Genomic DNA, 59,739 nt, shown 5'->3' on the forward strand with positions numbered 1-59,739 from the left:
GTTTCTCTGAAAGCACAGACATGACTTTCCCAGATATTTTCTCTTTGTCAAGCAAACATATGGTGTATTTGGAAGACATAAACATCAACATGCCATCTGAAGTGTCAGGACGCTGGAAGTCCTCAATTCTCTCTTCCTCCCCCTTAGGAAAAAAAATCTTCAGCTACCATTTGACTTTCCTGTAAAAGTCGGCTTTTACTGTTCTGCTTGTGTTTTGCCAAAAGAAGTTAAATAGCCTACTCCAGAGACTTATAGGGGAAAGTAAGAATTCACCTCAAAGGGACTTTTGCAGGGCTAGCCTATCCAAGAAGCTGCTTGAGGTGATTTACTTCAGCTGGCAGGTCGATAGAGGTGCCCACCTCCACCTGCCTGTCCACCTCCACTTCTGATTTTGAAGATGAAGAAAGGAATGAAGTGGACGACGAACTGTGGATGAGAGTAAAACATTGCGCGGTGGGCTAGAGTATCTCCAGTGCTCTAGCCCCCTACTCTTCCAGTCTGTTCCTCTCTTAACTTTTCTAGTCCAGGGTGTGGAAGGAGGACTGCTGGGTAATGGATGGCAGCAGTTGGCATGCTACCTCAGGCATCAGGATGTCTGGCCCGGAGAAGGTCTCAGGCATTAGGCGATCCTGGGCTGGCCCTGAGAGAGGCTCTTGTCATGGTCTCTGTCTGACACTCCTTTATGCACTCAACCATGTTAACATACATGTGTCAAGGTAACTGGTTTTTACTACACATCATGTTTACATGTTTACACTAAGGCTGCAATCCTAACCACACTTTCCTGAGAGTAAGCCCTATTGAACGAAATAGGACTTACTTCCGAGTAGACCTGGTTAGGATTGTGCCCTAAGAATAATACATTGGCAGTAGCAGGGGGGAGGTCAAGGGACAAGTCTCTTACCTACATCCATAAAGGCGTTCAGGGTCTGCTGGTAGTAACATTCTGCCATGCTGTAGTTTTTCAGCTGGCTGTAAGCGCTGGCCAAATTGTAGAGACACTGTGCCTGAGCTGTCCTCTCTCTTAGCCCACCTAACACAAAGTTCAGCATGAATGATGGCAATGGATGCATAAATGAACTTGCCTATTCCTCAGTGCTCTGGTAAACTGCTCCACAAATGATAATGTTACAAAAAATGCACTACACAGGAAATGCAATTTGGAAATGCAATTATTTTATGGGGCTTTTACAGTTTTATTTTACATTATTTAATTTTAGTTTTATTTTATTTTACAGCGAACTGGATGATAGCATTTCTCTATAACTAAGGCAGGCTATCCATGAGGACAACTTGAGGCAGTTACCTCAGGCAATTAAATTGGTGGTGGTGGGGGGGGGGGAGGTGTCCACTTTTCTCTACCCACCCCGTTGCTCCTTTTTGGATTTGGAAAAGAAGAACAGCAAGTATGGAGGAGAGGAGACTTCCTTTTCAGCTTTATTCTTTTCTTCCTTTTCAAATTCAGGAAATGAGAAAAGGAAGAATAGCAGCAGATACACAGTCGGTAAGAGGATGGCATCTGGTGCTCAGTTTCAGGCGCTAGAAGCCCTTGATGTGTCTGTACCATTCTTGAAATTATTCACTGGTGCAACCGAACATCCACCCCAAGGAAGCCCCACTCTGCTATCTCAGCATTTATCAAACTGTGGGTCAAGATCCACTTGTGGGTCTCAACCTGATTTTTGGTGGCTTAAAGGCCCTCAATAACTACGAAGCTGTAGGGTAAAATGGTGCTTCCAGGTTGAAGTTGCTTCCAGGTTCTGCCAGTGCACGACCTGCTTTATTGGCCACATCACATGGCTTCCTGGACCACTGTGAACCTTCTAATTCGAAAATAGGGCCATGGGTTGCGACATACAGTTTGAGAAATGCTGCATGAAGTAGGATGTACACCAGTGCAACTGGGAAGCAACTTCCGGGTCACATGCCCTTTTACCCTGCAGCTTCCTGGCCTCAGTGGGCCCCGGTTCCAACATAGACAACACAGTGGGTCACCAAGGTAAGAAGTTTGAAAACCCCTATGCTATCTGAATATATGCTTCAATTGTGCATCTTGGGCATAAGTTAGTCTGCCATTTTACTATTTTACTGAATGGATCATTGTGTTGTTACTCATGAGGAGAAATAAGGATACTGAAGCCTCGATCCTGATCATTGGAAACCTTAAACAGCCAGCAGCCTTTTGGCTTCTAGAATTGCAGAAGCAGTAAATGAAGTTGATTTGGGAGAGCTTTGATGCCCACCTCTACAAGGACAGAGCCTGTGACCTTGGATCAGTCTCATCTCTCAATCCCACTAATTTGCCTACTGTCAAATGGATACTGTTGCAACAGCAAATGTAAAGCAATGATTTGCTGCTTGGACTCATAAACATATCCCGCCTCTGCCTTGCCTTTGGTGTGCTACCCTGGGTGTCACTTGCCTCCATCTTGTCCAGCATTATGTTTCCAGCCCCAAAGGACCAGCCAATGCCCCTGGAAAGATTACAAGAAGGGCACAAAAGACAATGGTGCTCCCCATTTATTTGTCCATAGCATCTAATATTCTGAGATAAACTGCCTCCCAACTTGGAGATTTCATTTTTAGTTATCATGGCTGATAGGTGAAACTTCTAGAAGCAGAATGGAGCAGGAAGGATGGGTGGACGGTGCTAAGGGAAAGCATGGTGGGAATGATTTAATAGGCTGGGGCACACCAATATTTGGAGGCAGCAGCTGCTGAGACAAGGCCATGAAAGCCACTTATGCTAACAAATCAAATGTTTACAAGCTTAATGAACCAAATGTCAATGCTATGTTATGGGTGTTTATAGTTAAATTAGTGTAAAACAAATTATTAGTTTATATGTTTAAGAAATAGGGAAAAGTGTTTCTATGCTTAGCATGCTCACAAACATATTAATTTAGCAGCTTAATGGGAAAATGATGCTTAAAACATATGAAATCTACTATGTTTGTCTGAAGAAGTCTGAAACTGCAAACAGCAGACAGGCTGTTAAATTAGTCTCAAGGAATGTCTCTTGGCAAACTGCCAAAGCATCAGATAAAGCACTGTCTCTGAACAGGCAGCATGAGGGAGGGAAATTCCACCTTCAGCCCTGCTTGTAAACAGAGAATCATGAAAATCATGGCAAGAAAAAGGGATTTTTGAATTTTTAAAACATTTAAGTTTCAGAAGGACAGAGTTATAAATACTGAGAGAGTTATTTACACCAAAGTATCATAGAAGTGCCAATGTTTGCATGCATTGTTCGATATTTTAATAGTTATTGCTTAAAAGTGTAAATTAATGTTAGTAGCAACATATGGTAGTTTAAAGTGAATTTTAGCTGTTAGAATAGTTTGATCAAAGCATAAAATACACAGAAAGGTGAAAAAAACTATTAAAAAGGCTGAAATCCACAAGTCTGAAAATGTAATTCAAATGTAACCTTGAGAGGCAGATGTCTGGCAAAAGTTAATTAAAAGAGTCTAACAAGGAGACTCTGGAATGTGGTATAAAGTTACTCCTCACAGATAAGACTTTTATCTTAGGCAAAAGCATTCCTAACTCTGTATCTCCTTTGTAGACTCAAGGTCCTGCCTGATACTTTTAATTGGAACTAGGGAGTTACAACTCAGTGAGAGATTTAGCTACAACATACGGGAGAACAAACAGGGAGTAGCCAGGATGCAGAGTGCACTTGCAACAATTAATTGGGAAAAGTTATATCTCTTGGCACCAAGAAGCGAGAAAACTAAAGGTTATACACAGGTTAGAAACATTTTAATGAGGAAAACTAGCAACATTAGATAGAAAGGGCTTGGCAAGGACAGTTTATCTGTTGCTAATTAAAAATAGCATCTTCTAAGATACAGGCACCTGCAGAAACCAGCTAGACAAGAACAGATAAGCAGGAACATTCCTGGGAAAGTCCCCTGATCAGCAAAACATCATGAGAGCCTCTAAGCTGACAGAAGGAGCTAGATTTAGTTAAAATGAATGAGAAAAGTCTCTTAAAATCCTTTTTACAATAAGAGGTTAGTTTGTCTTGTATTAAATATATGTTTATACCACTGTAAATCACAGTAACAGGTCACATATAGAGAATCACACATGAAATAGAGGGAAGACCAAAGGGCTTAGTTTAAACAGAGGTTGGTAGAAAGCCCACAGTGTTTGATGAGACCAGACAGAAAGGAATGTTAGAGAGATAGCACTAGTAGCTCTACCAAGGTCAAACCAGTAAAGAGTAGCAAAAGATAAGAGCAGAGACATACTAAAGGTCAATAAATGAGTAAAGAGTGCCATCTAGTGGTTGTTGAAATCTTTAAATTCTATATGTCTCAATGTATGTTTTTGCCTTTTTTGGAATCTGTAACTTGAAAACAACCAATCAAATGCTTGTAAAGATATCTCTAGCTAATCCTCAGAAAGCCCCATCTATGATGTCACACACCAGCCAATGAGAAGTGTAAGACTCCACAAACAAAGGAGCCAGAATCAAATATAAGTGAGAGGCTCACACTGGAAAATTGCTCTCTCTGAGGGCTCTGAGAACTCCCACATGGCTCTCATTGCTCTCTTCGCTTTGGACAAGGAGTCCCTGAGAGGCCCGTTGCTGGCAACAAAATAAAGCTTGCATATGATCACCACTCTTGCCTACTGAGTTTGCTTTTGAACTTTGCGTTTGACCTTGCAACACTGCCACTGGATAAAAGAGAAGTTGAATGAATCTGGCTTGACACCTCACCATATAAGTTGGCTGCCTTGCCATGGTACTGCAGAGACTTTTCATACTGTTCCAAGGCATTATAGATGGCTCCCAGGTTCTGCAGCAGGACGGCTCTCTTTCGTACGGAACATTTTTCTCCATGGCAGAGTTTCATGGCTTCAACAAAACATTTCTCAGCCTCCCCAAAGCACTTCATTTCAGCATAGTGGAGTCCTATGTGATTATACAGTTTGCCTAGGAGTTAGAACAAGGGCAAATATCAGTATTAGAATGTCAGGCTCTGCAGCTAGAGAAAGTTCAGAACTTAGTAACAAAAAGTGCATTCATCACACATGGTTGGTAACCTGGCAGTTTGAAGGTCCTGAACAGTCTTCAAAGGGCAGCCCCTCCCCCAGCATGTTACATAAAACTAATTAGACATAACAAGTGCAACGCAAAGTCAGGATTGGGTGCAGCTGGTGCATCACCATGCAGCTGTGGCACTCCTGATCCCGAGGCCTAATCAGTGGTGTGTGTGTGCAGTGGTGTGTGTGTGTGGGGGGGGAATTAGGAAATTAACTATTTGGGTATACCTAGCAATGCCTGGTCGGTTATTCCAGCACACAGCTGGCTACATGCCTGCAAGGTCTCCAGGACATCTTCTTGGGCATACGCTTGACTTTGTAGGAAATAATTTGCTGCCTCTCTCATAGCCATGGCTGCATCTTCTGGTTGCTGCAACTTTTGGTAGATGTGCCCAGCAAGACGGAAAGATTGTGCAGCCGAAGCCAGGTCACTTGTGCTTACCAGACAATAAGCAACCTTGACCAGGGCATCCGCGGTGCTTTGTGTTTGACTCACACCATATTCATTGATGGCCTTTCTGTAAAATTCCACAGCTTTTGTATACTCTCCCATGTCACTGTAAGCAGCTGCAATGTTGAAGTGGAGGTCGCCGTCTTTCTCCTGGTCTCCTGCTTCCTTGATCTTCCACAGGCACTTTAGGGCTTTCTTGGGTTTCCCTGCCATGATATAGGCAGCTCCTAGGTTGAAGAGGCACCTTGATTGCATGTCAGGCTCCAAATTGCTCCTGGAGAGCAAGTAGGCCTTTTTGAATGTGGCCAAAGCACGGGCTTCTTCATTGCCATTGAAAAAAATGGTCCCTGCCTGCAGCAGTTTTTGAATGTCAGTTTTGATGGACGCTGGCTGGTTCTCAGGTGGGACTTTGTTAGAGTCAGAGAATGGAGCAGAGGCCATCGTCATCTCAGAAATTGTGTTTGAGTGGAAACTGTGAAAGGAAGCAAACAATCACACTGATAACACTACAAAATGGAATTTGATACCCGCTTGAATTGTATGTGCCACTTCCTAGGCATTGGTTTATTTGTCAGTAGCTGTCAAATAAGCAGCTGAGGTACATTAGCAGGGCTTTGGGCACATATGTGCCAGGAACTATCCTTACAAAGTCAGTGCTCCATGGGGAACATCATAGGGGGAAAACTGTCCCTTGGGATGGTGTTTGCCTCTTCTGTCAACACTGTCCAGGAGGAGAGCAGTAGGGACAGGATCCAGTGCTGTGGAAAATACCCAGGGCTAGCCCAAGATCTCCTGATGCCTGAGGTGGCGTCAGGCCAAATGCATGCCATCTTCACTGATGACGTGCCAGCCTCTACTCCTCCCAATCTCCAGTGTCCTAGCTCAGCACTCTCCTTCCCTCCACAGTTCCTCTTCCTTTCTGTCCCCTCCTTCCTTTTCCAATCCAGGGAGCAGACTGAGAAGGAGGAGCAGTGGAGCAAAGTAGGTGGTCAGAGATAAACACCTCCCACCTCACTGCTGCCTAAGGCAACTGCCTCAGTTGGCCTTGAGGATAGTGTGTCAGTGTTGTACCAGTTTTGTGAGTGGGACCACCTGATGCCTCCCAGCTGTAACTGTGACATTGTCCATGGTTACTGTACCACATCTCCTGCACTTCCTAGCCATTTTAATTCCTATTTTCTATCTTTTTCTTCAGATCTGTGTGTACATTCACACCCACACATGGAAAGTACTGAGGATAACATTTCAGGCGATGGAGTGTCATCCATCATCATCTGATGATGGAGTGTCATCCACGAAAGCTTGTACTGAAACAGATTAGTCTTTCAGGTTCCACAAATGGGGATGGGGCAGGGCTTTGATTTTCAGAAAAAAAGGGACAAGCCAGTGAGCTGTGCAGACCCCCACCCATCTTTTCCTCCACCCATCCACTGCCTCTTTCCTCAAACCTTCTTAGGGTTGCCAGGTCAGCTGCATCCCAAAACCTGAGATTTCAGTGGCAGAGCATGGGGATGTCACAAGCTTGCCTGCCCTTGAAAAATATGGAGAGGGAAATCTGGTACTGGGGCACTGCCCAGCATAAAGGCAGGAGGGGACAAGCCCTGTGGTAAGCAGCAGCCCCCATAGAGCCAGAGAGTAACACTTGCCATGTGAGAGGTAAAAAAAAGCTGGGGAAACAAGGTCATTTGGGAAGAACCCCAAGTCCTTTCCTTCTATCAAATTTCCTTTCAGAATTGGACTCCAATGGAGGAAAAAGTAATGTTGGACACACTGCAGGGAGGCAGGCTGTGGGCAGCAGGAGAGGGGGGTGATTCTATTTAACATCATCATCATCATCATCATCATCACCACCACCACCACCACCACCACCACCACCACCACATGTCACAGCCTGCTGGGCTGGTTACATTCTGCAATTTGGGATTTAACCAAGACCTTGGGAATCACATATTTGATGCTGATGATGATTCTACACTCCTCATTCCTTCTTCCACATGCTTGATCTTAAAATCAGACCTGCTACTCCAACGGCTGCTTTTTATGCAATGGTTGCAGGTTCAGGTTTGTGCACACCGGTCTGCAGCCATCCTGTCTAATCTGACCCTTTGAAACTCGCATCTTGCAGTAAGAGTTGCTGTTAAGGAGACTGCACTCCATTTGCCACAAATAAATTTCCCCCACTGATGGAACAAATGGTTGATGTGCATCCGTTTCCTCTCCCTTTGCAAATGATAATGACTATCATGCAGATATACACAGTTCAAGTTATATGGGTTCAATATACATAAATTGTTTGTATTCCCCCTGCATTTTTTAAAAAAATGATTTCTCACTGTGGCAAATGGGAGAAGAAGAAGAAGATAAAAGTGATTATGAACTAATTTGAGTCTCCCATCACACTCTGAGGAACATTACTGGGGTAAACTGCAAACAAACCAAAAAAAGCATTCAGAGAGAGAGAGAGAGAGATGCTGATCAGGTTATAATATTAACTTCAGTTATCATGGGAGCTCATTACTCCTTCATTAAATGTTTGCTATAAACATACGTTTTGATTGGTAATTATGTAACCAACTGGAGGGTCTCATTTCCCATAATAATGTTTGCAGTTTTGCGCAGCTCCCTGGCAAACAAGACTGTGTTAATTGATAAGGGAAGAAAGTCCTAAAGGCCACGGCAGCCATTCATGATCTCTGTAAAGGAAATCGTATCAGTCCTGTAGCTCTGGTGGATTATCTTCAACTGCTTAAATGCTCTTTAGGGGCAATGGTGTGTGTGTGTGTGTGTGTGTGTGTGTGTGAGAGAGAGAGAGAGAGAGAGAGATTTCAGTCCAACATGAACCTACCCAGCGGTGTAGTTAGAAACCAACCCAGGGCAGTGATGTTGTTAAGTCCATGATGTTACATGATGTCACTGTCACTTCTGGGTTCTCCTCACCTGAGGAGGTGCTGGAGGTGGCAGCCTTCTGATCCAGCCTTGCAACAATTTGGCTGCCCTTCTCCAAACTGCCTCCTTGTGTTTCAGTGGCCTCACAGTCTGACTGCAGTCCCCTTTCCTCCTCCCTTTGAGGCTCAATGAGCCTCAGTGAGGCTCGGTTTTAATAGAGGCTGTTCTGTGTCACCCCTCCTTCAATGTGCCCTACCTTAGATATGCCACTGAACCTGCCCACTGAACCTTGTGCATGGACATCTGAAATGCAATTAGTGGGAACGTGGAATATGACCTTCTCTGGTGCTGTGCCCAGGCTGCATCGGGTCACCTGCCAATGACTACTAAGAACATAAGAACAGTCCCACTGGATCAGGCCATAGGCCCCTCTAGTCCAGCTTCCTGTATCTCACAGCGGCCCACCAAATGCCCCAGGGAGCACACCAGATAACAAGAGACCTCATCCTGGTGTCCTCCCTTGCATCTGGCATTCTGACATAGCCCATTTCTAAAATCAGGAGGTTGCACATACACATCATGGCTTGTAACCCGTAATGGATTTTTCCTCCAGAAACTTGTCCAATCCCCTTTTAAAGGCATCCAGGCCAGTCGCCATCACCACATCCTGTGGCAAGGAGTTCCACAGACCAACCACACGCTGAGTAAAGAAATATTTTCTTTTGTCTGTTCTAACTCTCCCAACACTCAATTTTAGTGGATGTCCCCTGGTTCTGGTGTTATGTGAGAGTGTGAAGAGCATCTCCCTATCCACTCTGTCCATCCCCTGCATAACTTTGTATGTCTCAATCATGTCCCCCCCCAGGTGCCTCTTTTCTAGGCTGAAGAGGCCCAAACGCTGTAGCCTTTCCTCATAAGGAAGGTGCCCCAGCCCCATAACCATCTTAGTCGCTCTCTTTTGCACCTTTTCCATTTCCACTATGTCTTTTTTGAGACATATTTTTTTTTACTGTTTGCCATGTCTGATCCCTCCCTTTGTGACATAGACCCTCCTTGGGAATGGGTGGAGGTGTGGAGGATTCCAAACCTCCTCATCACATCATCACAAACATTCATGTGGTCTCTCATACTTGCTCACATACCTCCTTCATTTCAGTTTGGAGAAAACTGCGGATTAAAAATGGAGGCATTGGTGGCAGTTCTCTATCCAATCAGGGCGCAGAGTCACTGCTGCCTCCCCCCCCCCAGTAATGCTGCAAACTTCAGCAGGGGAGCTGGTGGCAGGCCCCGCAATTCATCTAGCTTTCCTGTTTCCTTCGGTTCACTGTGTCATTATGTTTCAGTACATATGAGTAGCTCAGTGAAGTGGTAAAGGGCCAACAGATGAGACAGGTTTGGAGATGGTCTATAGGTGCAAGCTACTATCTGTGCCTATCTGCCACCTGAGCAGTCCGTATCATCTTGTGGTGGGCTAACTCTGAGGCCACCTGATAAAGATTCTCCCATTCCAACAAATCTTTGCTCACATTGTGAGATGGCCACACTCTGACTGCTCCTTCCGTGTCCTGATCTTTTTAAACTACATGCTATGTTTAGGGCCCAATCCTATCCAACGTTCCAGTGCTGATGTAGTGCCAACAGGGCATGTGCTGCGTCCTGTCATGGAGGATGGCAATTCAAAGAGGCCTCCTCAAGATAAGGAAACATTTATTCCCTTACCTTGGGGCTGCATTGTTCCTGCAGCAGTTCCTGCATTGGATAGGATTGGGCCCTTAGTTAGTCATACAGAGAAAGATTTAATGCTGAAGGGGTCTACTTCCCATTTATTGCAAATAACCACATAGGGCAGGATTTTTGTGGCAAGAAAACCATGTAAGGAGAATATATGAACAGGCCTACTTTCAGTAGGTTTCATGCTTGTATCACAGAGGGAACAATCCTGATGTAAATTAAGATGTAAATTGAAATCTCCTCTACTGGTAGGTTTTAGCAGTTTCAAATGACAACATTTTCCAGAGCTGGTTCATCCAAGAGGTCAGCTGAGCTGGTTGTCTCAGGCAGCAGATTGCCGGGAAAGCCTACTGCATTGTTCGTCCACCCATGCACCTCTATCTGCTGTTCCTCCTTCCCTGCCCCGTTCCCCAGATTCAAAAGGAAAAGAAGAGAAGTATGGAAGAGAGAAAAGTGGTGGGCAAGATCTGGGTAGAAAAATGTGGCAGTGGCTGCTGTACCACCAGATAAGGGGGGTGGTGTTTGATGGGCTGTGTCAGGAAGTCTTGGGCCACTCTCAGCCCTGAATTTTTCAAACCAATCATTAAAACTACAGTGGATCAAGAGATATCAAACAACATCCATCCAAATAGCATCCAATCAAAACAGTATCCAAGAAGATAAAAAATGGCATCACAAAACCTCTTTAGGGAGGCCATTCTGCAATCTGGGCACTACAATGAATTTGAGCCCGGAAACAAATTCCTGGGCAGCTAGTTAATTTAAAAGGATCAGTGTAATATGGTCCAAATTCCTGAATCCAGACAAAACCCAGGCAGGTAGTCACATTCTGGACCAATGAAAATTTCTAGACTGTCAAATGGCTATATCCCTCTATTCATCTGCCTCACTAATCTATTCAGCAACATCTAAAGGAGTGTTTAAAAATACATATTTCCAGAAGCTCAGTTATCAGGCAAAAATTCAGCAATTTTTTTTCTTGGCCTAAATTCAATACCTATATTCACATTCCCTTCCCTATCTGCATAATCCTATAATTTCTGCTTTCTTAGATATTGTGCAATATATAGTAGGTCAACAATGCAGTAGGGTTGAATACATGGCAGTTAAGAAACAGGCCTGCAACACTGAGGTTGCTCAGTCTGGCAGGTCTGAAGGGCTACTGAGAAAAGAGAGCATTTGGAAAAATGTGGCATTGGAAAAATGCCCAGCCCAGGAAGCTGTCCAGAGCAAACCAACACTTACTTACCAGTGCAAAATCTTGAGAACCAAATGCTTGAAATCTTTGGGAGCAGCAGCCTAATCCCTGCAGTGTGGCCTTCCCCTCAAAGCTCTGCCAGGGAAATGTTTGTGGAAGGAGATGGTCTTAGCAACCTAGTGCCTTGTTACCTCTCCCAGGTAATCATCAACAAACTGACAACCAAACATACGCTCAGTGGAGGTGATTCTTGTTGGATGCATACAGATATTTTTTCAGATGTGTAGGCCTTAAGGTCACACCAGCCCAGTCAGGGTGCTGCGTCTGTCATAGTCATCCCAGAAGATACCCAAGAGTGCATGGGAAGGCCAGGCGCACAAACTGCCTGCCTTGCCTCTTCCCTCATTTCTGCCCAGTGGGTAGTGGTGGCACCACCAACTGTATTCTTCCTTTTATAATTCAGGAAGCAGGATGAGGAGGAACAGTGTGGTATAGCATCAGTAGGCATACTTGGCATATCCACCAGTAGGCACACTTCATCAGTTTGCCATCTGAAGTGACCGCCTAAGTTGTCCTCATGGATAGGGCCAGCATCGTTCAAGGTAGGGAGAAGGGCAGAGATGCTGGGTTTTTAACAGTGGCACAACATGAAATACCACAGGGATAGCTTTCCCTTCACTGCATGTCCATGGAAGGAAAGGTTGCAATAGTTCACCTTCTGCCTTCCATGTAGTTGTTGAAGCAATCCAGCCACATGACTTGTGCAGAAGCCCCAACAAACTGAACACAGCTCACTCACCATGAAACCCCTTGTTCTTCTGCCTGCTTCACAGCCTGGAACAGCAACAATATGTGTGTGTACGAGCTCACAGGCATGTGCTTGTGTGTTAATCAAACACTTGGCAGGCCACAAGATATGCCTGATGGGTAATGTACAGGCCTGCGTTCACGTCAGAGAGCTTCTAGTGGGGCTGGGGCAGGAGGAGACAACCCTAGACAAGAAGGAATTACATATCTAATGTTGCACTACCCTGCATATGCCCAATCTTGTCTGCTCTTAGAAGCTAAGCAGAGTCAGGCCTGGTTAGTACTTGGATGGGAGACCGCCTGGAAATACTGGGTGCTGTAGGCTTATACCATAGTCTTTCGAGACTGAAGGTTGCCAAACATACTCCTCTGCGCACTTATTTGGGAGCAAAGGGCGAAATTTGACTTTCAACCTAGCTCTAAGAGACAGATTTAAAGTAGGGCCAGATGTGATCTTTATACGCCTTTTCTTTAAGCCTTTTTAAGCTTGATCTTTTTAAATGCTGTAGAGGCTCAGTGTGGTAGGGACTTTAATGCTTTCCTCTGCCACAATTTTTGCATCAAAAATCTCCTCCCCAGCAAACCCCTCCCCAGTGGAGATTTGTCTGTCCCCCCCCCAACAAGAACCCTCTCCCTGACATTCCTGGAGTTCCTTTGCTCCAAAGTCCAACTTTGACTTACCACAAGGCAAAACTTCCATTTCTCATAGTTTCCACCCATGTATATAACAATCCAAGAGGCTCCATATTCATTCAATACCATTAGAAACAGGAAAGGGCAGAAAAGCTTGGTGTTCTGTCATTTTTGGCAATCACCTGCTATCATTCACAGAACCCAGGTTATTTAGGTAGTTCCCAAAGACCAAACCTCACCGATGGGCCAAAGCCATGGAACCACTTAAATTAAGAATATTTTTCATGTAAAGACCTGTCTGTGAGCTCCTTCAGGGGAGGAATAATGCTACATTCATATAAACAGCTCTGCATTGTGCTCTTGGCATGTTGTGTCCCTGGGAAAAAGTTGTTTTATATTATTACTATTCATTTATTGCAGCACCATTTGTGCCTTTAGTGCTTTACAAGGACTGAGAGGTCAAATCCTTGCTGCAAGGAGCTTACAATCTAGATACTGACCCAAGGGAAACAACATAGGAAAGAGAGAGGAATTAAAACAGGGATAAATGGAAGAATATGCTATTGTTTCAGTTACTGTATATTACTGAAGCTTAGTTACAGTAGTGGAAGAGGCCTAATTCTATGCATGTTTAATCAGGAATAAGTCCCATTTATGGCTGAGGCCACTGCTGCCTAGATAACATGATTGGGGCAGCGTGGTAATGGATACTCTACATTAGCTGTTAAGAAAAGGGATCAGGTTAGATAACAGGCATGTAAAGGCAAGCCAAGCGCTCTGAAGTCCCTGAGGAAAATTTGTGTCCCAAAAGCCAGTTATAGCATCAGCCATCCCTAATGATACACTACTGAAACATGACATAACACAATTGCCTTGCTGGGTCAGATCAACCTAGGAGGGCTGGCTGTAGACCTGCTAGAGCCTGAGGCAATGTGCCAAATGTCCCCTCCCTTGTGTGGCACCTCGGTGTGCCAAATGCCACCCTCCAGCGGTGCAACAGTTGCCAGGCCTCCTCCTCTGCATCCTGCACCTGGATTCGAAAAGGTAGAGGGGAATGGAACAGAAGAGGAAGTGTGTAAGAGAGGCAAGTGGAGGGCTAGAGTGTCTCCAATGCTCTAGTGCAGGGGTGTCCAAAGTTTTTGGCAGGAGGGCCACATCATCTCTCTGACACTGTGTCGGGGGCTGGGGAAAAAAGAATTAATTTACATTTAAAATTTGAATAAATTTACATAAATTAATATACTAGAGGTGGAACTTATATGAATGAATGAAGGTCTTGCAATAGCTCAAGGCCTATAAAAGGCCTTTCACAAAGCAAGGCTGGCTTTTTCTTTGCTGCTGCTGCAGCATCACAGACACAAAAGAGCAAGCAGGGGAGGGGAGCCCTCATCCCACAGCCAATGTGAGAGGTCAAACAGTCGCCCTCATGCTGAGAGCAGTTGCGTCGAGCCAGTGTGGGCTCCAGCAAGTTACCAGAGGCTCATTGGAGGGCCAGAGGTTCATTGGAGACTGGCATGTCCCTGAGGGCCACATTGGGAGTCCTTGAGGGCTGCAAGTGGCTCCAGGGCCGGGGTTTGGGCACCCCTGCTCTAGTGCACCATTTTCTTCTACTCCACACTTCCTCTTCTGCTCCTTTTTGAATGCAGGGCATTGGAAGGAGCAGCAGAGGTGAGTGGAGCCAGGTGGTGGGCTCCTCCTGTCAGTGCCACAAGAGGCATCCACCGGTGATGCAAGGTCCATCTAGTCCAAATCCAATATTCAGTTTCCAAATGGCAGTCAGCCACAGGTCTCTGAGAACCTGCCCCCAGAATCCAGTTATATAGGTATACTACTGCTGAACATGGAAGTTCCATTTGACTACCATGCCTAATAGCATTGATGTGCGCGCATGTGTGTATTTCATTCATTCTTCTAATCCCTCTTTAAAAACATTGGGAATTATTGGCTACTTCATAATCATTCTGGCAATGCCTAGGCTGGCTTTAACACATGCAGCTCAGCTTCCATTAAAGTTTTCTAATTCAGGAAAATGCTTTAAAATGACACCCTGGGGTCATCGTTTTCCCGAGACATATGTGGGTCATGCAGGAGAAGTAGGGAACACCCAAGGAAAATCTAGGACATACTCAGAGATACGTGGGACAAGATGAGAGTGATGGAAGAAAAATGTTGTACAGGGGTGAAAAATGATGACCCTGGGGTCATCAAGATGTTGAAAAAATTTCAATTTCCCTAGGAACATGTGGGGCATGCAGGAGAAGTGCAGGAGACCCACGGAAACTGTAGGACATACTCAAAATATGTGGGACAAGATTAGGGCAATCAATGAAGAATGTCTTTCAGGGGTGGAAAAAGATGACCCAGGGGTCACCAGATGTCGAAAAAATTTACATCAAATTTTTTTGACATTTGATGACCTTGGGTCATTGTTTTTTACCTCTGAAAGACATTTTTCCTGGATCGCCCTCATCTTGCCCGCATATCTGTATGTCCTAAATTTTCCTTGGGTGCCCCACACATCTCCTGCATTCCCAACATGTGCCTAGGTAAAATGACATTTTTTTTGGCATCTGATGACCCTGGGGTCATCGTTTTCCACCCCTGTACAACATTTTTCCTTGATCGCCCTCATCTTATCCCACGTACATCTGTGTATGACAAACAGTTACCTTGGGTTTCTCGCAATTCTCCTGCATTCCCGACATGTGACACGGGAAAACATTTTTTCGACATCTGTTGACCCAAGTGTCATTGTTTTCCACCCCTACAGTTTCCTTGGGTGTCCCACAATATTCCAGCATGTGCCTAGGGAAAACAAAATTTTTTCAGCATCTGAAGACTGCAGATCATCATTTTCCACCCCTGCACAACATTTTTCCTCGATTGTCCTCCTATTGTCCCACGTATCTCTCAGTATGTCCTAGAGTTTTCTTGAGTATCCCGCATTTCTCCTGCATGTCCCACATGTGCCATGGGAAAACGAAATTTTTTTGACATCTGTTGACCCCGGTGCCATTGTTTTCCTCCCCTGAAAGACATTTTTCGTTGATCGCCCTCATCTTGTCCCATGTATGTCTGTGTATGTCCCACAGTTTCCTTGGATGTCCTGCACTTCTCCTGCTTGTCCCTCATGTCTAGGGAAAACAAAATTTTTCGACATCTGATGACCCCGGCGTCTTCGTTTTCCACCCCTGTATGACATTTTTCCTCGATCACCCTCATCTTGTCCCAGGTATGTCTGAGTACGTTCCCCAGTTTTCTTGGATGTCCTGCAATTCTCCTGCATGCCCCATGTGTGCCTAGGGAAAATGAAATTTTTTTGACATCTGATGACCCTGGGGTCATCGTTTTCCAACCCTGAAAGCCATTTCCTCGATTGCCCTCATCCTGTCCCAGGTATGTCTGTGTATGTCCTACAGTTTCCTTGGGTGTCCTGCACTTCTCCTGCATGGCCGACATATGCCTCGGGAAAACGACATTGTTTTGTCATCTGATGACCCTGGGGTCATTGTTTTACTCCCCTGAAAGACTTTTTTCCTCGATCGTCCTCATCTTGTCCCACGTATGTATGTGTATGTCCTGTGTTTTCCTTGGGTGTCCCACACGTCTCCTGCATGACCCACATGTGCCTATGGAAAACAAAATTTTTTTGACATCTGATGACCGCGTGGTCATTGTTTTCTACCCCTGAAAGCCATTTTTCCTTGATCGCCTTCCTCTGGTCCCATGTAGCTCTGAGTATCCTACAGTTTCCTTGGAAGTCCTGCAATTCTCCTGCATGCCCCAAATTTTTTCGACATCTGATGACCCTGGAGTCATTGTTCTCCCCCACTGAAAGACGTTTTTCCTGGATGGCCCTCATCTTGCCCCATGTATGTCGGTGTATGTCCTAAATTTTCCTTGGGTGTCCCACATATCTCCTCCATTCCCCACATGTGCCTAGGGAAAATGAAATTTTTTTGACATCTGATGACCCCAGGGTCATGGTTTTCTACCTCTGTACGACATTTTTCCTTGATCGCCCTCATCTTGTTCCACGTATGTCTGTGTATGTCCTATAGTTTCCTTGGATGTCCTGCACTTCTCCTGCATGCCCCACATGTGCCTCTGGGAAACGAAAAATTTTCGACATCTGATGACCCTGGGGTCATCGTTTTCCATCTTTGTACAATATTTTTCCTCAATCACCTTCATCTTGTCCCACGTCCCATCCTGACACCAGCTTTAGCAAGTCAGGTAAAGTCCCGATTTAGGGGGGGGGGAAACCCTTGAATGCTACTGTACAAAAAGAACTGGAAAATTCTTTCCCAAGATATGCATCAGTTTCCATATCTTCGTGCCACTGGCTTTTAATTTGTTGCACATCAAATGTTTCCCCCAACACGCAATGGTGCACCCACCACTCCTACTATCCCCTCTACCGAGATTCAATACTTTTCAAATCCAGGAAGAGGGAAGAGAAGGAATTTGTTTGATAGGGCACAGATGAGCAGCCCCACCAATTTGCTGCCTGACATGATTGTCTCCGTTAGCCTCATGGAAGGTTCGCCTTGACTACAAAGAGAAATGAATTTGGCAGTCTCCTGCTGTTCATGTTGCAAGCTTTTGCATGATCTATGCATTGACTGCTCTGGTGCATTTTGGTCTCATTAATATGAGGTCAGCATGGTCTCAGCAGCGGTCATCTTCCATGTTGGTCAGTTCATATTTTTCGTGTGGGACATTATTGTGGCTTGGCTCTGGTGGGGCGTGGTGAAGTTCAATAAAGAGCATGTAAATGCCAGCTCCAAGAGCTCCACCAATCATTGGGCCAACGACAGGGACCCACCAAAAGTGGTTTCCAGCCCTGTAGAGATAAGAGAGAGAAAGATTATTATTCTTTTGTCTATAGCAACATTTGGTACTTTTCAAGACTTTGCAGCCATTATCTGAGTTCTGTATGTTTCTTTACAATAATCCTGAAAGGTAGGCTAATATGAATTTATTAGTTCATTTGTTTTGGGGATTTCTTTTGCGTAGATCTTAAGGCAGCTAACAAAACTGATGAATAACAAAAGCAGCAAATAAAAAGCAATAATGAACTGGCAAGTAAAAACAAAACAAAACAACCATCCGTTTATGGAAGTGCTGGCAGAGCTCACAAAAGTTCATCAGATACCACGGAAAAGCCTAAGAGAACACTTTCAACGGAGGAATATGCATAAGGAGGTAATCCCATTGTTTAGTTGCCACCACCAAAAAGGTGCTCTCACCTGTAGCCACTTGCCTAATTTCTAAGTGGAGAGGAACCTGGGGAACAGCCTGTGTGAAAGATCTTAATTGATGGATAGGTTCATATGGGAGAAGGGTGGAAGAGAGGGGAGCAGGGGCTTAGCATAGCTTTAGAGCATTTCCTGGGAGATTTTCTGGGCTACCCCTCTTCTCCATTCATCCACTCCACTCCACTCTCTCTCTCTCTCCCCTCCCCCTCTCAATCTCTCAGTCAATAGTGACTGATGACAGAGACAGGTCACAGAGGTGGACCAAGGAGGCCACTCATCCATAGCCCAGTCACACATTCTATTTGTGTGCCATTGCTGTTGATCAGAATCTGTTATGTAGTACATTTTAGCAGAAGCATGATGACTCCTTAATTTTGAAGGACAAATTGTTATCTTTTACAGGCTGCATATTTTTTTCCGTTATTATGGAAAATCATTTGTTGGAAATGATTTTCCTTTATTATGGAAAATCAATTAGACCTCTGAAATAAATAGAAATCCTGTTAAAGTGTGATATTAGCTATGAAAAAAATATTCAAACAAATAAAATCAGAAGTATTTCATTATTCATTGATTGTATAAGTCTCTCCTCAAAAAAGTTGCTATTTTACCTATTTCAGTGTTTTTCAAAGCATGGGTCGGGACTCACCAGGTGGGTCACAAGCCAATTTCAGGTGGGTCCTCATTCATTTCAATATTTTATTTTTAATGTATTAGACTGGTATGTGACTGCATTTGGGGAAATGTTACAGATCTATACTTTTACAGACTACTACCCCTGCTAATTGGGTAAGAGGCACTTTTTCAAGTGGGTGCTCCTTTTTTTAGCAGGGGGAGAGTAACTGGCCCACCTCACCCCAGCACTGTCTGTTCTAGTGGCTGTCTGCTGGTATTCATTTGCATCTTTTTAGATTGTGAGCCCTTTTGGGACAGGGAGCCATTTAGTTATTTGATTTTTCTCTGTAAACCGCTTTGTGAACTTTTAGTTGAAAAGCGGTATATAAATACTGTTAATAATAATAATAATAATAATAATACTATGTATATGGTTTTAACAGTGATACTCAATGGGATGTACTCTTGGGTAAGTGTGGGTAGGATTGCAGCCTAGGATTGTTAAAAAATTTTCCACTTGATGATGTCACTTCTGGTCATGATATCACTTCTGGTGGGTCCCAACAGATTCTTATTCTAAAAAGTGAGTCCTGATGCTAAATGTTTGAGAACCACTGACCTAGTTCCTTTTAGAAAGAGATACCTCTGACTGTCCACCAGGGGTCACCCTTGACACACAATGAAACTAGCAAAATCTCCTTACTAAACTTTCGGAAACTTTTTCAGAAGGAGAGATACAGTACATGGCTTCTTGAGGGAAGCCTGGGATATAACTCTTAATAAAGTCATACTCAGATAACACATTACAACATCATTATATGTATATCTCTGCCTGTAGCTGTCCCTCCGATCTGTTGAGTTGAGTGGATGCAGAGTTGCTTAACTTGAGCAAGAGTTGCTACACATGTGTCTTCATGCCCTGGGCACTACGAAGGGAACAAGGTCAGGGGGAAGATGTGGAGAAATTGAGTACTTTGTTCCTTTCCTTTCACTCCACACAATCAGCCATTTGAATAAGAGAGCACAAATCATTAGAGTTAAATTAACTCTATTAATTGGACAAAGAGGCACTTTCAAAAGTGCAGGCTCACTTACATTTAGCAGTGAGAGAGCATCTGTCCCCACTCATCTGTCTCCTTTTAGATTGGGAACTTCCTTGGAACAGAGAACCATCCTTCCAGTTCTATATATAAACATGCTGAATAATAACATCACCATCATTCTCTGGCAGAATCCCAGCCCTTTAAAAGCTACACTCCATGCATGGAAACCTCCTGCCTTCAATGCCACAAAGAGTTACAGTGCTGGGTCAAACATAAAGGCTTCTGTGTAGCAAAGATGCTGCTAAATTCCACTATGTTCCAAGGTGGAATGAGATTCTGGAAGCAAGAGTTTAGGTATTTTCGCAGCAGAAACAAGTTTTGTTCTGCCAATCTCTCCTTTGGTAAGAATTTTAAGACCTTTAGGATGGGGTATAAATGAACAATGATTTCTGCTGAAACAAAGCTACTTACGTGAAGACTTCCACTCCCCATCCGGCCATGAATGTGAAGAGGCGTGGGGCTAGGTCTCTCGCTGGGTTCATGGCAGCACCGCTGTTCATGGCCAAAGACGACGTCAGTAGTATGATGAGAAGGCCAACTCCGATGGGCTCCAGCCCCTTCGGCATACCTATATTGCTTGCATCGAAGATGGCAAAGACACCTAGGAGGAGGATGGCCGTGGACATCACCTGCCCAGTGAGAGCAAACAGATTCACTATCAATCAGGCTCAAGGATAAAGTTCAGCTAGCCAAAATGGGGCATCAAGTGAGTTCAGTTGCCATTTGGGTTTCGTGGAATGACTTGGTAGCTCGCATGCTCTGTTGACAATTGTTGTGTTTCTAATGAAGAGCCTGTGATGGGTGGGATAATGCACTGTGTGAACAGATTAGTCAGGGCTGGCTCAAAACTACCTGGTATCTGAGGCAGTGTCAGATGTGCCCCCCCTTAACCAGAGGCACACCAGCCACTGCTATCAATCCTCATCTTCCTTCTTTCATTCCTTGGGTTTGAGAAGGAAGAAGGAGGAAGTTTGAAAGGGAGGAATTTGATAGGCCAGAATGGGAAGAACATGCTGTAGCCCACCACTTTCCTCTCCTCTACACTTTCTCTTAAGCTCCATTCCCTTTGTCACAAGCAAGAAGCCCTCTCCAGAGGGAAACTCCCTTTTTCTCACCCTAAATGACAGCATTCTGTAGATACTGAGACTGACTTAGGAAGCAGTCTGCCAAGCCATGATGATAGGCTTGATACTGCCCAGCTAAGAAAGAATGAACTCCTAGGAAAAATCTCTGCCAGGAGGATACTGAATTGTAAGCTGCCTCTTTAAGTTAGGGAAGTTTTACTTAGAATCTGTTTGTAGTTTATTTTGAACTGTGCCTCTTGATCCCACATATAGAATGTGATTGTCTGTTTTTCCTTTGTTCCAGCTTAATCCCCAATAAATCTCTTTCCTTTGATTTGATTAAAACCAACCTGCTTGGGGCTTTTATCCAAAGACCAGTTGGCCTCCCTTTTCTGATGCCTTGCTCAGCCTTGTACGCTGCCCAGAGAAGGCTTGACTGTGCGTGTGCATGTGTATGATTGTACAGTATGTGGATGCTTCAGTAACTCAACATCAGGGGTGTCAGTTGACAGATCAACTTCCAGGGGGTGGAGGGCCTGAGCCCACATTGTTGGTGACAGTGCCCTATGGGCTGTGTGGTTTGGACATGATCTCAGAGTGGGAAGAAGCCCAGATGAAATAGAGGTGGATGTGGTAATACCCTGGAGACCACCGTACTTCCCTTTCTTTTTAAATCCAAGAAGTGAGGGGAAAGTGGATGGATGAGTGAGAGGAGGTGGTGGGCATTCCATGCTTTTCTGATACCCGAGGCAGCCAATCAGAGCCTCATGGAAGGGCTGGCACTGAGATTTGAGCCCTTTAAACAAGGCAGCTTTGGTGCCAAGACTGTTGCTCTCCAGCAGTGGAGGCCAGGGGAGTGAAGCCCATAGCATGTAAGGGGAAAGCATATGAGCTTGACCGAGTTTTGACAATCATCCTCAAAGGTTCTTCTCTGAGTCCTCCTGATTTTGGAGGTGAGGTGGGTGGTGACCAGGGGACAGGGTTTTTTGTTTGTGTGAATGCCCCAGTTATGGAATGCTCTCCCCAGAGTAGCTTGCCTAGTGCTGAGCTGAGTCACATGCCTTAGCAGCACCATACAAAGACATTTTTATTTGTCCAGGACTTTTAGATGGCTTGAGTTTTTAAAAGGAATGTTCTTTGCTGAATCTGTTGTTGACATTTGTTATGAATTTTGTATTACTGCCATTATTATTGTGCTTCAATGATTGTCAGTCATTCTGAAAGACTGGCGAGCAGGGACACAACATGGGAACAAAATCGAATGGAAAGCTCTCCCCAGAGTGGCTTGCCTATGCTGAGCTGAGTCACATGTCTTAGCAGCACCAAACAAAGGTGTTTTTAGCCAGGCCTTTTAGATCGCTTGAGTTTTTAAAAGGAATGTTCTTTGCTGAAGCTGTTGTTGACATATGTTATTAGTTTTGTATTACTGCTATTGTTATTGTGCTTGAATGATTGTCAGTCACTCTGGAAAGCAGGGCTTGCACAGAAAAGAACAATGTTTTTCTGCTTTCCTCATGTCCAGTTTTGTACTGAAGATCTCCCCAAAAGGAAGCACCATTGCATGCAAACCTTAGATTTTCTTAGTTGGATTACATCACTGTGTACTGAAAACTTTCCAGAATTATCTTGCAGGGCAGGAAAAATACAAAAAATCACTCTCTGGCAGGAATTTGGCATAGTTGACTTCAGGGAACCAGATAGTTTGTTTTCCATACAGAAAGCTTCAATGAATAAAGTTCCCAATCTATCTCACCCTTTCCCAAAGGCTCAAGGCAGGTAACAACAGTTAGGATTAAAGCAAAATAAAACAATACACACACATCAATATGTTACTCCTCTAAAACCCAGCTGTAAGAATGCCAGCCAGGCCAACAGGCAGGTTTAATGGGTGTGTTTTTGCTTTTTTTTACCTGATCTGCAAATCCATTTATCATGGACAGGTAAGGTGCTGGGTAAGTTGCAAAGATATGTGCTGTTGCATTTATTCCTGTGACACTGAGCTTTCCGTCGTCGTAGTGCATAAGTGCATCTAGGTGAAAAATAATGATACTAATTTAATTAAGTAACCACTGACATTAACATTCTCTAATAGATATCTAATAATTCGCATTCATATAACAAATTTCAAATGCTATAAACACTTCCTGTATATTTGCTCTGTTGGGCTAGAGAGAGTTGGCAAGCTAACCTCTGCTCCATACTTCCTGTTCTCTTTCCCTTTTTGAATCCAGGAAGCAGGAGGAAGAGGAAAAGCAGTGGCTGCCATGCTGCAGGGTAAAGGGTACAGCTCAGCAGCATGATTTAATGCGCTGCTTGGGGCACTGGGAGTATTGGGCTAATCCACCGGAAGGCCTTTCAGCACTGCTAAAATGTTGCTTTTTTGCAATCTGTTGGAAACAAAATTAAATCTTTGGTTCCACTTGGCACTTAATATAGTGCTAGTATTCCCCATAAAAACCTCTCTTGTGGCTAGCATTTTTGAATTGACCCTTAATTAGTTAGTCCCAGTTCCCTGCAGGGAAGGAGAGATTTAATTATTGGTTTCCTTTTTGCAGCCAGAGCAATTGCTCATAATTTTTTAAGAAGTGTAATAAATTGCAATCATAAAAAAAATAAAGGAAATGAATGATTGTAAAGCGGAAATCAGAAATTAAAGCCTGTGCACCCCTGGAACAGAAGAAAAATTGAATAATTACGAGTCAGTTTTTGAATGCTGGCCATGCAAATGAACAGGAAGTAATTAACTGCAGAGGAGGAAGCTGCCTTAAAAGAAAAGGTTAAGAAGAAAACTTCTGTTAAATGGACAGGAACCTTGAAACTCCTCAATACTGCTTTGCCAGTCCACACTGTATAGACTAGTGCTGAAATTGCATTTTGAGACAAAAAAAAATTGTTACAAACCAAGATCTTAAAAATAAAAAGGAGGACAACATTGAAAACTGTGAACTATTCAATGGCAGCATTGACTGGACTCTCTGTAAAAGTGGAATGAATGTAATGCATTTTGAGCAGACAGCTAGTGTGAAGGCATAGGAAGCTGCTTTATCGAGTCACTCAAGTATTGGCTGGCAGTATTGGCTGGCAGCAACTTTCCAGAGTTCCAGACAGGAGTGCTTCACAGCCTTATTTGGAGTCACTAGAGTTTGAACATAAGGCGTTTTGCACCAAAGGCACAAGCAGATGCTCTACAAGTGAGCTATGGCATCCTCCTATAGCAGGGGTTCCCAGACTGTGAGCTATGGCTCCCCGGGAAGCAGTGGAAACCAGCCAGGGAGCCACAGAATCCTTGCAAATAACCCACAGTCCTATACATTGTGTAGGATTGTAACCCTAATGAGAAGCCATGGTCAATGGCCCAGTAGGTCAAGGGAGCCGCTAGTTGAAAAAGTTTGGGAACCACTGCTTTATAGCCTTTTCCTCTTACCCACGGTCATCCCTCCTTCCCTGTCTTTTCCCATTTTTGTTTACTTTCTAGACGACTTACAAAAAGTTTTGATGCTTTGGTTTCTTTACTAGCCTTGAGTTGGTTCTAACAATAGTTATGTCTGCATTATTTCTAATGGACCAACATAGCTACAGATTATAGCTACTTTGAATGCATATTAGGGAGATAAAGCAGGGTATAAATTTGTTTGTAAACAAACAGCCCTTAAGAAACCATTGATTTCTCAGAAATTGCAGCTAAATTTCAAGAGGGTAAAATAATTTGTTTGCAACATTTTTCTATTCAATTCCTTGTGATTATCAGGTTGGGTACCTCAAAATAGACCTGATACTGCAGGAACATCTTTGGTAGGAAACCCATTAAAATGAAATAAAAGATTCTGTAAATGCATTCAAGTTGGAGTCTCATCTAGAAGTTGGAGAATTTGGACTTAATTGGCAAGTTCCCTTAGACTTAAGAACTCATTCCTTCCACTCACCATAGTTGATCCCAAAGACAGCAGCCGCTCCAACAAAGGCACCAAGGAATTGTGCCAAGACGTAAATGGGAAATTTGATCCATTTCATCTTTCCAGTTAGGCACATGGCAAATGTAACAGCTGGGTTGATGTGACCACCTGAAAGATAATTGATAGTATCTGGATTATCATATAGACTGCACTTAGGAGTTACTTAAGAAGATACAGTCCCATGCAAAAAAAAACAACAACCCATATTGAGTCAGTGCTGGCCCATCCATGGGCCACCTGAGATTGACTGCAGCGGTTACTTCTGGATTGGCAGAAAAATGATGGACTGACAGGAGCATCCACTTCTGCCTGATCCCACAGGTCCTCCTCCACCTACTCCCTAGATTCAAAAAGGAAAAAGTAATGGAGAGAAGAAGTGTAGAAGAGAGGGAGGTTAGAGGGTCCCTTAATCTAGTGGTTTTAAAACCGGGACCCACTTTTTGAAATGCACTCTATTGGGACCCACCTAGCTTTCAAAGACTTTTAAAAAAGGTGATCTAATGAAATAATATTTTGTTTGTTTGCGAAAAAAAAACTTGATCCATTCCTTGTAATGAGGCAGTCCTAATGAATAGCTTGAGAGGCTTAGTTCAAAGCCTTGGGGGATGGGAGGGTCCATTCACCACCAAATGCAGCACTGGCCTCTGCTTGGCAGGGACTTGGGTTGCATGCCCATCACCACCCCCAGAGCGCAAGATGAACCGCCCCCACTCCCAACATGCTCTGCTACTGAGCACTGAGTTATATGCTTGCAAACTGCAAAAGCTTGGCTCCTTGCAAACTGCAGGAGCTCAGCTCTTTGCAGGGCAGTTAGCAGTTATCTGATTTTTGACTAGCCTCAGGGCTTGAGGCAATCAGTTATCTGATCTTTCCATTACCTATGTCCTCATTGAAGGGACCCACCAGAAATTGGGTCACGGCCCACAGTAGCCCACCATTTTCCTTTGTTTTATACTTCCTCACCTCTGTTCCTACTTTTTTTTTTTTTTTAATTCAGGGATCAGGAAGTGGAAGAGTGCTGGAGGCGGTGGATGAGTTGAAACATTCTCCACCTGTACCTTGAGGTAGTGCAGTCCAGGCAAAACTTTTACCACTTGAACCTGCTTTATATAAGCCAAGCTTTTTTCCGTGCCACTTGCAAGGAGGACACTAGTCTCTATGCCAACATAACAGTCAGGGATGATGAACGGATTTTGGTAGATATGCTGGGGTAGCAGAAATCCTTGTTTCCTAAAGTGCAAATCATTAGAGCAGTGGAATTGTGTGCTGTCTGCAAGCGCTGCTTCAGTCATGAGCTACTTTCAACAAAGGCGAACCCTCGGCCTCTGACTTTAATCAAATGTTTCTGAAGCTGGCGACCTTAGTCTGTCAGAGGGGAGTCATGAAGGCAGGGGCCCCTCAGTGCTAGTCCTCTGTTTGCTTGAGCTGGGGGTCAGGGTGTTATCTCAGGTGCCCAGAGCACCTCTGATGTATTGTGAGTAGGCAAATACAGATAACGCAAGTCAGAGAAAGACCAGCATTGTATCATGTCCAAAATGGTGTGACCTGCAACCTGCAGCAATGAATTAATTCTGAACTTTGAGGGTTGGTTCCCCCCCCCCTTCAAATTCTTCATTGCAGAATGACGGCTGCTCGTTACATAACCCAAGAGAGGTAGTTTTTCAAATCTCCTTGTCTTGGGGCTTTCTTTTAATCATACAAACCATTTTCTTCTCTTTCAGCAATTGCAAATATAGATCACGTGTTCTGGTTTGGAAAAAGAATTCTGTAAAAATATCTGTAGTAATATCTTTTCAACTGCTTGGAATTTTGTTCAAAGAGGGGATCATAGACATTTTTGCTCCTTGTTTGTATCTCACCCTAAAAATATTGCTGAGTTTGCATGCTCTGCATACCACCTCCCGAGGAATACAGGGTTTACTCTCTGCATTTATTTCCACGCTGCTCTCCGGCCAAGTCTCCTTCCTCTTTGCAGGCAACATCTGAAGTTCATCTTTGCTCCAGTAATAAAGCAGTGCCCAGACATTGCAAGTTAACCTTGCATGATAAAGCTGAAGTCTGTTTATCTATGCCTGGCATTTGCCTCTCTCTCATTTTAGAGAATAACTCAGCAGTTACGGTCTAGGAACTTCACCTTGGCCTGGTATCAGTGTAGTGTCTTTGCAAAAGGATGAAAAACTAGAGAAGGCCACAACTTTCAGAGCCACCAGTTTGATAAATACTTGTCATAATGCATCAACTTTACTTTGCAGCATGACAAATTGTCCTTCCTCCCGTGAAACCTGAAAGTATTCGGTGGATTTCTGGGATTGTGACACCCATTTTGCTGAAAGACTACAGAGGCTACATAGTGATTTGATGAAACATCTTCTGTCTGATTAACTGGGGGCAACTTTTTAGTCAATTGATTCAGAGAGCAATGACATTGAGTAAGCCACTGCAAGTTCCTTGTGCCAGCTTCCGGGTGTTGTGAACATGCTGTAAAGCATGTTCGCAACTTCGCAGGAATTGGGGAGGGCAGCTCAGGAATGCATGCTGGCCTCCCCACACCAAATCAAGTCCCAGCAGAGGTAAGTTCGCACTGGTGGTGGGCCACCTGCATGGGGGTTTGGAGAGAGCGTTTTATGGGCATTCCAGGGTAGGGGAAAGGTGGAAGGCAGGCAGACCAGTGGGTGGGCCAGGCCCATGGGGGTGGGACTTGCCTCTGGCACTTAGGCTGGATCCTAACCCCTCTCCCAAGTGGCCCGGCCTCACACTGGGCTGCTTGGATCTGTGCCAGTGATTTAGCTGGAGCAGATCCGAGTAGCCCCATTGTGGTGGCTGGGACAGTGCTCGGGATAGGGGAGAAATATCCCCTTGACCTGAGTTACACCATAGCCAGCTCCAACCCTGCACTGGATACAGCACAGACCAGCCAAACTGCCTTTTCCAGCGCAGGTTAGGACTGGGCTGCCTGTCAGTTTAGAGTTTCTAACTGATAGATCAACATGAATGTTGTAACTCTATTCAGTATTCTTGTTCAGGCATTTTGTACACAGTAGCATAGCTAGGGGGTGCAGGGGGTAGCAGGTGCACCGGGCTACAAAGTGGGTGGGGGCAACAACATGGCTGAGGGGCAACAACTTGCAGGCAACAGCACCTGTGCGCAACAATTGGGCTGCTGCCGGCAGCCCTGCCAGTGCCAGGCACTCTGGAGGGAGGAGGGGCAACAGTCATGGAGAGGGGTGAAACTGCATGTTGTCCCTCCCTGCAGCCGATATGGAAGGTATTCTAGCTCGTCGCTTCCGGCAGAGCTCAAGAACAACAGGTCGGGGCAGGCACGAGGAGCTGGCCCTCTCCCCCTCCTGCAGCTGAGATGCCGCACAGACCTCCTCGGAGTCTTCCTTTCATGCACCTGCCAGCCCTCATTCCCTCTGTGATTTCCTCCACCTGTCCTGCTCAACATGCTGCCCCCTGAAGCCCTGTTTGGCTTAAATGGCAAGAGAGGCTTGTGGGGAGCAGAGCAGAGTGTGTCAGTGCTTGTTTGTATTTAGAGAGGGAGGAAGAAGTGTGTTGGGGAGGGGGGGGCTGTTGGATGCTGATCAGGACACTGGGTGTGTGTGTGAGAGAGAGAGATGGAACCCCCGATAGGCAGGCATAGCCCCCAGAGACCCTTGTGGAGCCCAGTTGAACTGAGGAGGGGGTTCCCCTTGTGCAGCGGGACCAGTTGCTCACCACTCCCCCGCCCTGCAAAACCTACTCTCCTCTGCTCTTCACAGTCCTCTCTCTACTTGCCTGCCCCCTTATCCTCCTCTCTCCTCCTGGCAAGGCTGCAGCAGCCCAATTGTCTCTGCAATCTAAGCCAGTAGGGCTTGCTCCTGAGTAGACATGCAGGAGATTGGGCTCTGAGGCTGCAACCCTCTCCCCACTTTCCTGGGAGTAAGCCCCATTGACTAGACTGGGCTTGCTTCCAGGTAGGCAGAGAATTGGGCTCCAAGGCTGCAATCCACTCCCCACTTTCCTGGGAATAAGCCCCATTGACTATAATGGGCTTGCTTCCAAGTAGACAGGCAGAGAATTGGGCTCCAAGGCTGCAGTCCTCTCCGCAGTTTCTTGGGAGTAAGCTCCATTAACTAGACTGGGCTTGCTTCCAAGTAGACATGCAGAGGATTGAGCTCTGAGTTGGCTGACTGTGATAGGTTACCTGCGCATGTGCAGGAACCTGAAGAGGGTTGCAAGCAAGGCACAGCAACCTGGGAGGAAAGTTGCAGCAGGAGCACTGAGCAGCAGGTGGTTTGGCCTCATCATTTATTCACATAATTCCTCAATTCCACTTCCTCAAAGTCAGCTGCTGGCTCTTATGATTGTCTCCAGTCCCCTGCTGCACATCTCAAACTGTGTAAGGCTGCAATCCTACCTTACTTCACTTACCAGGGAGTAAGCCCCATTGAACACAATGGGACTTACTTTTGAGTAGACATGAATAGATTGTGCTGTAAAAGTGCAAAAAGTGCTTTCAACAAGTGTTTGCTATTTTAAATATTAGCTAACATTTCTCACTCACTTTAACAAATAGAAAAGACCCAATGTAATTAATTAGATTTGATGTCATTGCAGGAAGGGGGCAGCAGAATTTTTTTTGCACCAGGCAGCAACTTGGTTAGCTACGCCACTGTTTGTACAGATTACCATTTAGACAGTCAAAAAAAATGGGAGAAATGCCAAATAAGATGTGTCCATGGCATGATTGTGTATACATGACACACATGGTGTTTGAATTAAGAAATGGAACACCTGAGTTGCAAAATACAGTGTACGAAGTTCACAATAATGTAATCAAATAGGAGCCAGGAGGTCAAGTTCTTAATGGGTGCACACACTGTCCAGTTCACCTTTGAAGTTTGCAAACGGAGTTTCTTACAGGTTTGCATTGCATCTGAACTTTTAAATCAAGGCTTTTGATTCCATTTCTAATTAATAAACTTTTCTAGGTCCTTCAATCTTTCCTAATGTTCTTGCCACACACTTTATCATTTTAACTCTCTTCTCAATTACTTCCAGGTTGGTAAGTTATGCAGAGTGATCCCAGTTTGTTTAACCAGGGCCAAGAAAAGCAGTTTTCTTACTTTCACTCTCTTGAAAAATGTTTCTTAAATAGCTTTTGAGGACTATTTTCCCCCCAGAGCATCATACTGCTGATTCCTTTTCAGTGAGTCAACAATTATAATTCCAACATCATTCTTGATATTATTACTGCTGATCTAACAGCTATAGTTTGGCAACACTCACTTGGCATATATGTTACAAATCCAGTTTACTAGTATTTTTAGAATCCAGATCCTATCCCACAAATTGCTTGCCATCCCTTACAGTTTTCTGCCATGTAGCAATTTAATGAGCACACTTTCTCGTTCTTGATGTAAATACAACTTTTTGGTCTTATAAGTGCTTAGGAGAATCTGATCCAGGCAATCTTGGAGTGGCTCAGTGTATTGATAAGAAGTAGGAGAAGACAGAAGCGAAACTCCTTTTTGCAGCTCCTATATGGCCCTGACTCTAAGAGCATTGATGATGATGATGATGATGATGATGATGACGATGACAAATAAATAAATAAATAAATAAATAAATAAATAAATTTATACTAAATACTATGACTGTCAAAATACTAGGCTACAATTCTATACATTCTTACCTGGGAGTAAGTTCCATTTAATTCAATGGGGTCTACTTTGGAGGATACATGCATAGGATAGGGCTGTGGATCAGTTAATTTGCTTAAATATGCATACATTTTCAGTCAAATAAAGCAACTTGTTCTAAACAAAAAGGGCATTTTCTAAAGATAGTGAAGACATTTATTACAAGTACCGTCTTATTAGTGGAATTCCCTCTTGACAGAGAAAAGAGGTAGTATAGGATATGCCAAGCACTGGCACTGCCAATCTCACCCCCACCCCCTTCCCCACTCTCCCTTGCCCTGTTAATCTCTCCCTGCTTTTTCTCCACCCCTGTATCAGGCGGTGTGGAACTTTTGCCAGTGCAGACAGGCCAGTGTCGGCCTTCAGGCCAGCACTGACAACTGCAATGCCATTGATAAGTGCTTTATGGCACTTTTGTGATGGCAAGCACCAGTGCAGCACATGTTATGCCGGCATGCATGCTGCCACGAGGATTGTGCCCTAAGGCTGCAATCCTATATAGCTTTACCTAGGAGTAAGCCCCACTGAGGCTTACTTCTGAATTGACCTTCTTAGGCTCGCACTGTAAATTAATTACACTGACCACTTAATTTACTTACTAAATACATGACAGACAGGAATTGCAAAACAGATCTGTCATCCAAACATTTATAGCTACAGGATGAAAAGGGCAGCTTACCTGAAACACCTCCAGCTACATATACGCCAAAGGTGACGGCCATGGCGAAACCAGTAGATATCATCTGTACTCCGCCCCATGCCCCTCTGCTAAGGACAGCTTGTGCAACAGATCCACATCCCAGGGCCTGCAGTTTGAGAGAGAGAGAGAGAGAGAGAGAGAGAGCAAACAAATTAGCTGATAGCAATCCAAAACACAGCTTTCCAAAGGACAATCAGTTAGAACCCGACCAGAGTTTCAACTTCAATTGATAGGCCACCATTCCCGCTGAACTACGGTCCATCCCCCAAGTATAAGTTCAGTGCATTCTATATCAGTGTTTCTCAACCAGTGGTACAGGTACCACTGGTTGAAGTGGTGTCTGGTGGTACTCGTGGGACCCCTGGACACCCACTGCCCAGCAGCAAGACCAGGAACATGACACAACAAACAGCAGTAGAAGGCTCAGCTTGGCAGGCAGAGCTCCAAAGCAGGCTTTTCCATGCTTGAAAAAGCCCTCCTGTCTACCCTGAGCCTCTTACTGGTGTTTGTTGCATCCCAACTGGCCTCCCAACCTAGAAGTAACTGGTGATGATGTCATTGCCAGTTACTTCTGTTGGTATTTTGAGTAGGTAGATAATGTGAAGTTGTGCAGTAGAGGACAAACATTGAGAAACACTCTTCTGTATTTTCATGTCACCCAAATCAGGGCTGCAACTAGTGTGTGGTTAGTGTCTGGTGTGAGAAATCAGATAAACACAACAGTATGTAAAGATTAAGAACGCTTTATTATCCTCCCATGGAACTGAGTCAGAGCCTGATCCTGTGGTCTGCGCCGCGCCTCCATGGCCTGGACCATAGTGGCAAACGTGCCGTAAGGCCGTAAGGCACGTTTCCGGGGCTTACCACTGGGCTCCCGCCAGAGCTAGCTTAGCTCCGGCCGGCGCTGAGCCAGCGCGCAGCGTGCGCCTGGGCTCTGTGGCTCAGTGATCTATTGGACTGCTGGACCATGGAGCAGGAGATGGGGACATGTTGGGGCATGGGGGAGGCGTTCCGGGGAGGGGGAGGCATGACCAGGGACGTGGGGGAGGTGTGTCGGGGGCATGGGCGAGGCGGATCCACAGAGCTGAGCTCTGTAGGATCCAAGGTGCTCAGGTAGGGCTGCTCGCCCTACGTGAGCACCTTTACTTTAGCGGCAACCAAACAGTCACCGCTAAAGTGAGTAGCCCCATTGCAGGACTACTTCCCTTACCTGGGGGAAGGGCTACTTCCCTTACCTGCCCATTCGCATTGGCAAAAAGCCCCTCTCATGCCACAACTGAATAACTCAAAGGGAAGGGTGAAGTGTTTTTATGCTGACCTTTAGAACTTTCCAGATGATTGCCATATAAGGGAATCACCCACCATTACCTCCTCAGCCTACAATCTTTCCTCTCAGATTCTATAAGACTATCCTGATAGAACCAGCTAGAGCTGATTCAGTTTAGTTTGGCTTAGTTCAGCGTCTGATGATTGGCAATTACTACAGGCTATGGCACTCAAAATGGCGTACAGTTAATTTTGGTTGTCATATCACCCGTGACATACTATAAAACTGACCATCTGATTCGATATACACATTGATTCGATACACACAGTCTTAATAAACTGTTTCAAGCAGGGCCGGCCCAAGACCTCTCAGTGTCCAAAGGGATGTGCTCAGTGCTATCCCTCTACCATCCCTCCTCCCTCTCTTCTCCAAGAATTCAAAAAGGATGAGGGGAATGGAGTGGAAGAGGAAGTATAGAGGAGAAGAGAGTGGTGGGCTAGAGTGTTGAATACCACCACTTTTCTCCATACTTTCTCATCTCCATTCTTCTCTTCCTCCTCAAATCAAGGGAGTGGGAAAAAGAAGAATGCGAAAGCTGGACAGGTAGTGATGCACCTTGCAACAGTAGAAGTGGGCAGCCCTTGCCAATCCACTACCTGAGGTGACTGCCATGGTTGGCCTCATGGATAGGCCACCTCTGACACTTTATGATACTTCTTCCTCTCTTTGTCCCTGTGCTGTTGGTGTCTTCACTTTCTTCTTTCTTTTTTCTAGTCACTTAGGGCCCAATCCTATCCAATTTTCCAGTGCCAGGTCCTGGCCCGGCCTCCTGATCCCCACCCACCTGCCCACAATCCCATCTGCCACAATCACCCTCCCCACTCCAAAATGGCTCCTCCCTACCCTCTCCACGTTCCCCTGACCCCCACACTGGCCGAGCTTTGCTGGCACAGACTCACTTGCTGCCGCCACCGTGAAGGCTGGATCTGGCCTCCATGGGCCAGCGCACCTCTGCGCGCCAGAATGGCTTACCCCAAGAGAGAAGCAAATGTGCTTTACGGCATGTTTGTGAATCCTTCTAGGCTGGCGCAAGGAACGTATCTTTAGGACTGCGCTCTAAGTGAGTGATTCATTTGAAAACAATACATTTGTTCAACAATTGACAAGAAAAAAAACACTGTGTGGTCCATTAAAGTTCCCATTTTCATCAACTGAAATAGAAAGGGGAGTGGAACACAGATATTCTAAAGCTGGGGCCATGGAGAAAAGTGTCCAATTAAAGAACTTGTCTATAAACCATGTGGTCTGCCTGATAACTTATCTTCTCCACTTCAGTCCTAAACATTTCCTAAGGATATAGTTTGTTTTATGAGATGTCAGTGAAACCCAATCCTCTTTCCAGTCTCCTTATGGTCCACACTAAAGGTATTTTTTCATGGACTCCACCATAAAAATGTCCATCATTCCTCCTGCTAAAACTCTCCCCACTTCAGAGCAATTACATGAAATCAAAATAACCACCTCTCATCTCAGCCTGTATTTCATCTCCTCAAATGTTGCCAAAGAGCTGGTTTTCCATTTCATCCCCTGTAGTAGTTTTCTCCCACCCAGCCCTCATCACCACAGAGTTCCTTTCTTGTGAGTGAGCTGGTTCTTTCTACTTGACAAAAACAATCAGCTAAAAGTGTGGCAAATGAATAGAGAAACTTTCCCGGGGGTGGGGTGGGGTGGGGGCTACCATGGACCAAGGGAGTTTGCCTGGGTACACAAACAACTCAAGGAATTGCTTGGGCTAGCACAGTTTTTAGGGACATTAGTGAAACAGGCTATGGTCTGAAAGATATACCCCAGAATCCTCTCTGATGCTATAGAGACCTAGAGATTGTCTTTGGTAGTGCAGTATGTCCAATTTTGTCTGTGACAGTGTGGCATGCACAGTCCTTTTCAGTTCAAAGTAGATTGTACCCCATGTTAGTGAAAGGTAGGGTGCTATTTGCATTTTCTAGTTTAAGCACCAGATCTGAAAAAGCCTGTTTTTATTTTACCAAATGTCAACGGGTGTACAACTAGTCTAACACAACTGCATGAGGTTCATTTCCTTGTATTGTGTGACATTACATAACTAGCAATTTGATATCATGATGATCTCTCACAGGCTATCTTGATTGTCCAGATGTAACATGTATACCCTCCATGGATGAAAACAAGGACACTCTGGCCGTATACATAATGCCCGTTACAATAGTTTAATAATCAACCAACCTGAAGTAAGTGAACAAAACTATCTTGCCCAGCCCTGACGATCTCGTATATCTTGCTTAGAATTGCATCTATGTTACCTATCATGTACGCTAATTATTGTATCACTATAATAACATAAGAAGAGCCCTGCTGGATCAGACCCAAGTTGATCTAGCTCAGCATTCTGCTTCCCACAGTAGCCCACCAGCTGCCTCTGTGAAGCCCACAAGCTTGAGAGAAAGGCATACCTTTCTTCCACCATGGCCCTGCATGGCCTCTGGTATCCAGAGGTATACTGTTTCTGAATCCAGAGGTTCAGATAGTCATTATAACTAGTAGCCATTGATAGCTTTGTCCTCCATAAATATGTCCAAGCCCCCCCTTTATACCATCCAAGCTAGTGGCCACTACCACATCTTGTGGCAATGAATTTCATACACTAACTAGGCACCGTGTGAAATACTTCTCTTTGCCCATCCTAAATCTCCACCAGTCAGTTTCATTGGGTGATCTCTGTTTCTTGTTCTGCTAGAGGGGGAAATACATTTCTCTATCCACTTTCTCCATACCATGCATAATTTGTATATGCCTCCTAGGCATGCCTACTCAGATGTAAGTTCGATTATAGTTTATGGGGTTTACTTCCAGGAAAGTACGCACAGGATTGTAGCCTCAATCATGTTCTTGCTTAGGGTCAAAGCACTCATAACTTTAAATGTGTGGGCTAGTCCAAGTTTTTTTTTATCAATTTAAAAAAAACAGCACTGAGTCATGCACACTCACTGGCATCGCTAGGGGGGTGCAGGCCACACCAGGTGACGCACTGGGGGGGTGACGTGCCCTGTGGAGAGAATGCAGAAACGTTGCGGTGTTAGGAGTTACCGTGTCATGCCATACACTGTTGGACGTGGAATTGCCAGTGGCATGCAGTGCAAAAAACAGAACTGAAATATCTCCTTTCGTTCAAAAGTTACTGCCAAAAAACGGGAAAGAAAAAATGCATGGAGCCCTATGGAAAGTGAAAGTGAGTCGTATCACGCGTTTACTCGCGAGTAGGCATACTTGCCATAGTCCGTCGGAAAGGGCAGGCTGAGAGGAATCCAAAGACAACAGAATGGTCCCAATCCAATGAATGCAGCCCCCCAAAAACACCTGAGAAGCTCCCCCCTCCCAGCTGCAAGTCTGAGCTGGTAACGAAGCCACGTGGTCGCATTTACTTGCAAGTAGGCGGACTTGCCTTAGTAGAGGCAGGGCTGAGAGGCTCCAAGGATGTCAGAATGGTCTTCATCCAATGAGCCCAGCCCCCCAAAACACCAGGAGGTTCCTCCCTCCCAGCTGCCTCCCTCCCAGTCTATGGAGCCCTATGGAAAGCAAAGCAGCCTCACAGTCGTGTTTACTCGCAAGGAGGCAGATGTGCCTTGGCTGGCGGTCAGGCCAGGCAAAGGAGAATGTGAGGACACCAGAAGGGTCCTGATCCCATGGAGTTGCTCCAGAAGGCAGCCTCCTCCCTCTTAAAAGAACAAAAAAGAGGCTTGAATGGTAGGGGGAAAGTTTTCTATTTTGCACTTGCGAAGCCAGGTGGGTCTTTATCTTGATGTGCCTGAAATAGAAGAACTTTAAACTGGGCACTGGGAGGGCTGGAAATCTCACTAATGCTTTTTGGGGGGTTGTTATTGCAGACAGACTACAGAGTAAGCTCCATTGACCACTATGGGACTTACTTCAGAGTAGACATGCATAGGATTGGGCTCACAGGCTGTAATCCTACCCACACTTTCCTGAGAGTAAGCCCCATTGACCACACTAGGACTTACTTCAGAGTAGATTCACTTTGTGGAATAGGACAGGCTCCCCCTTATTTAATTATTTTATTTTAATTTAATTATTTATAATTATTTATTTTAATTTGCTTGATGATGTCACTTCTGGCCATGACATCACTTCCAATGGGTCCTGGACAGATTGTCATTCTAAAAAGTGGGTCCCAGTGCTAAATGTTTGAGAACTGCTGCAATAAGGTGTTAGTAAGTTGACATGGGTGTGTGTGTGAGACTCTACAAGTTTTCAAAATCACTAAAATCAGAATTTGGAGGAATAAGACCATTATGTGTGTACATCAATCAATGTGTACTTTCATGCAGAATGCAATGAAACAAACCACATTGAAATATCTGTGTTCTAACAAAAGGTACAACCAAAAAACCAGTGGGGGCGGGGTGATGGTACATCACCACACCCACCTGGGGCATTGTCCCGCCCACTACATGGGGTGACGCACAGGCCTCCCACTCCGGGTGACGTGAATCCTAGTGACGCCACTGCTGCACAGTAGTTTAATTAGAAAAAAAGTTTCCACTGAAAGCAATACTTTCAGTGAAAGCACTACTTCCGCTTGAATCTACTATTGTGATTCCAATTCCAAACAATTCCAAACAATTCCAATTCCAAATCACCCCCTGCCCCACTCCCTGCATCCCTCCCCTCAAACGAGAAAAGAGCTTTCCACTGAAAGCCGTGGAAGCTTTTTTCTAGAGAGGGATGTGGGGAGGGGTGCAGGGCGTGATTGGGTAGGATGTGATTGAGATTAGAATCACAGTAATAAGACCCCTCTGTCACCCTTTATTGTGTTGTACATGACCCTTCTGCATTGTTTTACAAATACAACACAATTTAAAAAAAACAAAAAACTTCCTCCTCAAAAGAAAAAAGAAACATCTGGGCCAGCACAAGCTTGTAAAGTAACTATGATTCTTTGGGCCCAATCTCATCCAACTTTCCAGTGCCAGTGCAGCCCCAAGGTAACAAATATTCCCTTACCTTTTATTGCTTGGTGCTAGAAAGTTGGATAGGATTGGGGCCTGAGTCGCCTTTTTTCCTAAACTGGATAGCCTCCTGGACTTGTTGGTATCTTTGTGATACATATATCTACTTTGGGGACATTATTCCAGCCAAACATTATTATTTGGAACAAACATGTTCCAGACAAACATTATTATTGTGGTTTACACAATGCTAGACATGACCTTAAACACATTACTCCCTCTTCAGTGTTGCCATGATTTTGAGCCATTTCATCTCCCCCACTATTTTAATTTTTTTTAAAGAAAAACAACAAACCACCGAAGAGCTGTGCTTAGAGTTGCATCTGACTCCTGACATTTATACGTTGTAGAAAGATTTGATCCACTTGGCATTCGCTTTCAGTTTTGCTGGTCCCCTTGTTATATGGACTAGATGACCCCCATCTTTAAAGCGATTCCATTTTGGGAGAGTTAACTAAAGGATAACTGTAACTAAGAAGATGTGAAGGTTTGAGCAGGAACTTTGCACATGATACTTACTGCTCTGCAGACAGAATTCACCTTTGCACTCAGCATGTACTTCTATGGTTTTTCTATGGGATAATTCCCATATTGTGACGTTTGTTACTTTTGTTTGATATAAAACCTTGAAGCCTCTGCCTCAGGGCAGTGCAGACTGACACAAGTGTTTGGCTCAGCACGCTGTCTCTCGTTTTCCACGGAATTTTAATTAAGTCTTGTTAGAAGTCAACCTGTTGGGATATGCAGGCCGCTTTGGGCCAACGCCCTCATTTTTGACAAAGTTTGCCCTTTCGAAGAAAATCACAATCACTCTCATGATTGATGCGTTTGGTTGTGTTAATTTTTTATGAAAAAAAACCTTGATAAAAGCCACATAAATAATGAGCAAAACCAAAAACAAACACTCTTTTGAAGCCAGCAAGTCCCTTTCCACTATGAGATACTGATAAATGCTTTTTGCTGAATTCAGTTATGCTCGGCCAACTTGCCTAGCAGCAGACTTCTTAAGAAACTCACCAAAACAGTTCCTGAGTTTCAAACTCAAAATGTTTCCCAATAATAGATGCGGTTGTAGTTCACAGAAAACAAATTGCAACACAAAAACACTCAGCAACATTTTTTTATCTTGAGAGACAGTTACAGAGGAAATGGTATGTAGTAAACGCATGTACGTACAGTATGCGGTAATAAATGTTTTAAAAAGCCCCCTCCCCCCAGCAATAGCTAGACAAGGACAGTGAAACCAGGGACAGGTACCAAAAGCCAGAGATCTATGTCTGGTCGGTTGCATCCCAGAGCATAGGGCTGACCCTGCAACCAGGCTCTGAGTTGCCAGGATCAGCCTGAAGTCTCTGGGAATCAGTTTCCAGAAGATTACTGAAAGCAATCTTGAAGATTTTTAACAAAGCCTTTGTGGCTGAATGATAATGCGTTATGCAAGAAAGATGGGGTTTACAGTTTTAAGACAATCACAAAATAAACTTGTCAGGACTCAAAACCTCAGCAGTGTTTGCACCTGAAACCTGAGGCAGGTTTGGCCTATAAGGAAACAAGCTAGGCTTGAAAGGGTGCCTCTCTCATTGACAGGCCAGAGTGAGTCATGAAGTAATCCCTGAAGCTCCAAGTCAGGCTTGCTCACACAGTTCTAAATCTCAAGGGAAGTTTGTTGCTGCTTGCTGTGAGGGCCTTAGACCTTCGCCACACTTGGCAAGAGCTGGAGGTGAAAAGCTCATGGCAGATGCATGATTATTTTAGTTCTTTCTGAGACTTGGTGCTCAGGATGTGCTTATGGGATCTGAGTATTACAGGTGATGCTCCACTCATACGGGTCTGAGGCCAGACCCCATTTGCCTTCGCAGATGCCCTGGCCCTGAAAATGCTTTGTGTATGTGGTGCTTTAAAATGGCTGCTTTATGGATTTCAGTGGGAAAGGAGCTGATGGTGCTCAAGAGGGACTGGGCATGGACTTGAAGGCCCTAGGTGTAAGACCAGAACCCCCTATTTGAGCTGTTCCTGTTCATGCAGATATAGTATGTCAGGTAATTTCCAGATACAGAGTGAACTGAGTGGCCCTTTCTGAGGGCAGATGTAGGGATCAGGGCTCATTTCTTAACCTCAACCCCTGCTAACTGAGCAGAGAGACACCTTTTTAAGTGTTGTCCTCTTATATTTAGCTGGGGGAGAACAACTGTCCCTCATCAACCCAGCATGACATCTTTTCTGGTGGCTGCTGCTGGTGTCTCTTCTGCATCTTTCTTTAGACTGTAAGCCCTTTGAGGGAGCCATTTGTGTTTTTATTTTGTTATGTAAGCCGCTTTATGAAAGTGTTTTGTTGAAAAGCGGTATATTAAATATTTCTAATTAAAAAAAAATTCCCATGCTGAAATTCAAGTCTGCTTGCATGGGGTTCTCAAGCAGACTCCCATGCCGGCACTGATGAAACTCAGGCTTGCTTCGCTTCAGCATGGTAGACATCACTTTTTCCTGTTCGGTCACTGACCGTCCACAAACAGAAACTTTCCAGGTTTTGGCTCTCCACTTTGCCAGCAGGATTTGTATGGAGAAGCAAAGCATTTGCCTCATAAGGGAAATCATCAGTGAGGTCACCTAGTGTCTGGAAACCAGAAAGTATGAATTGGCTTGTGGACAGTTCTTTGGGGCGTCTTTTCTGCTTCTCAGTTCCCATTGTCCTTATGGTTGTCTACGGTAGCCGTAGGTTTGAATGCTCTGCTGTAGGCTGACTTTCAGTCTGACAATAAATAAGATGGTAGTCATTAAACGAAAGCTTAGTTTGGCAAAACGTGGGATAGCTGCTTTCACTGTCTCTGCCAGAAAAGCCTTGCCTCACAGACATCGGATCCTTGTTTTTGTCTGGAACAAGGCTAACATCACAAGAAGGAAAACAACTGGCTCTTCTTGGTGTGTACTTCTCTCTTATTCCCTGGAAAGTTGGAGGGTTTTATCGGCATCCCACTCATAGGGGAGATTAAAGATCACTGTCTCTTTCTTTCTGCTGTTTTCAGGATGTATGTATTAGTCTTTCCAAGATACATAAATATGACTTTCCAGTATAAATAGGATTTTCCGAAAGGTCCAGGCCCTCAGCTTTCGAAACAACAGAGTCTCACTGGGTGGCCTTGGCCAGGGTGGCATCCCTCGTCCCTGTTTTCGTTTTTTAAAATGGGGATTGTAGAGTGAGTTACTACTCCCCACATTGCTGTGTGCAATGCTAAGAAGTCACTTTGTTGTCCTCCCTGAGTTCCTCTCTGAACTGTAAGGTTGGGCTGTGAGAAGTGTAGATCTGCATCATGCAGTGTGGTGGACTATGCTTTATGGCCCCATCAAATGAGGACAGAGCTCAGGAGTATTGACAGGAGGGACAAATTCTCTGCCCAACCACAGAAGAAGAGTGAGGCATGTACATTACCCCACTCTCCCATCTTCGTGGAAGGCCAAGTTGACCACAAACTTGCCGGGTGTGAGGGCAGTTGGCATCTTGAAAGGGGTGATAGGCAGAACACCTCCCTTTTCTCCATGACTGATTCTTAATTTTTAAAATAGATTAAAAATGACATGGATGGGAATCTCCTAACCCACTTCCTTGCTTTGTGCTACTACTGGAAGCGGAGGGCCATGGAGAACAGTCTGTTAATCTCAGGAAGGATACAAAGTCCAGCTAAGCATTGTTGCCTATACCCTATGGGCTTCATGTTCATTTTGTTACATTCCCCTGTTGGTCAAACAGTTCTTACAGGATTTTAAAACACTATAAAAACTGACAAAATATACTTGACCAGTGTTTCTCAAAGTTTGACCTCTGCTGTTCATATGGTCCACCTATTTGAAGTTGCACCAGAAGTAACTGGCGATGACAACATTGCCAGTTACTTCTGGCTGGGAGGCCAGTTATGACACAAAAAATACCAGTAAGAGTCTCAGGGTAGATAGGCTTTATCAAGCATGGAAAAGCATGCTTTGGAGTCTCTTGCCTCTGTTTGTTGTGTCACATTCCTGGTCTCGCTGCTGGACTGCAGGTGTCCAGGGGTCCCACAAGTGCCACCAGACACCACCTCAAGTACCACTGGTGGTACCTGTACTACTGGTTGAGAAACATTGTACTTGACCATAGATGATAGTCACCTGAATATGTACACCAGAGGCATTAAGAATGCTACCATTCCACTTCCAACAGTTGTCTGCCTCCATTCTATCAGAAATAAAGTCTGAGAGATGTCCTCAGTTTGGGAACTGGGAACCCAGGGTCACAAAATTCCTTACGCAAGCCCTGGAAACATGCTACTGACCATTTCTCAGTAAGCATGCGGTCCATGTACTCCAACAAAAACACTGAAAATTGACTGGACTGCTAAGTGGCACTTTCTTGATAATTTCTTAATGTATTTATTGTTTCCCCACTGCAAATTACAAGGTAATCAAGTTTGCATTAATAAAATGGACCTGAGCTATTACTCCTTCAGGTCTCTTAGGAACACAATCAATAACCTTTCAGGTTCAAATGGATTTTCCTTCATTTGGTTTCAAGTTCAAACCCTCATTTACAAAAAGAAAGGTGAGGGGAGGGCTTGGCATTAAATATGGTTATTTAAGTAATTGAAAACCATGGCTGTGAGCCCTACTCAAATTGTCTTTTCAAAACTGCTTCCTCTCAAATGGCAGAACGTGGGATTATTGTTAGGTTTCATTAATGTCTGTTTCATAAGGCGATATCCAAATGTATATACATTTAAAGCTCTTAAATATCTGGTTCTAATAGCTCATGTAAAATGAAACTCGTATACTCAAAACACCATTACTGCATTTTTAAAATGAAGGCATTAAAAATATTTATTGTTGTTTTTGCACGTAAAAAAATGAAGTGGGACTAGAAGTGTTAAATAGTGCTGAGGAAAAGGAAGAGCTGGCTGCACTTTCTCATATTGATGAGGTCTGATAGTTCATGCCTGGGTGCTAAAATGCTTTCTTTCTTTTTTTAAACAGGAGAACATGGCTCTTGCTGAAGAGCTGAGAAAATGCATAACACGCTTTGCCATTCTGTTGACCATAGAATCCCCCAGCCATCTCTAAATCAGGTAAAACAATGCCTCTTCACCTTGGTGTTCAGCATAGCCCAACCATGAGGGGAGGTAAGAGAGTTGTCTCCTGTCAGGTGGTTTGTTTTGGTTACATGATATATGTCATCAACACATCATATGTTTCTCTGACCTGCTCTACAACACTCACTGTTGCTACTCGTGGGGAGCTGGGAACAATGTAATCCGGCTGACACAGGAGCATGGGATAAGTGATCCTATATATTACAGGGTGACCCCAAAAAAACAGAATCCACAAATCTTTGAATAAAACTGTTAATTTTAATTTTTCTTTGGAAAGAACATGACTTTTATGCAAAGCGACCAAGATAACTAAAACTTTGGGGAATAATCGTACACAGATTGAAGTTTGAGTCCAGTAAGTTTCTTGAAATTTATGAGACCTTTGTAGGATTTAATAAAATTTTTATGGGTTCTGTTTTGGGGGGGGGGGGTCACCCTGTACTATGGTGTGTATGAAGGACTTGGGGTGTGGATGTCATTTTTGCTGGTCAGCCCTGTGTATTACACTTCACTAGGTTCACTGGCCAACCATTCCCTTATTAGGCAGATTTCCAAAAGCCCAGAGTAATGGTTTGGATATATAGACAATGGGAGGTAATGGTTAGGATATAATTTGGAATCTTTCTGCATGTTTGGATGGGAGATTTATTAGAGCTTGGAGCAGGTGACAGCCCTCCCTTCTCACATAAGGGATGGATGTTGATGTAAAGTGTGCGTGTGAAGAGACAGCAGGTTTACTGTTTAGGACAGAGAAGGAGGCAGGGAAAGAGCGGTTGAATTAACAGAAGGCTGAACACAGGATGGGAGAGCAAGGCCTCTCTTTGAGGATCTGATATGGGGCCATGGATCTGAAGGAGTGCTTGCTGTTTGCCTCCACTATTGCTTGCTTATTTGTAAATGCTGCAGTTATCACAAGGATGCCATAAGTTTCTGGTGCTCTCTCACATCCAAAAGAAACCAAAACCAGGTGGCACTGTCCCTGGAATGTCTCAATGCTCAGGGAAGTGGGGTGGGGGTTCAGTAACCCCAAGAGGTGAGAATGAAACAGAAGAAGGAAGGGAATGCACATCATAAGTAATAATGACTGCATCATGCTCCTTTCAAAACTCTTTGCAACAGAAAAAGCATTGTCAGCCTCCAGATATAATTCTCTTCCAGTGTGTACAATGGGAGTTGCCCAGTCAGCACTGCACAGTCTGGGTTTATGTACTTTATAGAGAGAAAAAGTTACCGCCACTGTAAATCCACACCCTTTGCTTGCCACTATAGAAACCAAAATGTACACATCTTTTTCAGTTTTCAAATAGGTGGGGAAAAATAAATCATATAAATGGAGGCTCTGGATCTTTTCAGCATTCAGTGCTGTGGGGGTGTGTGTGTGTGTCAAACCACACGATATATTAAGTGCATTCTTAATGCTTACCGGCTTGTTTCTTTTAAAATAAATAAATAAGTGGAATAGGTCCTATTCTGATTGGAACCTCAGCATGGGGGAAAGGGAGTTTTAACCCTACACACCACCGTGAAACTAGATCAGAGTTCCCCTCTACCATGGTTGCTGTTTGTTGCAAGGAAGCAATGCTCAAATTTGAAGTTACCACCCCGTATCGCTTCATTTCAAGGGCAATGCCAGTGTTCAGTCTGCTCCTGCTTCTTTAACTTCCAGAAAGCAACCCCCCCTTAGCAACATGTACGCAATGCAACACATCAGCAATTGTTGATCTATTGATAAATGTTCTATCTCCTGTCTCTCTTAACTGCCAGAAAGCAACCCCCTCTTAGCGACACGTATACACCGCTTCAGCAATTGAAGCTGCAGGTTTGGCATTGCAGTTCCTGGCCTTGTGCTGACTGAACTAGGGGGCCTGAAAATTGGGCCAGAGTGAACATCAAGCAGAAACTGGCTTGCCAAGACACAACAAAAGCAGACGCTTTGATAGAAGGAGTGGTCGGCTCTGGGCCTGGACTGAAATGCAAACAAGTTAAATGAAAAAGAGGGTAGGGGTGGACAAAGGATAAATCTTGGGGCTGCCCCAGTACCAGATCAGAGGCCAATCCTGAGCTTACGTGGCGCGCAGCTGTGGGCAGCACCAAAAACGACTGCTGCCGCATCCTGCACTCACATGGTAGCTGCGGGCAGCACCTCAGGAGAAGGGAACTTTTGTCCCCTTCCCCCGGGTAAGGGATGTAGCCCTGCAATGGGGCTACTCAATTTTGGTCCGCGGTGAGATATAAGCATTTGTGTTGGCTGGTGAGCCCCACACGAATACTCAGGATCCAGTGGAGCAGAGCCCTAAGGGCCCAATCCTAACCAATTTTCCTGTGCAGCCACACTAGAGCCCCAAGGTAAGGTAGCACAGGATGCAGCATGTGCCGCTTTGGCACACTGCATTAACGCTGGAAGGTTGGTTTGGATTGGGCTCTCAATCTCTTTTGCTGTCCTTAGCAAAAATAAGTTCCAGAGGGGCAGCTAGGCTAGTGTGTTGCAGCAAAAGCAACAAAGAGTCTTGTGGGACCTTAAGGTCTTGCACATGTATTTCAGCATAAGCTATTGAGGGCTACAGTCCACATCATCGGATGCATGAAGATAAAATCCTTCATGTACCTGAAGCACTGGGCTCTAGTCTATGAAAGGTTATGCTGAAATGCAGCTGGCAAGTATGTACTTTGTAAGACTTTAAGGTCCCACAAGACTTTTTGGGTGCAATCCTAACCCCTTATGTCATAAGAACATAAGAACAGCCGCACTGGATCAGGCCATAGGCCCCTCTAGTCCAGCATCCTGTATCTCACAGCAGCCCACCAAATGCCCCAGGGAGCACACCAGATAACAAGAGACCTGCATCCTGGTGCCCTCCCTTGCATCTGGCATTCTGACATAGCCCATTTCTAAAATCAGGAGGTTGCACATACACGTCATGGCTTGTAACCTGTAATGGATTTTTCCTCCAGAAACTTGTCCAATCCCCTTTTAAAGGCTTCCAGGCCAGACGCCACCACCACATCCTGTGGCAAGGAGTTCCACAGACCAACCACACACTGAGTAAAGAAATATTTTCTTTTGTCTGTTCTAACTCTCCCAACACTCAATTTTAGTGGATGTCCCCTGGTTCTGGTGTTATGTGAGAGTGTAAAGAGCATCTCCCTATCCACTCTGTCCATCCCCTGCATAATTTTGTATGTCTCAATCATGTCCTCCCTCAGGCGCCTCTTTTCTAGGCTGAAGAGGCCCAAACGCCATAGCCTATCCTCATAAGGATAGTGCTTATGCTTAGGATAATAGTGCTCAGTGCTCTCCAGCACTGGCATAGCAGTGCCAATGGGCCATATGGTGCATCCTGCAGTTGGGTGTCACTCATGGAGGAATGTTTGTTCCCTTACCTCAAAGCTGCACTGCCCTTATGTCAGTGCTGGAAAGCACTGACATAAGGGGTTAGGATTGCACCCTTTGTTATCTTGGGAAAAATGTATTTCATCCCCACTTCTCCAGAAGTGCAGCATTTTGTTTGAGTGTGTGTTTTAATAGTTGTAGCCCACTTTCCCTTTTAAAATAGAATTCCCAAAGTTGATAATAAACAGCAGTGGTGGTGGTGGTGGTGATGATGATGATGATGATGCTGATGATAAAGGCAAAATAACCAATGAAATCATCAAAGCAATAGACCTAAAATATATTTTTATTGTTTTGATTTTTTTGCTTATTTTGTACATCTCCCTAAACACTTTTTAATTGAAGGGCAGGATACAAAATCCATAAAAAGCTAGAAGCAGTATGAGACAAACATCAGATGAATTAGGGATGAAGACCGTTGAGTGTAAAAACCCACTTCAATAAATGGCAAACAGGAAGATCTTCACCTGCTGAGTCAAAAAGACATATAATTTGACAGCCTCCCTGGGTTGAGCAGCATCAGTGAGAAGGTTCGTTCTCTGCTCATCACACTTCTCACCTCTGAATGTTGGAGAACCTGGAGAAAGGCCTCTGAAAGTTGATCTCAATTCTAAGTTATGCTATGTAGCAGAAGGTAGGGGGGTGTGTGTGGGGGGGGGGTAAATTGTGTAAATTGTGTTTTGTCTGCAAGGTTTTTCCTGATTGCAGCTCCTTTTGTGTCTGGGTCAAGATGCCTAATTGCCCCCCTTCCTACATTTGTTTTGCACTGTATTGTTTGTTTTGTCATAGCCCAGGCTCCTTGGAAGCCTGGGCCCCAGGGATTTTACCCCCCCCCCCACGCCACCCCTCTCCTCAGGCCTGGTTCCTTCTCTCTGCTATTCAAATGAATTGACCCTTTTGCTTCATTCATGTGTATGAAGCAAGGGAAGAGGACCTGTTGCCACATTTGTGGGAAGGCATGCAATTTACACCCCAGTCTCAAACCCTGCAATCCCAACTGAGAGAGGGTGAGAGAGAAAGAATGGTGATTTCCTGATGTGCTTGGATCCCAGGACATTCTGCTGCCCCATGCATTTGCCTGTACACCCCCATTGAATTGGGCTGGCCCCAGTCCTGTAAGCATGGCATTCGTCCTTCCTTCAACAAACTAGGCAGCAGAGGAGGTTGTAGTTACAGTGGCTGGTAAGAACTGGCTGGCAGGGACTCAAGTGACACCCTACCTGCAGTTCATTGACCGGACAGGTCTTGCCCATATTTACCCCTGCATTCAAGGCTATCTCTCCCTGACTGTGCCAACCCAAACTCCTCCTCTCCTCATCTTTGTTCTCTCTGCTCCCTGTTTTTGGCTCTTAGCATACCCCGTATGCTTAGAGCCAAAAACCGGGAGCAGAGAGAACCCTAAACCCATCCTGTATCAAGTCTTGGATATTATGTGATGCCATGTTCCTGAACAGACAGATAGTCAGAACTTCCCTGTGGGCTAACAAATTCCCCCCCCCTTTTCTAATCTTTGACGCAATCTGTGCAGTTTGTTGTCTTCTCATGTTTGTTTGATGTTGTGTGCCAGTGCGGGTCATCTGTTTGAGAAAACAGTTGACAAGATGTTAAAAAAAATTATTGGTACTGGGATAGCCAAGACAACATGGGTCCAAGAGGACAGCCAGGCTGTTGCCTGGATTTTGAAAACAATTAGGATGACTCAGAAGTGCATTTTGCAGCTGGTAATAGGGATAGAGATGAATTCACCCAGTTAGGTTTTAGGCCAGGAACATGGGTTCTAGTTGAGACAAAATTATTATTATTATTATTATTATTATTATTATTATTATTATTATTATTATTATTATTAAAGCTCTAGTTTTCCATTTCCAGAAAGTTTAAAGTCATGCAGTAGGTTTTTAAAAAGTGGGTGCCCATCATGAAGCAGTATGCTTTCAGATACTTGAAAACTTAAGTTGTCCTATTAAAATCACCAGGTGTCCCATCTTGTGATTTGGCAAAGTTCTCTTTTATCTTGGCAAAGATCTTGGCAAAGAACTTGGCAAAGTTCTCTTTTATCTAAGATTTGATTTTGCTCAAGCTGTTCATTCCTGATTTATTACTGAGTAAAACAACATGCAACCATTCATTCAAACAAAAGGAGATGTGATTGTCATTAGAAATGAACCCATATTAAAGATGCATTGTGCATTCTTGACATTTTTTTAAACTGGTAAATGAGCATGATTGTATTTACTCAGTCAGGTGTACCATTTTGGAAGCATATTCTGCATTGTACATTTCAGTTCCTAATAGCACCTTTTCTGTGAAGCCTTGCGCACAAATTTCTTATTTGCTTTACCCTATTTGCAACTAAACCTAAGTACATGTATATGAAATAATAGCATATTTTCCGTATTTACCCTGCCACCACTCCCCTCCCTTTCCTCTGTTGCCATCTCCTTTTCAACATCACCCTTGTTCCTATTTATAGATGTTCTGAACCTCTTGGGGCAGGGACCTGAAGGGCAGGGGCAGACTCTTGGGGCAGGGAAGGTTTTACATCTGTTTTAAATCATCATGTACATAAATGTCACAGACAGCCCAATCCTATTGAAATTCTCTGGCTTGCACTGCATCCCGTGGAGGAATTTTGCAGTCTGGAGGTCTTCTTGAGATGACGACACCTTTGTCCCCTTGCCCCGGGAAAGTCACAACAATGGGTCTGCTCAGACCTGTACCTGCTAAATTGCTGGTGCAAGTCCATGTGAATCCGTGTTGATGGATTTTACATGGCAATGGGGATAGGATATGGTGTGTGCATCAGTGCTGTCAATCCCACCCCCTCCTGGAACTTGATCCACCTACCCTCACCCCTCTCCGCCTCCTCCCCCATCCCACCACCCCTCCGTTTCTCAGCATGGAGCTTATGTGCTCCAGCACACATAGAGGCTTGTATTGGCGTTGGTGGGACGGCACAGCCTTCTTTCTGGCGCCACTAATGCCTACACCAGTGATTTTCAATCTTTTTCATCTCACAGCACACTGACAAAGTACTAAAATTGTCAAGGCACACCATCAGTTTTTTGACAATTGACAAGGCACACCATGCTGTTGGTGGGGGGCTGACATCCCCCAATGGACCTACTAATAAATGAACTTCCCCCAAACTCCTGCTGCACACCTGCAGGCCATTTGCAGCACACCAGTGTGCCGCAGCACAGTGGTTGAAAATGGCCAGCCTACACTGTTGCAAAGTGCTTTATGTGCTCTGCCGGCACAGGGAGACCATAGGATTGTGCCATGTATTAATAAGAATATAAGAACATAAGTAAACCCATACTGAACCAGGCCAAAGACTCATCTAGTCCGGCATTTGGCTTCCCACAGTAACCCACCTCCCAGCTACCTCTGGGAAGTCCGCAAGAAGGCATACCCCCAACCCCAATTGCAACTGGTACTCAGAGGCATACCACCACTGAACCCAGAGGTAGTGCAAAGGGATCATAACTGGTAGCCCTTGATTGATCTGTCCTCCTTGAATTTGTCCCCTCGCCTTTTAAAGCCATTCAGTTGAAACTCCATCACCACATCTTGCAGCAATGAATTCCACAGAGTAATTACATGCTGTATGAAGAAGTACTCCCTTTTGTCCATCGTAAATCTCCCACCGATCAGTCACACCATATTAATAACAACAATATAAAAAGCAGCAACTCTAGCTAAAGCTATGGATGAGAACAGATTGCTGGACTTGGCTCCAGAGAGAAGGAAGGTGAGGTAGCTTTTCTCAGCTGCCAGATACTGGGTACCACTAAGGATAGCAAATTAGGAGTTAGAAGGAAGTTGAATCTTGGATCACAATCCACCAGGAGGTGCTTTTGTACAAGCTGCATTGAAATGAATGAGTGTTAGTCTGGCACAGTTCCCATTCATTTCAGAGAGTCTTGCACATAAGAACTTTCCAGTGAATTGGGAATTTTTGGCCTCTGTTAGTTAATGGATCTTCACCTCAGGCATCCAAAGGTAATTCCTTGATACCAGGAAGTCTGGCTTTGACTCCAGCACTGAAACTTTCTCTAAACCGTAAACACCCTAGGTGCCTTATGGCACATGATTGTATCTCGACCTCAGTTCCCAAGTCTGTAAAATGGAAGTTGTAGTGACTTCCTTCTGCTGGAAATCAGGGTCAATGTGCATTGTAGTGAGCATGCACACAGTTGCCCCAGATTGTGGCAAGAACAAATGGTGCACAAACTGTATAGAGCATGTTCTTATAGAAATTGTTTAAGAATAGCCATCCATTGAGAGCCCAGTCCTCCAACGATGATATGGTTTAAGCATATTAAATAACTAGCTAACTTAGGGCGCAATCCTAAACAACTTTCCAGCACTGACCTAGCTGCAATGCAGCCCCAAGTTAAGGTAACAAACATGCCCTCACCTTTGAGGAGGCCCCCTTGACTGCCTCCCCCACTGCAGGATGTGGTGCACGCCACATTAGTGCAGCTATGTCAGAGCTGGAAAGTTGGTTAGGATTGTGCTCTTAAGCTCATGTGAAACTAGGCTGTTAGCAATGTGTTTTTACTAGGGTATATGCATCCTGGATGATTGTGTCTTGGTTAAATGCATCTTGGTCATTGGCGTCCCTGAACCAGGTCTGAATTCATGTCTGGTTTTTTTGCGTCCTGGTTATTTGCATCCCACTGTAACTGGGCAACGAACAAACTATAACTGAACAACAAATTCCATTTTATATATGCTAAACCTCTTATCCCAGCTATAACCCTACTCTGCTTTTGCATTAAAAAATTAAAAATGTACATCTAATATAAATAAACATATATTGGGTCACAAATGTCTGGGACACAAACACACAGATGCAAATGTCCAAAATGGGATGTCTTTGACCAGGACACAGTTCTCCAGGATGCAGTGGTCCTGTCACTTATAAAAAATGCAGTTAGTGCAATCTTCTTACAGTCTATGGTGCAGTCAATTTTCTTATACAGTCTATGGTGCAGTCACATTTCTTATACAGTCATATGGTGCGGTCACTATATGCAGTTCTTCTCATTATAAAAAAGATGTTATGGAACTGGAAAAGATGCAAAAGAAGGCAACTAAAATGATCAGGGGATTGGAATACTTTCTCCATGAGGAGAAGTTAAAGTATCGGGGGAACATTAAGAGATGACTAATGACGGACACACAAGAATTACAATGACCTGTGTCTCTCTCCCATAACATTAAAACTTTAGGTATTCTGTAAAACGGATTGGTGGCAGTTTAATTACAGGCCTTCCCACAATGCACAATTAACATGCAAAATTTGCTGCCACAAGATGTGACACTAGCCTTCCACCTAAGGCAAATTTGTGGAGGGATCAGCATATATTAGCCATGATAGCTAAGTAGAGCTTCCATGTTCCAAGGCAATCAATCTCAGAATACCAGCTATGAGTGACAAACAGGAGAGCACTTTCAAGCCCTGCTTCTGGGCTTTCTTGAGGCATCTGGTTGGCCAGGATTGGAAACAGGATATTGGATTAGATGGACATTTTGTTCTGTTCCAACAAGGCTCTGCTTAAGTTCTTAATAAGCTGGTGTAAAAAATAGCAGAGGCCCTTTAGTACAGCCCACCCCTATCAGGTGAGGTAGTGGTGGCACAGTCTGGGATAGCAATATTTTAAGGGGTGCCACTGGAGCAGCACACACCCTGAGCTGTACACATTCTCACCCCCCTGCTAGTATGCGGTTGAGATACGGGATCATATCTCATGGTTTGTCCAGCACCTCTGGTTGAATGGCCACATAAATGTCTGTCAGGCTGACCCTGCCAGGAAGGAAGGAAGCTGCTAACACTTACTATCAGTATGAATGTTCCCAGGAATTCTGAGAGGAATGCCTTTACCAGGTTGTTCTTCACGACAAATTTTTCTTTCAAACTCTGCCCCGTTTTCTTGGTCATTTTGACTTCTTGCTTGCTGGTCCTACTGTGGGACAGACAGGCTTCAAATATGCTCTTGAATCCTCCCCAGCTTTTCGTGAACTTTGACAGGGACGTCCCTCTACTGTGTTGAAACACAAGAGTTGGAGAGCCCAAGTGCAGCCTTCAAAATCATCTGACAGGTCCAAGGATTTTCACGGAGCGCACTTTACATTCTCTGATCGTGCAGTGCAAGTTTCCATCATGTGCCTTCCTTCCCAACAGCCTGTCACTGGCACTATTTATAACAGCCAGCTAGATAATGCTTGTCGTAACCTCGTGCTCGGAAGCTGCTGAACTCTTTCTTTTCCTCCCAAATTCTTGCTTGACTGGATTAATCATTATCCAGCCACCCTCCCCCCCCCCTCAAAAAGTTTGTGTTATTAAAGAAGAATAGACGAAAAGGCACCAAAGGCAAGAAAATGAACACTTATATAAGTTGCCAGATGCAAAACTATGGCAGTTATTGGCTGCTTAAAAAACAAAAACAAAAACCACAAAAGCACCCTCAGGATTTTTCCCAGTGAATCTTTGCCAAGAGGTGTGGGCAGGCAGTGTAGAAAATGCACGCTATGAACAGATGTGAGGGAGATTCATTTCAATCCCTGGTATTGGAATGCGTTTTGTCTCCACATGCCCAGGTGAGGAACTGTATAGAGATGTGGTTCTGAACCCTTAGGAACATGTAGACTGCTGAGGCAAAAATTGGATTCATGCAATCCCCTACCCGCCTACACACACAAAAATATAATTAAATTTGCAATAATTAGAGAAGATTTATTATAGATTTATTAATTCATGCTTTAGTTTATAGAGATCTGTGGGTTCTAATTTTGTTGCTGGCTGTGTCTGTGGGTGGTCCGTTCTCCGCCCTTTCTGGTAGTCCATGGGGAAGCATCTCCTGAGTGAGCACTCCCCCATGGACTACTAGAGAGGGTGGAGAACAGACTGCTCACAGCCACAGACAACACTTCAGCACTGGTTGCATCTAGTCCATTCTCTAACCTCTCTGGTAGCCTGTGGGGAAGCACTCGCTTGAAGAGATGCTGGAAGTTATCAAAGGTGATCTTCTTTCACTTGAGAGCTTGCAGCACTAGTGTACGTGACAGGGGGGTCCTTTGGTATCCTTTGGAACACGTGACAGGGGGGTCCTTTGGCCCTGGGGGGCACATCCCCTGCCCCCACAGCAATCCTGCGCCACTGCTGCACATACCCTGTGAGTGCCACTGCTGCTGCAATGGCTGCCACTTCCCCCAGTTAATAGCCCACCAGCAGAGCAGCTTCCCCACCTGCACCTGCCTCCCCACAGCCATCACCAACACTTCTGGCCCAGCTGGCATCCAATCTCCATGGGTGGCTGGGGCTGCTACCAGCAGCAACTCTGTGGCAGGGCTGCCACTTTGTTGCGAGTCACTGAGTGGCAGACCGCTTTAGAAGGTACTGCAGTGGCAAGGAGACCTCCTTGCCACTGCAGTACCTTCTCTGGCATCCCCTTCCCCTCGCCATTGGCCACTTGGAGCAGTTGCAAGCTGCTTTCAGTGGCCAATGGTTTTTTCACTGGAAAAAAGTGAAAAAAGACTTTTTCATCCAAAAAAAAAAAAAGGTTTGCTGAGAGCAGCCCACAACTGCTTCAAGTGAACCTAGAAGTAATTGGTGGTGATGTCATCATTTCATCACCAATTACTTCTGGGTTGGTGGGGGCAGCATTTGACGTCGTCCCCCCAGGTGGCACAAATCCCAGGTCTGGCACTGTCTCAGGGTCTTATGGACCACTGCAGACCACAGATTGGGAACCAGTGGTATAGGCAGACATTAGCACAGATTAAACCTATTTTGCTCTCTTTTAGATGCTCCGATCAATGGAAAAATCTTCTGTGTCTTAGAACCTAAGAGACCTGAGACCAAGGTAGGGCCATCTATTCCAGCATCATGCTTTCTACATTTGCCAACCAAAATAAATAGCTGCTGAATTGGGAGCCCCATAGTTAGGGACCCAAACATTGGGAGAAGGCCCTAACACTTTTCCCTCCTGTGACGGTCCTGATCTAGATTGGACTCCCATAGCTGCTATTTGCCGTGGAAGCATTCAAAGCACAGTATTGACTGTGGTTGAGGAGATCCTGATCAGTGTGAAGGTTAAAATCTCTGACTTAGGAAATGACTCCATTTTTTAAAGCCTGAAGTCGTTTTGCAGCAGCAGGGAGAACAGAGCTTGCTAGTGGACTGGGAAAAGAAGCTTCTTATCTTGAATCTCACTTCAGCTGGGTGAGAGGCATGATAACAGGCTGGATCTTCAAGGTCTTGCAATTTGGGAATTGGTTGCAGTTGTGATTCTCCAGTTGGGAGGGGTCAGAGAGAGCTAGCCTCCGGGCTTCGGCAGGAGGCGCCTCTGGAGAAGGGGACTTTTGTCCCCTTCCCCTGGGTAAGGTAAGCAGCCCTGCAACGGGGCTACTCACTTTACTGCCGACCAAAAGGTCAGCGGTAAGGTAAAGGCGCTCGTGTAGGGCGCGCATCCCTACATGAGTGCCTTGGATCCTGTGGAGCAGAGCTCCACAGACCCGCCTCCCATCCCTCCCCCAGACACGCCTCCCATCCCTCCCCCAGACACGCCTCCCATCCGCCCCCCTCCCCGAGTCACACCTCTCCATCAGGCCTCCTCCCTGTCCTCTCTCCACCCCCCGCCGGCCTCCCCCCTCCCCGGAATGCCTCCTCCCCACCCCCATCCCCGCTCCTGCCTACCGTTCCACAGCTTGGCGGTCCAGGAGACTAGTCGGGGGCGGGCTAGCACCAGCAGGAGCCCGGCAGTGAGGCTCCCAAACGTGCCTTATGGCACATTTGCGGCAGTGCTCGGTAGCACGGAGCTGTGTTGCCGAGCACAGGATTGGGCCCTCGGGTGATAAGATCATTTTCCAGAAGCTTTAGCTGGTCTGAATCTCTGGTTGGTTAAGAGTTAAGTTTAAGATATACAAAACCTTGTAGTTGGGAAGGTGTGAGCTGCTTTTTGCCATTGCATCAGGGATGTCTATTTGTATCAGCTGTGGTATGGCAGGTAGAAGAACTACCCTTGGCTTATGCTTTGAAGTTAGAAAGATTCAGGTGAGTATTAGGAACAAGTAAGCTTAGGAACTTAGCTTAATTTTTTTTAGCATTATGTATGCAATGTGTTTATTCTCTAAAATACCTAAATGCCTTTTAAAGTAACATATAGCCTTAATTTTCTTCTTTTAAATAAACCATTCTATTACAGGCTTGTGTCTGTGTGACTACAAAGGAACTGGATTCAAATACTGTTAGCCTGGCCTAGGCCACTCAGGGCCCAATCCTATCTAACTTTTCAGCACTGGTGCAGCTTTTCAGCACTGGTGCAGCACTGGTGAGTCTTGAGTACCTGGAACTCGGTACTTGCAAGATCTGTGGCAGTGATGTACTGGACGGGGGTGCAAGGGGGGGTCACATGACCCTGGGCAGTGTGTCTGGGGGGTGGTGCTGCCCCCCAGCCATGCTGCCTTCCCCCACCAGTTCTGCCCACTGCATCCCTTCCAAGGGGCAGAGAGAGCACAAGCAGCCTTCCCGCCTCTCCAAAGGCCTCTGGAAGGAGGCAGCAGGTTAGACCAGTGGGGGGTGGCAGTTCAGCTGGTAGGGGAGATGGCAGTTGGCAGTCGTGGCCATGGGCAGTACCCGGGCCAGGATCACCACTGGCCTGTGGGACTTCAGTTTCCCCTGGGCTGAAGGCCTGACTGTTAGAAGTGGTGGTGGTGTCTGTTGGAAGGCAGTTTACCCTGAGGACTTGTATATACACCTGTTGAGTGGGTTTGACCAGTCAGGTGAATGTGTGTAAGAATCTGTACTTGGTCTCTGGCTTATTTGCCTGGTAATTGTGCCCTGTTCTCCCATGGAGTATTAAGACCCTTGAGATGGTAGGATGCAGAAGAACAAAGTGAGAACATGCATTTCTGACTCACTAGGGGGTGTTTGGCCAGTGAACCAGGAGTGTGTAAGATCGATTTGTGAGGCCCTGGACCATGACATTTATAACAGCCAGCTAGATAATGCTTGTCATAACCTTGTGTTTGGAAACTGCTGAACTCTTTCTTGTCCTCCCAAATTCTTGCTTGTTTGGATTAATCATTACCCACCCACCCCCCAAATAAATGTTTGTGTTATTAAAGAAGAAAAGGTACCAAAGTCAAGAAAATGAACTCTTATATAAGCTGCCAGATGCAAAACTTTGGCAGTTATTGGTTACTTTAAAAATTAAAAAAGCACTCTCACGATTTTTCCAGGTGGTTCACTGCCAAGAGGTGTGGACAGGCAGTGCAGAAAATGCACATCATGAATAGGTGAGAGAGATTAATTTCAGTCCCTGGCATAGGAATGTGTGTTGTCTCTGCATGCCCAGGTGAGCTATAGAACACGGTAGGCACTAGCACGGATTAAACCTATTTAACTCTAATTTAGCTGCTCTATCCCATTGCAGAATTGCATGTTCTGGGTGTTTTTAAGAACCTCAGAGACCTGAGACCAGTCTGTTCCAACATCCTGCTTCCCACATTGGCCATAAACAGATGCTGGATTGGGAGCCTTGTAGATAGGGACCAGGGCATGGGTAGAAGGCTCTAACACTTTCCCCCTCTTGTCCAGCCATATATGGGCTTCCATAGCGGCTACGAGTATTAGCCTTGGAAGTGTTCCCTGCTCAAGAGAAAATATTGACTGTGGTTGAGGAGATCCTGATTAGGAATATGGCAAGGGGGGGAATTGAAGTCCTCCCCCTACTCTCATGCCATAGTCCCAGTCCATGGAGACCCCCTATCAAAGAAAAGGACACATGGGACAAGGCTGGCTGACCAAAAGAAGTAGGGACTAGTGGTTAGCGCACACGTGGGTGTTCTTTGCTGCTTAGACATTTCCAGGGGGCTATGAAATTTATAACTATTGCCCAAATCCTATCCCATGCCAGCAGCACTGATGCAGCTGCACCAAAAAAAATGCACTCTGCATTGGAGGGGGGTGGGGTGGAGGGAACAAAGTCAGGTGGGAAGCAAGAATCAAACATTTAAACTTCCCTCCAAGTAAGCCCTTGGGCTGCCTATTGATCTCCTTAGATACCACCACGGTTGAAGGCTGTTGAACCCGTACCAGTGCTTCTGGAGAGTCCAAATATATAAGAGTCCAAATATACAGGAAAAAACACAAAAAATAGAGGGGTAAACAGGATATTATCGTACCTCCAACCTGGTTTCTATCTACTTAAGAAAAAACAAGTGCATCAGTTTTAAGCATGTTCAACGCAGCATCTAGTTTGATTCTTAGTCTTATCATGACCTGCTCCTAGTATGGTAGCAGATGCTTATGCTGACAGCAAGGGCCTGTCCCCGTCCCTCAGAGCTGCAGTTCCATTAATTGGGGCCCCCTACAGCTGCTGTTCAATTTAAAAAACAAAACAAAAACAAAAAAAACCTGAAGTCATCTTCATTGATGGACCAGCCCAGATTTTGTTGCAACACATCCTGTCAGTTTATTATGTGTTGTGTAGAGAAGTACTTCCTTCTGACTTTTCTGAATCTACTTCAATAAAACCATTATTGATTCCCCTTCAATTGTCTTTTTCTAAGGCAAATTGCTCCCAGCACTCTAACTTTTCTTCATAGGAAAGATGCTCTTACCTCTTGTCTATTTTGGTTGCCCTTTGTGGCACGTTTTCCATCTCCATAATTACTTCTTGAAATTGGGCAACCAGAATTGCACACAATCCTGGAATAGCCAAACCACAGATCTATGTAGGAGCGTTACGTCACTGGTTGTTTTATTTTCAAACTCTTGTGCCTTGGCAAGAGTAACGTTCCAGGGGGTCCTGAGTACAGAGCTGGGAAGGGATCTTGTTGTCTGACCAAATGACTCAGGAGTAAGTATGTGACTCCAAAGAAGCAGGGATCGAGTATCAAGGCAGGAGGAAGAGCTCAAGAGGCAAGAACCTAGTCAAAGATGAGCAAGGATCAAGGACCGCAATCGTGGGGTGTGGGGAAACAGGCACATAAGCAGCATCTTCACACCAGAACTGTCAGGTTGCTGAGCCTGCAAACCGGCAGGTACTGCAAGCTAAATTGCATCCTTGGAGCATAGAGCTCAGCCTTCTGGGCTTGTGCATGGAACAGAATGCAGTGGTATATGAGGCAAGTTCTATTTGGGTGTCTTTCCCAGGAGCCTTTCATCATCTCCAGTATTGACAGGGCTGGCTCACGTCCTTAGGGTGCCTGAGGTAGGTTGCCAAATGCCAGTTGCTGCTGCCACCACCATGTGATTTGCATTTGAAAAAGAAGAGAGGGCACGGCACGGGAAGGGAGGGAAGAGGAAGTTGCTTGGTTGGCAGTATGTGTAGGAGGATCTTTTTCTTTGTGGCATCTGGCCTATGGAACTCTCTGCTGGATGACATCTGCGCTGGTCCTGCTCTCTCTACTATTCATACGAACGTTAAGACGTGATTTTTGTGCCAGCTCTTGCACTGAGAGGCAGCCCAATCCTAAGGTCTGGGGCCGCTGCAAGGAACAGAAGCACCAGAATGGCTGCCGCTGTATCCTGTGGGCCCAGACCAGCCGCTGAAACCTCCTTAAGGTAAGGGAGCCAATGTTCCCTTGCCCCATGTCGAGCTCTGCCACCAATGGGTCTCCTCAGATCTCCAACTTCTAAATACTGGGCGCAGAACCGAGGAGGCCCATGTCAGGCAGAGCAGCTTGGGAGGGGGCATTGGATTTGGTGGCAGACTCTGCTGCTGCCCCTGCCCCCTTACTGGGCCTAATCCTCTCTTTGGCCCTTCCTCCCTCTGCCTGGTTCCACTCCCTTCCTTTCCCTTGCCCTCCCCGCCCCGAAAAGCCTCCCTGCTGCCCAGGGACACTTACTACCTGGCGCTTGGAGGACGCATCTTCCCAGTGCTAAGGCCCAGCACCATCTAACACTGGCCTCTCTGCTGCGCGGCATCCTTACTGCTAGTGGCAAAGTGCCTTATGGCACTCGCACAGTGGTGGTTGCCAAAGCAGCATGCCAGCTGCTGGTGCTGCCCCTGGCTTAGGATTTGGCCCTTAGTCTGCTGTTATGTTTGCTGCGGCATCTTGTTAGGTTGCAACTTTTAAATGTTTTAATTTTTTTGTTTGTTTTTATCTTTGTGAGCCACCTTGAGTCTCTCCTTTCTGGAGAAAAAGCATATAAACATCTGTATAAATACAATAATAATATATAAGCGGAGGAGAGAAGAAAGTAGTGGGGTAGGAGCAACTTTGGAGGGGAAGGCTGGGCACTCTTATGCTACAGACCCAGACAACAGCATGGTATGTGTGCTTTCATGCTACTCTCCCTTCCACCAGGTAATCTACCCTGTCAGGTAACTGCCACAGGTTGCCTTAGGCTGAGGCTGGCTGTGACTGTGACATGCACCTTTTCACCATCACAGTGTAGTGCACATTCAGTTGACATTGTCATTTGTTCTCCGCCAGCAGTTAGGCACCAGCTCTTCAAACTCCATGATTGTATAATATAAAAATGTGAATGAAATATGGTACAAATGTATTTGTTGAGCAATTGCTTTGCAAATACTTCTGACTCATAATGTGTGAATTGTGTAAGGGCTGAAGTAGCTTTGCAGCTTGCAGCTCTAGCATAAATTGGGAGCAAAGGCATGGAGTCAGGATTAAGGCGACTTGCTCGCTCCTGTCTTCAGGTAGCAACATGCAAGCAGTGTAGAGACCCATATCTAAATTGCAGTGTGCTAATAGCTCTTCTTACCAGGACTCTGATGGACCAA

At 45.0% G+C, this 59,739-nt stretch overlaps 1 protein-coding gene across 1 annotated transcript; it reads right to left on the reverse strand.

The window, feature by feature from the left end:
- Positions 1 to 17,097: 17,097 nt before the first annotated feature.
- On the reverse strand, positions 17,098 to 52,082 carry AQP9 (aquaporin 9). Its single transcript, XM_066635731.1, has 6 exons — positions 51,825 to 52,082; positions 31,121 to 31,247; positions 24,731 to 24,868; positions 22,718 to 22,836; positions 20,155 to 20,372; positions 17,098 to 17,610 (listed from the first exon to the last, which is right to left on the reverse strand). Exons 1-6 carry the CDS (start codon positions 51,924 to 51,926, stop codon positions 17,436 to 17,438), a joined length of 879 nt encoding a protein of 292 aa, XP_066491828.1. The 5' UTR covers positions 51,927 to 52,082; the 3' UTR covers positions 17,098 to 17,435.
- Between the last annotated feature and the right edge of the window lie 7,657 nt (positions 52,083 to 59,739).

This window comes from Tiliqua scincoides, chromosome 8 (assembly GCF_035046505.1).
Source record: "Tiliqua scincoides isolate rTilSci1 chromosome 8, rTilSci1.hap2, whole genome shotgun sequence".
Taxonomy (NCBI): domain Eukaryota; kingdom Metazoa; phylum Chordata; class Lepidosauria; order Squamata; family Scincidae; genus Tiliqua; species Tiliqua scincoides.

What these genes read in the sequence shown, in the direction of transcription:
- AQP9 (XM_066635731.1), bottom strand. Translation starts at nt 51,926, where the DNA reads ATGACCAAGAAAACGGGGCAGAGTTTGAAAGAAAAATTTGTCGTGAAG. An exon ending in TGTAGCTGGAGGTGTTTCAG is followed by an intron (nt 24,869 to 31,120) that starts GTAAGCTGCCCT and finishes ATTATCTTTCAG; the next exon opens with GTGGTCACATCAACCCAGCT. An exon ending in TGGGGAGTGGAAGTCTTCAC is followed by an intron (nt 17,611 to 20,154) that starts GTAAGTAGCTTT and finishes TTATCTCTACAG; the next exon opens with GGCTGGAAACCACTTTTGGT.